The 72,089-nt window shown below is 47.0% G+C and overlaps 1 protein-coding gene and 1 pseudogene across 1 annotated transcript in view; both read right to left on the bottom strand.

Moving 5' to 3' along the window:
- Positions 1–30,833: 30,833 nt before the first annotated feature.
- Positions 30,834–57,492, bottom strand: LOC140221853 (uncharacterized; annotated as a pseudogene).
- Positions 57,493–65,300: 7,808 nt separating this feature from the next.
- LOC140222052 (uncharacterized) overlaps positions 65,301–72,089 on the bottom strand; it is an 8,166-nt gene continuing 1,377 nt past the window's right edge. Inside the window, exons 2-6 of the mRNA XM_072292145.1 lie at positions 71,793–72,089; positions 71,541–71,690; positions 71,324–71,453; positions 69,182–70,920; positions 65,301–69,057 (exon numbers count right to left, since the gene is read on the bottom strand). The exon at positions 71,793–72,089 is cut by the window's right edge and continues 17 nt beyond it. Coding sequence (XP_072148246.1) covers positions 66,520–69,048 — 2,529 coding nt within the window. The 5' untranslated portion in view covers positions 69,049–69,057; positions 69,182–70,920; positions 71,324–71,453; positions 71,541–71,690; positions 71,793–72,089 and the 3' untranslated portion in view covers positions 65,301–66,519. The remainder of the gene's footprint in view (positions 69,058–69,181; positions 70,921–71,323; positions 71,454–71,540; positions 71,691–71,792) is intronic.

The following is a 72,089-nucleotide window of genomic DNA, read 5'->3' as shown; positions in this document are numbered from 1 at the left end:
CCCAGAGCCCGATGTCGCCCGTCTTTTCCGTCACTTCAACCACAGTCGCGCCGCCTGGTCTCCGCTACACGACGATTCCCCCATCGCCAACCCCGACCGCGGCAGCGACAGCTCCTTTCCCCGCCCTATCAGAAGCCGCCCGACAATCTGTTGCTCCGCGCTCGCCCGCGCGCCCGCGGCTGCCTGTCTTCTCACCTGTGCGCCCTCGATTCTAGCGCCGTTAAACCGGTCGCTTCTATCAAATCTTCCGCACGACGACGCCCGCCTCCGCCAAATCTCAACCACCGGTCTACCCGCTCCTACGCCGCCCTGACGGCAGAGCCCAATAACTGCTAGCGTCACCCTCGGAGTTCTGCACCACCGCCCTCTTCGCTCAATCGCCGCCCCGGCAGAGCACTCCATTGCTTCTCCCCGGCCTTCGCGCCGCTCCCCTTCTCTCTCTCCCGCGCCGCTTCCTTTCTCCGTTCCAGCAGCTATAAAAAGAATGCACCAGCCGCCGGAGTTCCCTCCACCATTGTTGCTTTCAGCCATTCACTCACTCCCTGCTCAAGCTCCTAGCGCCACACACCAAGTTCCTGAGGAACTCTGCTCTCAGATTCTCCCTCAGTTTTCTCTAAGTCACCCAGCCGCTTGCTCCTCCATGCTGCATAACATCTCTCTTGTGATCTGCAAGAAGCACCGCCGCCGCCGTAGCATTCCCGGTCTTAGCCGTTGTTCAAGCTTTAGTCCCTCCGCCCAAGTCTGCTTCTTCCCGACCCCAAGCTTTCCTTTCAGGAAGAAGGTGAGTTGCCGACCCCAGTCTGCTTCGCCCGACCCCTCCTATCCGTCCGACCCCGGTTCCGTCTCGCCCGACCCTATCTGTTCCGCCGACCCTTATCCGCCTCGCCCGAGGGCTTGGCTGTGATCTTTTTCTTCAACCCGAGGGTGTATGTGTAAAATTTAGGAACCCTTCAGCGCTGCGTCTGAAGATTCCTAGTATATCACATCCTCTAGTTCAAGGATCAGATCATAAGTTCCTTTCCTACCCTTGCCTCTTGATCATCACCAGCTCTCTTGAACCTCCCCACCCTCCTGCTCCTTGTCGCGAGTTTCTGGGCTCAGGCGAGCCAGTGTTGCTGTTGAAATAACCGTCTATGCTAACTTTCGCATTGCATTTGTGTAGAGCTGCACCTCGCCGACGGCTTCTACGAGCTACACCCAGCGCCAGAAGAAGAAGGTGTAGCCGAGCTCCTGCCCGCTGAAGCCGAAGTCGCCCCAGAAGTCGAGCAGTTTCCTTCCTCTTTGCTCGAAGGCAAGCCCCGGTTGCATGAAAACCCTATGTGTTTTACCAGACTTGCGCATGCCTTCTGTAACATGATTGTGCATTTACGTATAGGAGTTGTTTGAAACCCTAGATGCATGACTTAGTTATCCCCATGATCTGAGCACTAGCTGTTGGACCGAGTAGTTGCCTTGCTTAACTAGGAGACGGTAAAAGTCGAGTGATCTCCTGTCACTCGCGAGTTGTAGGAGTTGCATGTCTACTCTTTCTGTTATAACTATAAGGACGATGGACGGGGCAGGGTTTGGTAACTCTTTGGTGGACGGATGGTTGCCCCGTCTGTCTATGAAATCTTGCTAAGGCCCGACAGTGGTGGTGTTCGTGATCAAGTGTTTGAAAGTACTAGCCTCATACTTAGTATGGGATGAGGAAGCCTAGTACCGGATTGAACCTAGACGTGAGTAGTCGCCCCATTGTTCTTGGAACGGAGTTTCCCCTGCTGGTTGTCGCACGTGGTGGCAAGCGTGGTCACCGGACGGCAGAGGCCGGGTCTGTGGAACCTTGCACCAAAGGAAATGGGCCCGACACGGGTTAGGGGATTGATGGGGAAGGCCGACACAGGAAGCAACCTCCGGGTGCGCGGATGTCGTGAGGCTAGGTTCACCATGCATGGTTAAAGAACTCGAATCGATTCGTCTGCCTCTTATAGTTTGAGATTGCTTGATCGCTATGTCACCCTGAGTAAATGAGGAATCTGATGATGACATGTTTGCTGATATATCTACACATCTTGTTTGGCTCTATGATTGCTTAGAATAGGTTGCAAAACCTAGACCGGCTAATAAACTTAGAACCGGAGCTAAAACTGGACAATAGGGTTTTACTTAGTGCTTTTGGCAAACAAACCCCTCAGCCAAAAAGCCCTGCATGTCTAGAAGGAGGAGTAGTTTTACTCCTATCGGTTAAGTCTTGTTGAGCTTAGTAGCTCAGCCTTGTTGTGGCCCCTGTTTTTCAGGTGAAGTTGCTGCTCCCGACCCCTCTCTTGCTGGCGCTTGGCCGCCCCAGCTCCCGCCGGGTTGGACGGTCGAGTGGGATCCTTCCTCGGACGGTGAGGAGAGGAATCAGTGATGTCCCGGTTGGCCTCACCAGGGATGTCCGACCCCGACGATTGCTTCCTCTAGTGGTTTTACCTTTTGTTGTTTTCCTTTGAACCTTGTAAAAACTCTGATGTTGGTTTTTCTGGCCGAACTAAATGGGTAAATCTGCCTAACTCAATGGACTCGTTGTATTCTCTGGAACCCCTCACCTTCGTGTGAGGTTGCTAAACTCGATCCTGTTCAAGTGGTTAATCGGATGAAATCCGACGGCACTTCGTGTTAACTTGGCTTAAGCATGGGTGTCGCATCTTAGGCGGCTTAACCCGGTCTAATCAAGCTAATCCGAAGTGGATCCGCCACACCGGTCTTCATAAAGAAAGAAACGTACGATCTCTTATCTCAAATTATGTCTTCCATACTTGCTATTATGATCTGTTGCAGTCTGATAGCACTGGATAGTATGGTAGAATGTGTGATTCTATTTGCAATGATAGACTTGTCTAGATTTTGCGTAGACATGTCTAGTTTAATCTACTATCTGTTCATCGTATTCATGATTTATTTCTGGATTAAATTAAAACTAAAAAAGCTTATATATCCAACAATCCAAAAACCTTATTATAGGCACTTTAGTTTTATGGCTGGATTTCTTGATGCACTGAGGCAAGCACCGTTTGCTGGCGTGCACTTCAAGAGGTGGCAGGTGAAAGCCACGTTGTGGCTTACTGCCATGAAGGTGTTCAGGGTGCCCAATGGCAAGCCGGAAGGGGTTCTCTCTCCTGAAAAGGTGAAAGAATATTCAGAAGCCAACACAATCTTCTTGGGCGCTGTGATTGGTGCACTTGCAGAACATCTGCAGGATGTGTACCTTCATCACATGGTCGCAAAGGAGTTGTGGGACGATCTGACTGCCAACTACGGTGGCTCAGATACTGGCACTGAACTGTACATCATTGAGCAGTATCATGACTACAAGATGGTTGATGAAAAATCTGTAGTCGCTCAGGCTCATGAATTACAGTGCATGGTGAAGGAACTCGATCTGCTAAAGATTGTCGTGTCCGACAAGTTTGTAGCTGGGGGCATTATTGCCAAGTTACCTCCATCCTGGAGGGATTTCGCCACTTCTCTCAAACACAAGAGGACAGAAATTTCTGTTTCAGACTTGATTGCATCTCTTGATGTTGAGGAGAAAGCTCGGGCTAAAGATGGACGATCTAAAGCTGTTGAGGGTCAGACCAGTGCCAATATGGTGCACCAATCACATCACAATGACAATGGTGGCAAGGGCAAGGGCAAGAACAATAAGCCTAAGCAGTCCACTACCTTCAAGAAGAAGAAGAACAAGAAGAACGAGGGATGCTTCGTGTGCGGTTCTACTGACCATTGGGCAAAGAAGTGCCCAAACCGCAAAGGAAGAAAACCTCCACAGCAGAAGTCTGTGAGCATGGTGACCAACGCTGGAGACGGAAATAGTGGGTATGGTAACTTACCTTCTGTTTTTTCAGTGTTTCAATCTACTAATACTTGGTGGCTTGATACTGGTGCTAATGTTCATGTGTGTGCTGATGCCTCCTTGTTTTCATCTTACCAGGTTGCTCGGGATTCCTCCGTCCTAATGGGGAATGGGTCACATGCTTCTGTTCATGGTGTTGGTACGGTAGATCTGAAGTTTACTTCGGGAAAGATCGTGCAACTGAAGAATGTGCAGCATGTCCCTTCTATTAGGAAGAATCTAGTTAGTGGCTCCCTTTTGTGTAGGGATGGTTTTAAGGTAGTGCTTGAGTCTAATAAAATTGTCGTGTCTAAGAGTGGACAATTTGTTGGTAAAGGCTATGAGTGCGGAGGCTTGTTCCGCTTTTCCCTTTCAGATTATTGCAATAAATCTGTGAACTATATTTGTGATGGTATTAATGAGAGTGATGCTAGTGTTTGGCATTCACGTTTATGCCATCTGAATTTTGGTTCTATGTCTCGACTTTCCAGCCTGTGTTTAATTCCAAATTTTTCCATTGTCAAAGGTTCTAAGTGCCATAGTTGTGTGCAATCTAAGCAACCTCGAAAACCTCACAAGGTGGCAGAGGAGAGACACTTGGCACCACTTGAACTAATTCATTCTGATATATGCGAGATGAATGGTGTGTTGACCAAAGGTGGAAAAAGATATTTCATGACTTTGATAGATGATGCGTCTAGATATTGCTATGTATATTTATTGAAAACGAAAGATGAGGCTCTTAATTACTTTAAAATCTATAAGGCTGAAGTTGAGAATCAACTTGAGAAAAAAATCAAGAGAATTAGGTCTGATCGTGGTGGTGAGTATTTCTCTAATGATTTCCACTTGTTCTGTGAAGAACATGGTATTGTACATGAGAGGACGCCTCCCTATTCGCCCCAATCAAATGGGGTTGCCGAAAGAAAGAATCGCACTTTGACTGACTTGGTGAATGCCATGTTAGACACCAGTGGATTATCTAAGGCATGGTGGGGGAAGGCTGTATTGACTTCATGTCATATCCTGAATAAAGTACCCATGAAGAATAAGGAGAAAACCCCCTGTGAAGAATGGATTGAAAGAAAACCATCACTTTCATACTTACGCACTTGGGGTTGCTTGGCCAAAGTTAGTGTGCCAATCAACAAGAAACGTAAGTTGGGACCTAAAACTGTGGATTGTGTCTTTTTGGGATATGCTTATCATAGCATAGCCTATAGATTTTTAGTGGTTAAATCAAAGGTGCCTGATGTTCATGTTAATACCTTGATGGAGTCTCGTGATGTTACTTTCTTTTAGAATATATTTCCTATGAAACAATTGCATCGTATGTCTAGACTATTTTCTGATATGATTGCTGAGACAACTCCTGAACCTATTGTGCTTCCTGATCATGCTGAACAAACACTTGAACCAGTTCATGAGGAGGTTAACAGTGAAGCTCCTAAGAGGAGCAAGAGACAAAGAACTGCAAAGTCCTTTGGTGATGATTTCACTGCCTATCTCGTAGACGATACTCCTAAGACTATTTCAGAGGCATTTGCATCTCCAGATGCAGATGATTGGAAAGAAGCTATCCATAGTGAGATGGACTCTATTCTTTCTAATGGAACTTGGAAGGTTGTTGATCGACCGTATGGTTGTAAACCTGTGGGTTGCAAGTGGGTATTTAAAAAGAAGCTTAGGTCTGATGGTACTATTGATAAGTACAAGGCTCGACTTGTGGCTAAGGGTTATACCCAGAAAGAAGGCGAAGATTTCTTCGACACTTACTCACCTGTTGCGAGATTGACCAGTATTCGAGTATTACTTTCCCTTGCTGCCTCACATGGTCTTCTCGTCCATCAGATGGATGTTAAGATAGCTTTCCTTAATGGAGAGTTGGATGAGGAAATTTATATGAATCAGCCTGATGGGTTTGTAATAAAGGGTCAAGAGAACAAGGTGTGTAAATTGCTGAAATCTTTGTATGGCCTGAAACAAGCACCTAAGCAGTGGCATGAGAAATTTGATACTACACTCATATCAGCAGGCTTTTCTGTCAATGAGTCTAATAGATGTGTGTACTACCGCCATGGTGGGGGTGAGGGAGTTATATTGTGCTTGTATGTTGATGACATACTGATCTTTGGTACAAATCTTGACGTGATTAAAGAGGTCAAGTCATTTCTGTGCCAAAATTTCGACATGAAAGATCTTGGAGAGGCTGATGTAAGTCTGAATATCAAGTTGATCAAAGGCGAGAATGGGATTACTCTCACGCAATCTCATTATGTGGAAAAGGTCTTGAGCCGGTTTGGCTTCAAGGACAGTAAGCCTTCTCCCACACCTTATGATCCGAGCTTGATACTTCGGAAAAACAGGAGAATTGGTAGAGACCAATTAAGATATTCTCAGATTATTGGATCACTTATGTATTTAGCCAGTGCTACTAGGCCTGACATCTCATATGCTGTTTGCAAACTGAGCCGGTTTACCTCTAATCCGGGAGATGATCATTGGCGTGCGCTTGAGTGAGTCATGCGCTATTTAGTTGGTACTATGGATTACGAAATTCACTACTCTGGGTATCCTGCGATACTGGAAGGCTATAGTGATTCAAATTGGATATCTGATGCTGATGAACTGTATGTCACAAGTGGATACGTCTTCACTCTTGGTGGTGGTGCAGTTTCATGGAGGTCATCCAAACGGTGATAGTCAAAGTGAACAATTCTAAGGACAATATAAAGTTATCAAGACACGTTAAGAGGCGTCTGAAATCTGTCAGGAAAATGAGAAACTCCGGAGTAATATCAGTGGATTACATTTCAACTGATAAGAACTTGGCAGATCAGTTCACTAAGGGGCTGTCACGTAATGTGATAGACAATGCATCAAAGGAGGTGGGTATGAGACCCATACCATGGTGGTAACCCAACCTATGTGATCGGAGATCCCATGAAGTAGGATCTGGGAAGAACGAGCCATGGAATAGCATGAGAGTATCCTACTAATCCACTCGAGAAATGATGCAACACTCTCAAACCACTGCATGGCAGGCTGGCTACTGCCTTAATATATTTTGTTGGCTTTAATTAGCAAAGATGTTGCCCTACAGAACATCTTGGAAAAATATACCTATATGAGCCCGACTGTTGTAAGGTCGCAGTCTGTGAGACTTGGGTGATCTCTATTAAGCTCATGAAGAGACCAGGGGGTACGACCTATATGCCCCATCCGTGGGGTAGGCTACAGGCAGCCAGGTACTAGTCTCGACTTTGAGTGAAACTTGTTCGCACAAAACTTGCAATTCAAGGCTTAGTCCATTGTTCAAGTTGTGGATGAATGTAGCTTGAAGCTCTAGGCGAGAGTTCAACTTAATAGTCCTCACTAAAACACTAGTATATAAACAGCAGTGAGAAACAGGCAAAATCTCTGATGGGCATTTGAGATCTGGTGGGGGATTGTTGAAATAATGGGCCTAGCCCATAAGTAATTTCAGAATTTCAAATAAATCTCAAAGGCCCATTAGCGTAAAGAGGGGGTACACCATCTACTAGTCCCATATTGCTAATAGATGAGGGTGTTGGGGCTTTTCCTCCCTATATATATGGACCATCTCCCTCATGAAAAAGATGCAATATAGACTACTATACGGGAAGGCCCCCAGGTTAGGGTATCCCTAAGGTGGTCTGTGCTAGTTAGGTTTTTGCCTCCTCTCGCTGCTGCGCCGCCACCGTAGTCTACTCCATCCCGATTGTCGGCGTGCACTGGCGATTGGGAGAGCAGGTCTCCGAAACCGTCGTCTTCAGCGATCCTGCACCGGGAGAGGGCGAATAAGGTTTTTGGGAAGCGCTCTGCGCGACTGCTAGATCGCTTCCTCCACTTCGTCAAGTTCTTCGTCGACTCCTTCACCACGGCTTGTCTACCTCTTCGTCGCTCGGGCGTGACTCGTCGTCGCCTGCTGTACCCGGTAGTCGTCCAGGAGCCGGTCTTCATAAAGAAAGAAACGTACGATCTCTTATCTCAAATTATGTCTTCCATACTTGCTATTATGATCTGTTGCAGTCTGATAGCACTGGATAGTATGGTAGAATGTGTGATTCTATTTGCAATGATAGACTTGTCTAGATCTTGCGTGGACATGTCTAGTTTAATCTACTATCTCTTCATCATATTCATGATTTATTTCTGGATTAAATTAAAACTAAAAGTGCTTATATATCCAACATATAGCGCACTACCTCAAAATGTTGGAGGTATGCCCTAGAGGCAATCATAGAGATGATGATATTCCATTTGTATCCATGATTTGTATATTGTGTTCATTGAATATCCATTAAAGGCTACTTGAATTGATTTGCAATTATGTGAATTGTATGTGAAACTCTTTACTTGTATGGTTATTCTAAAGTTGTCCCTAGTCAGAGTTCATGTGAGGACACACATGAATATTAGACTAGCACATGTATTAGTTGATGACTATGTTTCACAAGTCATGGACATGGAGATGTTGAACTAATAATGTGGACACATGTGGAGACATGTGCTAGGACTGACCCAACACGAGAAGTGGTTCTCTCTTTAAACAACATATACGCTTTGTCCTTAGACCTGAGATTGTCGCATGTATTCAAGATGTGGATCGACCTACTTAGGGGCTATCAAACGCTACGCCGTAACAGGGTAGTTATAAAGGTATCTTTCAGGTTTGTCAAGAAGCATGCTTTGAGACATGGTCAATCAAGATGGGATTTGCCCCTCTCTGATTGAGAGTGATATCTCTGGACCCCTCGAGTGATCGGATCCGAAAATGCATGACCATGCTACGTACGGTTAAGAGTTAACCTACAAAGGGATTACGAATCACAGGATTGAGAAAAAGCGGTCGGCTTCAAGCTAGACCAAATATCGTGAGGCAAAGGGAATAACATGTATATTATGTTGTGATGGTTCGTCTGATATGATCTTCGTGTGCGTATAGGAGTTGGCACGTCTTGCTAGAGGCCGCTACCGACTATTGGGCCGAGTTGGAGTACTCGGGCCATGTCTATACGTATCCGAACCCATAGGGTCACACACTTAAGGGGCTGGAAGCCCAATTCGGATGTGATCCGAGTTGGATTAGGTTTAGAGGTACTAATGGGCCTCGGACCCAGAGGCCCGTTAGGAACCTCTATAAATAGAGGGGTGGGGGCGCCCTAGGGTTTACACCTTTTGGCGAAACACATCTGCCGCGCCTCCCACGCCCTTGCCTGTTGCAACTCGCGGATCTAGCAGTCCGGCTTGCGACGCTTCCTCCCTGCACATGTGGATACCTTGGAGGTGTTGCGCCTGTAGCACTTGGACGAGCCGTCGAGGAGCCACGACGAGCCACGATGAGCCGACGACGAGCCGCGGCACGAGGGTGATCTTGCTGCACGTGGACGAGCTGCTGAGGAGCTGCTGGACATTGACGTGATCGACTACGTACGACTATGTTGATCGTCTTCACTGCATCGACGCAAATCTACATCTTCCGCACCAGTAGTGCGTCGAGTGGTAATCCCATGATCCTTATACGGCAGTTCTTCCTGATTTTACGCGGTAGAAATTTTGATTTGCGCTAGTGTAGCCTACCTCGTATCCCTACACAAAAACCAGTAGCACACTTAGAAAAAGAAAAGAAAGGAAAAAAAAACAGAAGCACATTCTGCCTTTATCTCGAGAACCATTGCCACTTTGTCAGACTAAATCACAAGAAACCACGGCTATACAAAACCAGTGAACTCACACTCCTACCTACCGAAGATATTAAACTACCTCTTAGAAAACGAAACAGAAGCACATTCTGCCTTGATCTCGAGGAACCATTGTCAGACCAATAAATTGCAAGAAACCACCGCTAGACACTCACATTTATCACCTAGATGCAAGAAGCGGTTTGGGGAGTTACCAGAAGGCGCTGTAGTTGGAGAAGCCGTAAGCAGAGCCCATGGCTGCCAGGGAGCCGGCAGCGCAGACGAACTACGACACCCGCAGCGCCAAGCCGCCCCGCGTCCCGGGCTCCCCACTATGTCCTTCATCTCTCCCCCAGGCACAGCCAAAAGCTAACGAGAGTTCTTGCACACGACGCCGGAGAGAGAGAGAGGAAAAGAAGTTACGTACGTGGTACGGTGGCTGCAACAACTGGTAGCCCGGAGAACGCGGAGGAGGCTCTCGAGAGTTCTGCAGGAAACGTACTGGGGGAGAAGAAATCCCTCCTCCACGCGTGAACTCGCTTTGCCTGCAGTGGTAGTGTACTGCCTGCTGCGAGACGTTGAAGTGGCTAGCGAGGAACTGGAATGGAGCCTGGGAGAGACCATGTGTGTGTGTGCTACTGTGCTTTCGCTGCGCTTTTGACTCGACGGCCGTCAATAAGTGTTTGCTTTTTGCCTTGTGGAGGTCACCTGCCCGGTGAAAACTCGCCGTGCTGCTTGGTGCTTCTTTACTATCCTTCGGATCTTATTTGGAGGTGCCTTTTCTGCATGGTTTAGGATTAGTGGATGAAAACTATTTGCCCCATGCAACTTTAGAAACTATGAATCAAGGCCACAAGATGCTAATCTAATGGATAGGGTCAGAGGTGGGATTATTTTGCAGTTAAAGCCCCCACCCGCCGGCTAGTTTTCCGAATCCCCCCCGAAGCTAGGCGTCCGTTTCTCCCTACCCTTCTGCCCTTCCATCGCGACTCCCGTGTCCCGCCGTTGCCACGCCCGTGAACCCCTGGCAATTCGCCCGACGCCAGTGTCCCACCGCTGCCTGTGGCGCTCCGCCGCCTGTGGCGCTCTGCCGCCCGTGGCTTGCCGCCTTCCTCCGTCTTCACGTGAGCGAGCGAAGAAAGCGTTGGCTGGACTTGACTGCGGGTTCAGCGTGGCCACCGGTGAACTTGAGCTCCTCGCAAGGGGCCTGCTCCCCAGGGCCGCCTGGGCGAGCTTGAGCTCTGCAGTGGGGTCAGCTTCCCATGGCCGCCGGCGAGGGAGCCTTTCCTAGGGGGCGGCGCACGCTCTCCCGCGACGACGGCCACTGGCGGGGTTGAGCTCCTCGCCACCACTACGCGAGCTCCCCAGGGCGCCGCGCTCGGTGCCCATGGCTGGCGGGGCGAGCTCCCCACACCCGGGGCTGGCGAGGTCCGGGCGCGGCGTGCTCCATGGCCCAGGGGGGCGAGGTCCTGGGGTGGCGCCTCCATGGCCGGTGGGGGTGAGGTCTAGACGCGGTGCCCTCCATGGTTGGTGAGCCAAGCTCCACGGCCAGGGAGGGTACGACCAGGGAGGGTGAGGTCCAGGCGCAACGCCCTCCATGGCTGGAAGGGTGAGGTCCAGGGGTGGCACCCTCCATGGCCGGCGAGGTCCAGGGGTGGTGCCCTCCATCGTGTGAAGATGGAGCAGTCATGGCTCTCCTTGACGTTGCACTTCTTCCCATCGCCGTTGGGCCACGGGCGGCGGTAGGCCACGGGCAGCGGTGGGACACTAGCACCGAACGAATCGCTAGGGGCGCACGGGCGTGGTGGCGGTAGGACACGGGAGTCACGATCAAAGGGTAGGGAGAGACGGACACCTCAAGGGATTTGAAAAAGTGGCTAGCGGTGGGGGGCTTAACTGCAAAATAATCCCACCTCTAACCCTATCTATGGATTAGCATCTTGTAGCCTTGATTTATAGTTTTCAAGGTTGCATGAGGTAGATGGTTTCCACCAGATACGTTCTCTTAGAATTAACTGGTACCAGCAAAAACTTCTACTTACTGATCAGTTATAGGCACTAGGCAACATCAGCTTCTTCTTTGTTAATGGCAGTTTCAAATGTAGGAGTACAGAACCTGGATTCCCTTGTTTTTGTAGTGCTGTAGAAGTTTTAATCAAAAGAACAAAAAGCATAGGATATTCCTCTCCAAAAGTAAATTTCCCATATGCAGGGAATAAAGAATTAGAGATTCATCATCTGGTCGTCTGCAGCAGTCTGTACCAAATCAACAACATATGTTTTGTTATAAAACCAACCAGCGCATTAGCTACCAATAGTTAATCAAGTTGAGATTACAAACAATCAATAGACAAACTCCTACATTTCACTTTCTTATTGCTTTCTTTGTTTTCCAATTTGACATAGGGCTTCCTCGGGCTTGAAATATGGAAATACGAGTTGATTGTAAGTACTTTATTTAATTGCAACAATTAGGATTCAAACTCAAGATCTAATCTGGTATTTATTAAATTTCATGTACCGACTATCTGTTCAACCTAAAAGCCTAAGCTGGAAGGGAAAGATGTGTAATTCACTTGTAGTTCAACAACAAGTAGTATGGTCCTCAACATCCATCAACTCAACCACATTAATAGATTTGGAGTCCTTGAACTCCAAAAGAGAGGAGCGGCCTCAGCCCTCAGTCACAGATCTACGGCCAAAACACCCACTAATAGAAGTAATAATTGACTGCTAGAACTATTTGTCGTAGGCTCCAAGAGAGCTAATAGGGTCCAAAACACAATCCAATTGAGGTTAAGGTTACCAGCTCATTTGTTTAGCAGAAGGAATTGGCTGATCAGTTTATGTAATTCAGGCTTCTATGCCTCTATGTTGTTCTGTTGACATGGCTTTGTAGGTTACGACAATTTTCATAGACACACACGTACGGATCACTGAAGGCTTCATAAAATCTGCACCACGCCATTTGCATAAAACCCACCATGATCAGCTCACAATCTGTTGAGTCTAAACTAGCCAACCTAACTCACCCAACAACTTTTCTTCCCCTGTCTATATATGCATACGTCTGCCTTCGGGTGTGAGTGGGACAATAGCTGGTTCTTCTCTCTTCTAGTGCTAGGTCCATTCATTTTCCTCCTAGAGAGACCCATCACGTACCTTTGCCACCTCACTGCACCACTGTAAATGATAGAGTCGGAGTGCCCGATCTTTCGGTGAGTGGAGATAAATTCGACTTGGTGGAAGTAGACCCTCACGATCCGACTACGACGAGCGAACCCGAAGCGCCAATGCAATCGCTGAACCAACTCCCGATGGTTACCAACCTCGCCGGTGCGAGATCAGCCTGATCACGAAGATCAATTCCTGCCCGCAATCGAAGAACGAACAAGAAAAAGAGGCGAGCAATCTAAATATCACTCGAAGGTGGAGTTCTGAATCACACAAGGACAGCGCGTATTTGCGCGTGTTCAAGAGTAGCTAAAGCTAGATGTAAAACAAAACTCAAGTCGTAAACAAAAAGGACTCGGACTAAATAAAGGGGGCGCAGCCCCTGGAGTCCGAAGGGGTCACGCGCGCCCAACCCTAGGCGCCCCACCTGGGCTGCCCTGTTGGGCCATCTTCTTATTCCGATGGGCCTTCGTTCCTTATCACCATGATGAAGTTTAATTCTCTCGCACGGGCCCGAGTGATTGGCCCAACTGGATGATCAACTCTAAGCGCCTGAGGTGGAGGAGCAACTGGAGGCGCCTGAGGTGCTGCTGGTGTAGATGTACTCGTGGTGTCCTCATCATCCTCCCCTTCTTGAACTGAAGTCGTCCTCGACGGCAACTCCTCATCTTCGCCCACATACGGTTTCAAATCTGCAACATTAAAACTCGTAGAAACACCAAACTCCGCAGGCAGGTCAAGGATATAAGCATTATCATTAATCTTGGTTAGCACTTTAAAAGGACCAGCAGCACGTGGCATCAATTTAGAACGACGTAAGGTAGGAAAACGATCCTTTCTCAAATGCAACCAAACCAGATCACCCGGTGCAAAAGTAACATGTTTTCTCCCTTTACTACCCGCAACCTGATATTTAGCATTAGCAGCAGCAATGTTTTGTTGAGTTTGCTCATGCAAGCTAATCATTTGATCAACATGTGCTGCAGCATCTATGTGTGGGGCGTCCTCGGCATCAAGTGCAAACAAATCAATAGGCGCCCGAGGAATATAACCATAAACAACTTGAAAAGGACACATCTTTGTAGAAGAATGCGTTGCATGATTATAAGCAAACTCAACATGAGGCAAGCAATCCTCCCAACGTTTCAAGTGTTTATCTAAAACAACCCTAAGCATAGTGGACAAGGTTCGATTAACCACCTCAGTTTGTCCATCAGTCTGAGGGTGACAAGTGGTGCTAAACAGCAATTTAGTTCCCATTTTATTCCACAGTGATCTCCAAAAATGACTGAGAAACTTAGCATCACGATCAGAGACTATTGTATTTGGAATACCATGCAAACGAATAATCTCGCGAAAGAACAATTCAGCAACATTGCTAGCATCATCAGTCTTATGACAAGGTATAAAATGAGCCATTTTGGAGAAACGATCAACAACCACAAAAATACTGTCCCTCCCCTTCTTAGTTCTAGGCAATCCCAAAACAAAGTCCATAGAAATATCAAGCCAAGGGGAAGTAGGAACAGGCAAAGGCATGTACAAACCATGGTTGTTCAATCGTGACTTAGCTTTCTGGCAAGTAGTGCAGCGTGCAACAAGGCGCTCAACATCAGCGCGCATCCGGGGCCAAAAGAAGTGGGCAGCCAGCACTTCATGCGTCTTGTAGACACCAAAGTGCCCCATGAGACCGCCTCCATGCGCTTCCTGTAACAACAAACGACGAACCGAGCTAGCTGGAACACACAGCTTGTTAGCGCGAAACAGGAACCCATCCTGTATGTGAAATTTGCCCCATGGTTTGCCATGAATACAGTGGGCGAAAGCATCTTTAAAATCAGCATCATCCACATATTGATCCTTCACAGTTTGCAAGCCAAAGATTTTAAAATCTAACTGTGACAGCATGGTATAGCGACGAGACAAAGCATCAGCAATGATATTTTCCTTCCTGCTCTTGTGTTTAATAATGTAAGGGAAAGACTCAATGAATTCTACCCATTTAGCATGACGACGGTTCAGGTTTGTTTGGGTACGAATATGTTTTAAAGCCTCATGATCAGAATGAATTATAAACTCGCGATGCCAAAGGTAGTGCTGCCAAGTATGCAAAGTGCGCACTAAAGCATAAAGCTCCTTATCATAAGTAGAATAATTCAAGCTAGCACCACTTAATTTCTCGCTAAAGTAAGCAACAGGTTTTCCTTCTTGTAACAAAACAGCACCTAGCCCAATACCGCTAGCATCGCATTCAAGCTCAAACACTTTAGTAAAATCAGGCAACTGCAAGAGAGGAGCATTGGTTAACTTATCTTTCAAGGTGCTGAACGCAACCTCTTGCGAATCACTCCAAGCAAAGGGAACATCCTTCTTTGTAAGCTCATGTAGAGGCGCTGCAATGGAGCTAAAGTCACGAACAAACCGGCGGTAGAAACCTGCAAGGCCAAGAAAGCTTCGAATTTGTGTGACCGTCGTCGGTGTAGGCCACTCCCGAATGGCATCAATCTTGCTGCTATCCACCTCAATGCCCTGTGGAGTAACAACATAGCCAAGAAACGAGACACGTTGTGTGCAAAACATGCATTTTTCAAGGTTAGCAAATAAATGGGCCGCACGCAACGCATCAAAAACAGCATGCAAATGTTCTAAATGCTCTTCCATAGACTTGCTGTAAATGAGGATATCATCAAAATAGACAACTACAAACAATCCTATGAAGGGCCTCAGAACTTCATTCATCAAACGCATAAATGTGCTGGGAGCATTTGTCAAACCAAACGGCATAACCAACCATTCATATAACCCAAATTTCGTTTTAAAAGCCATTTTCCATTCATCACCTAATTTCATGCGAATCTGATGGTAGCCACTACGCAAATCAATCTTAGTGAAAATAATGGCACCACTAAGCTCATCTAGCATATCATCAAGGCGTGGTATAGGGTATCTGTAGCGAATGGTAATGTTATTAATAGCACGACAGTCTACACACATACGCCAGGAGCCATCTTTCTTTGGAACAAGTAATACGGGAACGGAGCAAGGGCTAAGAGACTCACGAATATAACCCTTGTCAAGCAACGCCTGTACCTGGCGCTGGATTTCCTTCGTCTCATCCGGATTTGTACGGTACGGTGCGCGGTTCGGAAGCTGTGCGCCGGGAATGAGGTCGATCTGGTGCTCAATGCCACGAAGTGGTGGGAGTCCCGGTGGCAAATCTTTTGGAAAGACATCAGCGTACTCCTGCAAAATGTTAGCAACCGCAGGGGAAATATCCAAAGATGGTGCATCATCAAGTGAAACAAGCACACTAGAGCATATAAGGGCATAGCATGGCAAAGGAGCATCGCGTAACTCATCAAAATCAGCACGTGTGGCAAGCAAAACAGGAGCATTCAACTTGATTTCAGAATTAACAGATGGTGATGCGTCAAGTTGTTTAGCAGTTTTAGCAGCTCTAGCAAGATCATCTTTAAGAATTTGTTCAGGTGTCATTGGATGTATAATTATTTTCTGACCCTTAAACATGAAAGAATAGTGATTGGAACGACCATGATGCAAGCTATCAGTATCATATTGCCAAGGGCGCCCAAGTAACAGAGAGCATGCTTCCATGGGAATAACATCACAATCGACAAAATCAGAATAAGCACCCATGGAGAAAGGAACACGGACTGATCGAGTAATTCTAATTTTCCCACCATCATTAAGCCATTGAATGTGATATGGATGTGGATGCTTACGAGTGGGTAAAGACAACTTTTCAACCAGCGTGGTACTCGCCAAATTGTTGCAGCTGCCGCTGTCGATGATGATGCGAATCGACCGCTCCTGCACAACGCCCTTGGTATGGAAAAGAGTGTGTCGCTGATTCTTCTCGGACGGGGTGACCTGTGTACTAAGAACACGCTGCACAACAAGACTTTCATACCTATCGGCGTCGCCCGGGTTGACATGTACCTCCATAGCTGCATGGTCAGTGGCAAGCATCGCATGTCGAGTATCTTCAGAGTCACTAGCGGAAGAGTACTCACCATCATCACGAAGAAGCAAAGTGCGCTTGTTCGGACAGTCCCGAATCACGTGGCCAAATCCTTTGCAACGATGACACTGAATATCCCGTGTACGGCCTGTGGGAGGGGCGGCGCCTGTGGAAGGGGCAGCGCTTGCAGGTTTGGCCGGTCGCTCGCGCGGTGTAGTGGTGGGCGTGGGTGGCGCAGGGAGAGCGGGTGCGGAGTTGGATGTCGAGCTTCTTCCTGCAAAAGAGTTAGAATACGTCTTCGAGCGGCGTCCCTGCACTTCACGTTCAGCTTTGCAAGCATATTCAAATAATGTTGTCATATCTGTGTAGTCCTTATAATCAAGTATATCCTGAATTTCGCGGTTCAAACCACCACGAAAACGTGCCATAGCAGCGTCGTTTTCCTCCAATAACCCACAACGAATCATGCCTATTTGTAATTCCTGGAAATATTCCTCAACAGATTTGGAACCTTGCTGAAAACGTTGCATTTTATTAAGCAAATCGCGAGCATAATAAGAAGGCACAAATCTGTGGCGCATAGCAGTTTTTAATTGCTCCCAAGTGGTTGGAATGGTATTGGGATGTTTGTGTTTATATTCACGCCACCAAATTAAAGCAAAATCAGTAAATTCACTAATAGTAGCTTTAACTTGAGAATTAGCAAGAATATCATGGCATGAAAATTTCTGTTCAACTTCTAATTCCCAATCAAGATATGCAGCACGATCATATTTGCCATTAAAAGGTGGAATTTTAAATTTAATCTTGGAAAAGGAATCATTACCACCGAGACGGCGTGGCACGCGGCGGGCACGGCCTCGGCGGTCGCCATCGTCCTGGTCCGAGTCACCACCATAACCCTGCTGCAACTCTGCGACTGTTGTGTGCAATGCATCGAGTCTTGCCACAACTGAGTCGAGTGTGGCCTTAGCGGCCGTCTGTGCAAGGTCGAGCTGATCACACCGCTCGGTCGTCGAGGAGATCGTCGAGTCCAGCCGTTCATGAATCGTCTGAATGTCGGTGACAAGCCCTTCAACTTGCGCCCGTATGCCCTGCAGCTGGTTAGCCCCCGCGTCGACATCATCTGCCATGGTTAGCGCAAATACAAGAACAAAAGCGACGACAAAACAGGGGTGTAACGGCTCACAAGGCGCTCACACTAGTGCTGTTATCAAATTCTTATCCGTTCTTACCACGCACACAGGGGCGAACTGCAACCAACCGGTGGAACTTGTGAAAGATTGGAGGAGCGATTGCCTGGAGAAACAAAAGCTGCTCGTCGTAGAACTATGTGGATTTTTGGGAAGGCTGCACTCAAATGAAGGATTAGCACAATCAAACAATAATGCAAAGTTGAATTATAGTGCCAAACACGTAACAAGAGTTGCTGGTAACAAGGGAAATCGAAAGAACAGAGGCAAAGGTGGAGAGGGCGCACCTCTTTTGTTTTTTTTTCTGTTTTTTTTTTCACAGAGGGTGCCCCAAAACTGATAATATGAACACAGAGGATCACAAACAGCAAATTATGGCACACACTTTTTCCGAAAGTACACCTCTCTCTCTCTCTAGAGTAAACCGGATCACCTTCCTTCTCCCTATTTTTTTTTTCTTCTTTCCTGTTTTTTTTCTTTTTTTTTGCACTTTCCTTTTTTTTTGATTGCTTTTTACCCCTCTTTTTTTCATAGGGAAGGGGCGATTGGAGGGGTGGGATGGCGCGGCGCGGTTGTCGCGAGGGGGGGCGGTGGGCGCGGCGTGGTAGGGTTGGCGAGCAGCGGAACGGCGGCGGCGGCGAAAACTAGGGTTAGAGGGAAAACGAGAAACAAGAGATTAAACACAAGTAACCAGCAACAATTGAACGAGTAGGCACACAAATTCAACAAAGACACTTATTGAAAGAATGTGCGAGGCTAAACGGTTGCTGGGACAAGGATCTAACCTGAAAAATTTGTTTTGGTTTTTGTGGACTGTAGGAAGGGAAAAACACTCGGTAAAACTCACCGATCAACCTGGAGAGCTGATACCACTTGATAGAGTCGGAGTGCCCGATCTTTCGGTGAGTGGAGATAAATTCGACTTGGTGGAAGTAGACCCTCACGATCCGACTACGACGAGCGAACCCGAAGCACCAATGCAATCGCTGAACCAACTCCCGATGGTTACCAACCTCGCCGGTGCGAGATCAGCCTGATCACGAAGATCAATTCCTGCCCGCAATCGAAGAACGAACAAGAAAAAGAGGCGAGCAATCTAAATATCACTCGAAGGTGGAGTTCTGAATCACACAAGGACAGCGCGTATTTGCGCGTGTTCAAGAGTAGCTAAAGCTAGATGTAAAACAAAACTCAAGTCGTAAACAAAAAGGACTCGGACTAAATAAAGGGGGCGCAGCCCCTGGAGTCCGAAGGGGTCACGCGCGCCCAACCCTAGGCGCCCCACCTGGGCTGCCCTGTTGGGCCATCTTCTTATTCCGATGGGCCTTCGTTCCTTAACACCATGATGAAGTTTAATTCTCTCGCACGGGCCCGGGTGATTGGCCCAACTGGATGATCAACTCTAAGCGCCTGAGGTGGAGGAGCAACTGGAGGCGCTTGAGGTGCTGCTGGTGTAGATGTACTCGTGGTGTCCTCATCAGTAAATAGGGGACTTTTCTACATCCACCCATGACTCTGTTCATACTTGTGCTTTATTTAGTGGCAAGTTTCTCTTCGCTTTCAGAAAATTTGAATATGCTACCAGGCATTTATATTAGACATAGTTTATAATGGGACGAACCTAATGTTAGGATTGATCTCCACTGGATTTGGTCCAACAGCTATTATGACGAGACATGCTCTATATACTAATCTGTGATGAAATGGGTGCCAAGCTAAGTTTAAGGTCAAGTATGAATATGAAGTGAGATTAAGGGGGAGAATGTTAGGATTGATCTCCACTGGATTTGGTCCAATGGCCAAATCCGACCGTGATTCTCAATTAGGGCCATGATCGGGGGTGTCCCAACCATATATGGTTGGTGGGCCCCAGTCACGCAGCACCATATACATGGACGTGGGGGCCGGGGCACGCGAACCAATGTTTGCCGTGCCACAATCCACCGACACAATCCTAACCAATCTAACGGTGCTGTCAGCAACGGGAAGACCCGCCACCAACATCGTCGTTGCCCTCTGCTCTGTGCTACACCCCTCTCCTACCCCGACAACGCCATGGCATCCTTGACAACCACTCCATTGAAGACAGATGGTCGGTATCTCTCCCTCTCCCTCTCTAGGTAGTTTCGGTTTAGATGAGAGTCATGTTGTTTTATCTAAGTTAGAGATGTATCACCGGTAGATGAACACCTAGATGCTCCTGTGTTTCTATCAATGGCATCAGTTGCCATACTAGGTTGTAATCTAGATGGGGAAGTTTAATTTTCTTGCACGAGTTAGAGATCCGAAGCATGTAGAAGGAGAGGAATCAAATCCTAGATCTAAGACAGAAAAGCAAGGAGGGTTTTTTCTCCTCATCGGATCTAATCCAGGAAGAAACACAAACCCTAACCTTAACCGGGTGAAGAAAAGATGGAAGAGAGAACACTAACCTTGGCAAGGTGAAGGTACTTACCTGTGCCGCCGGATCCGCCAGCGTGTGAGAAGCAGGACGGGCCGCCGCTCGTCGAGCACGTGCACGACCCTAGGGCACCGGCGCTAGGCCGCTCGACGATGGCGTGCTCACCCGCGGGGGAGCGCGCGCGCCGGCGAGGGGGCCAGCAATGGCGCCACTCTCCTCTGCATTGCCGGGAGGGAAACATGCCGGTGAGGGAGCGGGGCGAGCACCGGTGCGCCGTGCGGCAAGACGCGCTGCTCGTTTGGCTCTCGCATGTTGCGGCACAAATGAAGTTAGGGTTGCGGGCGCAATTGGCTGTTCACCAGTTTTTGATCGAGCGAAGATCACGCTCAGTCGTCCGATGCAACGGATGGACAAGATCGTTCGGGCCAGATACAGCCCAGGCAGGACGAGGAAGCAGGCCGCTGAGGTGACCCGGGCCCAAGTTGCAGCCTGCCAAGCCGTAGACGAGTAAACGAGCCGAGCGAGCGAGCCGAGTTAGCAAGTGGGCCAGGTTGGGCCGCCACGTTAGCTGGGCTGCGAAGCCGCGGTTAGGCCAAAGAAATAAGTGAAAAGTGAGCTGGTTTCAGTTTTTCTTTTTCTAGAGATTTTCATAATTTTTGGGAATTGATTAGTGGCTCAAATAAAAGTATTTTAATGAGTTTTTCCTATGGGTAAAATCCACAAATAAAGTTTATGCTTCCGCTGTATTAAGTTTGAATGAAGATGTATTTTTGGCTTTATTTTTCCAATTATATGCATTAAGTTGAAGTTTTAAGTCTATTTCTCTAATTAAATTGGAACCAACGGGAAAATTTAATTAGAAAATAAGTATTTTTTTCCTGAGTATGATAATGTTATCTACTAACCAACGTTGTTGATAAAATTGTTGTATTGTAAGTTTAGATTTATCATTATTAATTCTATTTCTGCCCAACGGTGATTTAGAATTGATTTTGAGAAGTTTTATGTTTTAATTTGACCACGTTGAATTAACTCAATTTTTTCTAGATATTTGTTTTCAGGCAATTCTATGAGCTTTATCTCATCCATCGAGCCCCTCACAGGAGGGAACTACGGCTCTGTAACGGCCTCGGACAAAAATCCTTCGCGTCAATCTTAATCCGAGCCCTTGATCACCTGTCTTAGTTTTTCCAAGCCTAAGTGCTCAACCTCCAGTCCGGTCTCGACCCCTGAGACCCGACCCCTCTCCGCTGGCCTCCAGTTCCGACCCCGCCGACCCCAACTCACCCGCCGGATCCTTCTAAGTCTTCCCCCAACACCTCCCTTCAATCTGACTGGTGGGCCCACGAGATCTTTTCCCCCAAATCTTCCGCGACAGGCGCACTCGAGTTGCATGCTCACTTCAGAGTTTCCCCGCCGCGTGGCTCAACTCCTTCGACGCCCGCCGCTCCACCTCGTCTTCGGCCCATGACCGGATGGATTCTCGCGCCCTTTTCCCCAATCGCAGCGGAAGCCCCTCTGCAACCTTTTCTGCAGCACCTCGCCGCCCACGCCCATCATCACATCGCCAGATCCCGGCCGCAGAGCCCGATGCTGCCCGTCTTTTCCGTCACCTCGCCACAGTCGCGCCGCCCGGTCTTTGCTACACGACGATTCCTCCTCCGCCAACCTAGACCGCGGCAGCGACAGTTCCTTTTCCCGCCCTGTCAGAAGCCGCCCCGAAAATCTGTTGCTCCGCGCTCGCCCGCGCGCCCGCAGCCGCCTGTCTTCTCACCTGTGCACCCTCGTTCCTAGCGCCGTTTTCCCGATCACTTCCATCAGATCCACCGCACGACGACGCCCGCCTCCGCCTAATCTCAACCACCAGCAAACCCGCGCCTGCGCCGCCCTGACGCCAGTGCCCAATGACTGCCGGCGTCATCCCCGAAGTCCTGCTCCACCGCCCTCATCACTCAATCGCCGCCCGGGCAGAGCACTCCATTGCTTCTTCCTCGGCCTTCGCGCCGCTCCCCTTCTCACTCCCGCGCCGCTATAAAAGGGAATGCGCAAGCCCCGCTGGAGTTTCCCTTGCCCTAGCTGCCATCTCTCTTGCTCCCTGTTCAAGCTCACAGCGCCACCACACTAAGTCCTTGAGGAACTCTCCTCTCCATTCCACACCGCTTTCCCCCAATCCACCCAGCCGCTTGCTCCTCCGTGCTGCATAAGAGCTTACTTGTGATCCACAAGAAGCACTGCTACCGCCGGAGCACCGCCGGACATCTCCGCTGCAAGTCTTAGCGTTCCAGTTCCTTCGCCTGAACCTGCTCTTTCCCGACCCCAAGCTTTCCTTGTAAGACGAAGGTAAGCTGCTGACCCTTGTCCGCCTCGTCCGACCCTTCTATTCGTCCGACCCCTTTTCCGTCTCGCCCGACCCTGTCTGTTCTGCTGACCCTTGTCCGCTTCGCCCGACCCCTCTTATCCGCCCGACCCCGGTTCCTTCTCGCCCGACCCTTTCTGTTCTGCCGACCCTTGTCCGCTTCGCCCGACCCCTCTTATCCGCCCGACCCCGGTTCCGTCTCGCCCGACCCTATCTGTTCCGCCGACCCTTCTCCGCCTCGCCCGAGGGCTCGGCTGTATCTTTTTCTTTGAACCGAGGGTGTATGTGTAAAACTTGGGGACCTTTCAGCGTTGAGTCTGAGGACCCCTAGCACACCAAATCCTCTAGATTAAGGGTCAGATCATAAGTTCCTTTCCTCCGACCCTTACCTCTTGATCTCCACCAACTCCATTGAACCTCATCACCCTCCTGTAACTTGTCGCAAGTTTCTGGGCTCATACTTGCAAGTGTTGCTGTTGAAATAACCGTCTATGCTAACCAATGCATTGCATTCGTGTAGAGCTGCGTCTCGCCGACGGCTACTACGAGCTGCACCCGGCGCCAGAAGACGACGGTGTAGCTGAGCTCCTGCCCCCAGAAGCCGAAGCTGCCCCAGAAGTCGAGCAGTTCCCTTCCTCCTTGCTCGAAGGCAAGCCCCGGATGCATGAATCCCCTATGTTTTGCCAACTTGCGCATGCCTTCTTTAAACATGCTTGTGCATTTACGTATAGGAGTTGTTTGGAACAATAGATGCATGACTTAGTTTTTCCCATGATCTGAACACTAGCTGTTGGATCGAGTAGATGCTTTGCTTAAATAGGAAACGGTAAAAGCCGAGTGATTTCCTGTCACACGCGAGTTGTAGGAGTTGGTTGTTCCTCTTCTGTTACAACTATAAGTACGATGGATGGGGCAGGGTTTGAGGTAACTCTTTGGTGGACGGATGATCGCCCCGTCTGTCTATGAAACTTGCTAAGGCCCGACAGTGGTGGTGTTCGTGATCAAGTGTTTGAAGGTACTAATCTCATACCTAGTATGGGATGGGGAAGCCTAGTACCTGATTGAACTAGGGTGTGGCTTATACCCCTGCTGTCCCTGGAACGAGGTTCCCATGGTGCATCATGTGGGTGCAAGTGCGGTCACAGTACGGTAGAGGCCGGGACTGTGGAGCATTGCATACCAAGGGAAGTTTGGACCTGACACGCGCCTGGGAATTGACGGGGACGGCCGACACAGGAAGCGGCCCTTGTGGTGCACGGATGTCGTGAGATTAGGTTCGCCATGCATGGTTAAGAAACTCGAATCGATTCGTCTGCCTCTCGCAGTTTGAGACTGCTTGATCGCTATGCTACCCTGAGTAAATAAGGAATCTGATGATGACATGGTTTTGTTGATGATACATATATACCTTTGGTTGGTTCTATGATTGCTTAGAATAGGTTGCAAACTTAGACCGGATAATGAACTTAGAACCGGAGCTAAAACTTGAAAGTAGGGTTACATCTAGCGCTTTTGGCAAACAAACCCCTCAGCCAAAAAGCCTTGCATGTCTAGAAGAGGTAGTTTAGCGCGCTCCCTGTCGGTTAAGTCTTGTTGAGCTTAGTAGCTCAGCCTTGTTGTGGCTTTTCTTTTTCTGGTGATGTTGCTGCCTCTAAGCCTCCTCCTGCTGGCCCTTGGCCGCCCCAACTCCCTCCGGGTTGGACGGTCAAGTGGGATCCCTCCTTGGATGGCGAGGAGAGGGATCACTAACGTCCTGGCTGGCCTCACCAGGGATGTCCGACCCGGACGAAGTAGCTTCCGCTTGCTGTTTTACCTTCTGTTATTTTTCTTTTGAACCTTGTAAAACTCTGATGTTGGTTTTATGGCCGAACTAAATGGTTAAGTTGTTTAACTCAGTGGACTTGTTGCATTCTCTGGAACCACTCACCTTCGTGTGAGTTTGCTAACTCGGTCCTGTTCAAGTGGTTAAATCGGATGAAATCCGACGGCACTTCATGTTAACTTGGCTAAGGCATGGGTGTCGCATGTTAGGCGACTTAACCATGTTTAATCAAGCTAATCCAAAGTGGATCCGCCACAGGCTCGTGGCAAGAGAAGGTCAAGATAGCACTTGCGCTGTCCGACATTGATCTGGCACTCACTGCTCCCTGTCCCATAGAACCAAAGGATCCTGTGAGGGCCGAAAATGAAAGTGAAGATGACTTCAACAAAAGGGTGCGCGATCATGCAAAAATAAGAATGCAGTACGATCTCGATCGTGCGAAGTGGGACTCGTCGAACAGGAAGTGCTTGATGGTGATCAAAAGCTCCATCACAAAAGCAATAAGGGGAGCAATCCCAGCATGTAACACCGCCAGTGAGTACCTTACAAAGGTGGAGAGTCAGTTTACTGGATTTTCAGAAGCATATGCAAGCACCCTGATAAGGAAGCTTGTCACTATGAAGTACACTGGCGGTAGTGTAAGGGAACACATATTGCGAATGAGCAATATGTCTTCCAAGCTAAAGTCTATGGAGATGGAGCTTCCAGAAGCATTCATAGTTCATATGATCTTTACCTCACTGCCAAAAGAATTTGAAGCCTTTGCTGAAAAGTTGGGTATTGAAAAGATGATTGCCATGTGCGTCCAAGAAGAAGAGAGGCTTAAGGGCTCATCTGGTGATATTATAAATTACCTGAGCCAAAACAAGAAGAGAAATTTTCAAAACAATAAGCCACAAGGGAAACCTTAGTGGCATGTGTCTTCTTCTAAGGCACATGGAAAGGCTCCAATGAATTATCACCATCAAAGACCAGATCATGAAGTGGTGGTGGACAAAGACACTTGCAAGTGGTGCAAGAAGAAGGGACACTACCAAAAGGATTGTCCAGAGTTCCTGAAGCACCTGATGAAAAAAGGTGAGGATATTATTACATTTGTAGATGAATCCTTGTATTTAAGTTATGAAAAATCTACTTGGTGGATTGACTCAGGTGCAACTGTTCATGTTGCAAATTCATTACTGGGATTCCATAGGAGGAGGATCCTGCAAAGAGGAGAAAGAAGCATTAAAGTTGCAAATGGCGTCCAAGCTGAAGTCGAAGCCGTTGGAGAACTCCCATTAGAATTAGCAAATGGCTTTATACTTCACTTGAGAGATGTTCCTTTTGTATCCTCTTTGCGTAGAAACTTAATAAGTGTGTCACGCTTAGATGATGATGGTTTTGCTTGTCATTTTGGTAATGGACAATGTGAAATCAAGTTTAATAATAAAATTGTTGGTCTATCCTTCAGACAAGACGAGCTTTATTTATTATCTCTTTGTGAGAATGTGAATGAAATAAGCGCGGAGAATGAGAATGCCTCCTCGTTTATAAATGTAAAGAATAAGCGGAAAAGAATTGATGATGTATCATCAAAATTATGGCACTGTCGTTTAGGCCATATTTCGAGGAGGAGAATAGAATGATTAGTTAAGGAATTAATTCTTCCGCTCTTAGAATTTTCCGATTTAGAGCAATGCAGCGATTGCATTAAGGGAAAATTCATTAAGAAAATTAAGAAAGACGCCAAGAGAAGCACATGAGTTTTAGAAATAATTCACACAGATATCTGTGGTTCGTTACCTATGACATCTGTGGATGGTTATGATTCTTTCATAACATTCACAAATGATTACTCATGTTATGGTTATATTTATCCAATCAAAGAGCGCTCAGAAGTGTTGGATAAATTCAAGATATTTAAGGCTGAAGTAGAAAATCAGCATAACTTAAAGATTAAAATAGTCAGATCCGACCGTGGGGGGAGTACTACGGTCGGCATACCCCATATGGCCAAGTTCCTGGACCTTTTGCAAGGTTTCTGTAGGAAAATGGCATAGTTGCCTAGTATTCTACACCGGGCGAGCCTCAGCAGAATAGAGTAGCTGAAAGACGTAACCCTACCTTAATGGATATGGTGAGAAGCATGATAAGTTACTCCACTTTACCGGTTAGTTTGTGGATGGAGGCATTAAAAACCGCCATACACATCCTCAATCAGGTCCCTAGTAAGTCGGTGTCTAAAATACCATATGGGTTATGGACTGGACGAGAACCCTCACTCAATTATTTGCGTGTGTGGGGTTGTCCAGCTGAGGCTAAAGTCTTTAACCCAAACATTGGAAAATTAGATCCTAAGACAGTCAGCTGCCATTTCATTTACTACTCTGAGAAGTCAAAAGGTTATCGTTTCTACTGTCCTGACAGATATATTAAGTTTGTAGAAACGAGACACACTATGTTTCTGGTGGATAAGATGATTAGGGAGAGTACGGTACCCCGAGAAATCAACCTTGAGGAGAAACGGGTGTATGTACCCACTCCGATGGTTCAGGAACCTTTTTTCTTGACACTGGTTGCTGTTGCACCAACAGTGCAAGACACTGTCTTAATAGCACTTACTGTTAGTTCTCCTGTGGTACCTGCTACTGCTGCACCGATAGTACAGGATACTGTAGTGACAACACCTATTGTTAGTTCTCATACGGCAATGACGCATGAACATGAGGAACGTGTCCTTCAGGATCCTATAGAACCTGTTGCCGCACATGAGGAAGAGCTACAACAGCCCCCCATGGAAGATGTGCCAGTTGTTGAGGGCCCTAGAAGGTCTCAAGGAGCTAGAAAACCAGCTATTCCTGATGACTATGAAGTCTATGTTAGTGAAAAAGTTCAAATGGAAGGAGATCCCACCTCATTTGAAGAAGCTATGAGAAGTGCTCACTCATCGAAGTGGCTTGAAGCCATGGAAGATGAAATGAGATCCATGAGTAGCAACAAAGTCTGGGATCTAGAAGAAATTCCTAAAGGAGCCAAGACAATAGGCTGCAAATGGGTCTACAAAACAAAAAGTGACTCCAAAGGGATTGTCGAAAGATATAAAGCACGACTTGTTGCGAAAGGCTTCACACAAAGAGAAGGAATAGACTATAATGAGACATTCTTCTAGTCTCATGTAAGGATTCTTTTAGAATCATAATGGCTCTAGTGGTACACTATGATTTAGAGTTACATTAGATGGATGTAAAGACGACTTTTCTCAATGGAGACCTAGAAGAAAATGTTTACATGGCACAACCCAAAGGTTTTGTCGTGGAAGGAAAAGAACATATAGGATGCCATCTGAAGAAATCCATTTATGGATTAAAACAAGCCTCCAAGCAGTGGTACTTGAAGTTTCATGAGACAATAAGAAAATTTGGGTTTAGTGAGAATCAGGAGGACAATTTGCGTACATGCAAAGTTTAAGAATGGGAAATTCATTTTCCTTATCCTGTATGTAGATGACATCCTACTTGCTAGTAGTGATGTTAGTCTACTATTGGAGACGAAGAAATACTTGTCCTCAAACTTTGACATGAAAGATCTTGGTGAACATTTTAGGAATCGAAATTCACTGAGATAGAAGAAAGGGGGTGTTAGGATTATCGCAAAAGGCATACTTAGAGAAGATTCTGAAAAAATATAGTATGCATGCAAGTAGACCTATGCCTGCTCCATAGTCAAGGGTGACAGATTTGGGAATTTTCAGAGTCCTAGGAACCAGTATGAGATTGATCAAATGAAAGCGGTTCCATATGCTTCAGCTGTCGAAAGCTTGATGTATGCTCAAGTGTGTACGCGTCCTGACTTAGCTTTTGTTACCGGGGTACTTGCCAGATACCTAGACAATCCAGGAATAGATCACTGAAAAATGGTAAAGAAGGCACTGCATTATACATAAGGCACGAAAGGCCTCATGTTAACGTATAGAAGAATTGATTCTCTTGAAATAGAAGGGTATTCAGATGCTGATTTTGTGGGAGATGTAGGTGATAGAAAATCCATGTCCGGTTATGTATTCACTCTCGCAGGTGGAGCTATATCGTGGAAAATCTCCAAGCAAACTGTCACGGCATCCTCCACGATGTTTGCCGAGTTTGTAGCATGCTATGAGGCCACGAGGCAGGCGAACTGGTTAAAGAAGTTTGTACCCGGATTAAGAGTGGTAGATAGCATTCGAAGACTACTAAAGATGTACTGTGACAATGAGCCAACAGTATTCTACGCTCACAACAATAAGTCAAGTGGTGCTGCCAAACACATTGACATTAAGTTTTATGTTGTGAAAGACAAAATCCAGGATCTACCATAAGTTTAGAGCATATAAGAACAACAGAAATACTCACGGATCCGCTCACAAAAAACTTACCGCCAAATGTGTTCAGAGAACACTTAGCTGGCATGGGTTTACGGGAAAGCCTATGATACCTAGATACTAAGGACCTAGAAGAAGAATCTGTTTCAAAACAGAAAAGTGTGTTGTAGCTATTAAATCTGATAGTACGTAACTAGCTATTATGACGAGACATGCTCTATATACTGATCTGTGATGAAATGGGTGTCAAGCTAAGTTTAAGGTCAAGTCAGACTCCTCATCCTGCTATGGGCACTGCACCCGAAGTTCCTTCTACACCTGTAGACAAAACAACTGCCAAAGAGGGAACAACCGCTGCTGGAATAATGGTGTTGTCTCAACGTGCTACACATACTTCTTCGGGTCATAGCCAAAGCTCTAATCGGAGACTGAAAGTGATGATTCGAGCAACGCCCTTTTCGTTAGTGCTGAGCCTCCCAGTATGGCTGCAACTCGGCTGGACTTGGCCAAAGGCACTCGACTCTTTGGGGGTAATAAACGCATATTGCTCAAGTTTTCTAGTGGCAGCCGAGAGCGCAACCTTTTGCAAAAGGCTCAAGACAGCTTCAGTTTTCTGATCATGGAAGAAGACCTTGGTGAGGATAGTGCTGAAGACATCTTAACTCATGCTCAAGTCTTGTCAATGGAGGCATTTGTAGCATGCCGCGTTGCTCAACGACGTGTTCGCGAAGACCTGTGTAAACACAATCTGTTGCAAAAATCCTCTGAGAATGCCTTGGCTAAAGAGATTGAAGTGATAAAAAAACTTCAAATTGAAAATGAGAATTTGTCTGCCACTCTAGCCACAGAAAAGTCTAAGTCAACTTCACTTTCTGCCAAGAAGGGTTCCCTAACCAAGAGGAAAGAAGAGCTTGAAGCCGAAGTTGCGCGACTTCACGCTCTTGCCCAGATCGCAGAAACTGAGAAGTCACGGGCTAATGGACTCAACCTTTCTCTTGATGCGAAGTACAAAGAAGTTGAAGAATTATTTGGTATGCAGGCGCAATTTGAAAAACTGAAGAAGGATCATCAAGAGTATACTAACGCTATTGCTGACTGTTTCCAATACATTCACACTGAATTGAAGAAGTTGCTCACTGACTTCGGCTCACCGCCTCCTCCACTTGACTTTAAGGATTGCATTATTGGTGACATTTTAAAGTGGGTTGTTGATGCCATCAAATCCCTTGGAATTAATGGGCGAGATTTTGGAGAGTTGGGCGCTACTGTTTTTGTGTGAACCCTTGCTAATGCTATTTGTTCGCTCATGACTACTCCCTCAGACGGCGGCAACTTGGTTATCATGAAGTCCGATTTGCGCCATCTTCACGATCGTGAATATACTTGGCCTACCGATGTTTCTGCTGACAAGATTCCTCCCTTCCCTAAGAACATCGCAAAGAATTTCATGAGGGGCTTCTTTCAACAAGCTGGTTATGCTCTAACAGTTGAAGAAGAGCATCGCCTCTTCCACCAGGTTTTCTTTTCTTTTGGCCTTTGCCTTTTGTTTATGACTCGTTGTTGCTCTTTACCTAACTATACATTGTTTATTTTTGTGTAGCAACGAAGTCAAAGCGCTGGAGCTGGTCCATCCGTTATGAAGTCTACAGACCCTGTGACTACCACTTCGCAAGAAGCCCCTGGCACCACCTCTGCTGCTGCTCCTACGGAAACTTCTGCTGATCTAGGCCATAGAGGAGAGGTGTGAGGGATATTATTTGAGCTCTTGGCTTGTAAGCTTTATGGCTGTATTTCATTTCTTTTATACTAAAACAGTCGTGGTTCCAGGGCAGGTGCCGGAGTTGGTCCCTGCGTAGGTTACCGAAGGTGTGTTGTTTGTGACTATGAATCGTGATGACTGCTTCATGTCTGGTTCATTATGGCATAAATTCCACACTAAGTTTCCCACTGCTTATTTTGATGAATTTTGGTCTTCCGAAAATATGATGAATGAAATGCATCCGCAAAGTCATTTTTCCAAGAATTCACTCGCAATCAACATGAGCATGACTATATTCTTCACCACCGATATGTTGAAAGAGAACTTCGCCATCTTGATGGCATTAGTCTCAAGCTTCCCTTCATTGGATGATTCAATCTGCTCAATCCAAAACCCAAACCTATTGACTTCGTTGTTCTTCGCGAAGCGCCTCCCCCCGATTCTCTATTTGACTTCTCAACAGAAGATTTCTAAGTCATGCTATACCTTGGTGAGAATACACGAAGTGGCTCGTCATCCTGACTTTGATTTTTGTGTGCAACTTCACATTTCACGAGTTGACTCTTTGTTTCCCTTCATGTTTCATGAGGGGCCATCACATTTCCACGACAAACTTTTTACTTTGTTGTTTCTAGCAAAATTAGCGTCACCTTTATGTGCACTTAAGTGAATTTCTTGGACTTCGAGGTTATCTACCTCGCTGTTCACTGATTCACTTACTATGAGTCTTTGACTCTGGTTTGCCAAAAGTGAGTCATCTTTGAATTGTAGAGGTTTGTCACTTTGGTATTTTGTGTTGTATTTTTGCTCTTTTGTTTTTTTTCTAGGAAGCCCTTGTTTATATTCACAAGGAGATATTACACAAGTTCGCCTTGTTAAAAACCTCACATCTTCGCTGAGACATTGCATCCCAATGAAGACTCTCCCCGTGAGGAAAAGAGTACGGCTTCGCTTAACATTTTTGATACATAGATTGGGAATTTAAATTACAAAAGCTTAAAATAAAAAAGAAACTAGAAAACAATACTAAATTTATTCTTCTTCGACTCCTTCATACCCAATACTTCTGCAGCATGATATGAACCCACTAGGGTTGATTCCCAATCTTTCGATGAGAGGTGTGGGATAACTCGATTGGTCGATGGAGACGACATTCACGGCCCGACTACAGCCTTCCAAGCTGCGCCTCAGCAACCGATACACCACCTCCAATGGCTGCCGCAATCTTGTGGAGCGCGTCACCCGGCCACTAGGGCACTCGTCCTGCAAGCAATCGAAGAACTAGCAAGAACAAGTATAACAAGTGCTGAATTTACTAGATGAAGATGAAGGTTTCCAAATCAATCTCAATAAGGTGGGGTTCCGAAGACAGGAAGATGGGCGGCTGATCCAGCACGCGCGCTTACAAGCAAGTAGCGAGAGCTAAACTTGATCTAAACAAAACCCAATCTATTTGTGGCGGCTCTAATCCTTATTAATGCCTAGGAGGACAACCAGGAGGGGGTGTTGGGGTCGTGCTCCAACCCTAGGACATATCCCTAATGGACCCAACTTGATACAAGGCCCATTGGGCCAAAATAAGGTGACGCAGCACCAGAAAACTTATCGGTAGTAAATTGGTCATTGCGACCGCCTTAGACTAGATATAGACTTGAGTCTAGATCCATATGAAAATAGACTTCATAACAAATTCGTGAAGTACTTGAACGCCCCAATCCGTGTCCGTATGCAACCGTGGTGACCATCACAAGTTGGTATTGTCCTGTAGTCCGAATCCAGCCTGCGCGAGTCCGTTTCCCTTTCGGTCTTCTCCATGGTTCCTAACTAAAACAAGAGTGCATGCATCTCCATGGTCTAAAGAGTGAACTTACTTGATGATTAAGTTGACGAGCACGGGCGTGAGTTATAGGACCAGAAACTGGTACTTGTGTAGGTGTGGATGTATCGTTGGTGTTGATGTCCTCATCATCCTCCCTTTTTTGCATTTGAGTCGTCCTCGACTCAAGCTCTTCTTCTTCTCCCAAATATGGCTTCAAATCCGCAATGTTAAATGTGGGACTAACCCCAAAATTGGCAGGCAGATCGAGCTTATATGCATTATCATTAACTTTCTCCAACACTTTAAAGGGTCCATCAGCTCGAGGCATCAATTTAGACTTTCGCAATTCAGGAAACCTATCCTTTCTCAAGTGCAACCAAACTAAGTCACCAGGTTCAAATATTAGTTCCTTTCTACCTTTATCACCGGCAAACTTATATTTAGCATTCATACGCTCTATGTTTTCTTTAGTTGTTTCATGCAGTTTTAACATCAATTCAGCACGCTTAGTAGCATCAAAATTTAATTTTTCAGAAGATGGCAAAGGCATCAAATCAATAGGAGCACGAGGCAAGAAACCATATACAATCTGAAATGGGCACATCTTTGTAGTAGAATGCAACGAACGATTGTAAGCAAATTCAATATGAGGCAAACAATCTTCCCACATCTTAATGTTCTTCTTTAAAAGAGGCCGTAACATAGTAGACAAAGTTCTATTGACAACTTCAGTTTGACCATCAGTTTGGGGATGACATGTAGTAGAAAATAAAAGCTTAGTTCCTAGTTTTCCCCATAAAGTCTTCCAAAAATGACTACGAAATTTAGCATCACCATAGAAACAATTGTGTTGGGCACACCATGCAAACGAACAATTCCACTAGCATCACATTCAAGCTCAAAAGTCTTATTAAAATCAGGGAGTTGGAGGAGGGGTGCATGTGTCAACTTATCTTTCAGCATGTTGAAGGAGTTTTCTTGTACTTTGCCCCAACTAAAAGGCACTCCCTTCTTCGTAAGCTCATTCAATGGTGCAGCAATGGTGCTGAAGTCCTTCACAAAACGGCGATAGAAACCAGCAAGTCCTAGGAAACTCCGCACTTGTGTGATAGTCTTTGGTACAGGCCATCCCTGTATAGCTTCCACCTTAGCTTGATCAACCTCAATTCCCTGTGGAGTCACAACATAACCAAGAAAAGACACTCGATCGGTGCAAAAGGTGCACTTCTCAAGGTTACCAAATAAATGCGCATCTCGTAAAGCATTAAAAACAACACGTAATGATCAAGGTGGTCATCCATAGATTTGCTATAAATCAATATATCATCAAAATAGGCCACAACCAGTTTTCCAATAAAAGTATGAAGAACCTCGCTCATTAATCTCATGAAAGTACTAGGTGCATTAGTTAACCCAAAAGGCATGACTAACCACTCATATAAACCAAATTTAGTTTTAAAAGCAGTTTTCCATTCATCTCCTAATTTCATACGAATCTGGTGGTACCCACTACGCAAATCAACTTTGGAAAACACAGCAGCACCACTAAGTTCATCAAGCATGTCATCCAATCGTGGAATAGGGTGTCGATATCGAATGGCGATATTATTGATAGCTCTACAGTCAACACACATACGCCATGTTCCATCTTTCTTAGGTACTAAAACAACCAGAACAGCACAAGGACTAAGAGACTCACGCACATAACCTTTGTCGAGTAGTTCGTGCACTTGTCGCTGAATTTCTTTCGTTTCTTCCGGATTTGTCCTGTATGACGCACGGTTTGGCAAAGATACACTAGGAATAAGATCAATTTGGTGCTCAATCCCTCGTATCGGTGGCAGCCCCGCTGGGATCTCACTTGGAAACACATCAGCATACTCCTGCAAAATGTTAGCAACAACAGGAGGCAAAGAATGCTGCATGTCGTGAACCGAAATCAAAGCATCCTTGCATACCAAAGCATAGGCTATAGAAATGGAAGCAACTAATTCATTAATATCAGATTTAGTAGCAAGCAAGCAATGTCCTTTCAATCTTATCTCATCTTTCTTACTACTAACAGATTTGACATTTTTTCGCTCTCGATTTTAGTTTTCTTAGCTTTAGCAACATCATCACACACAATAGCTTCAGGAGACATAGGAAGCAAAACAGTTTTCTTATCATGGTGTATGAGAGAATACTGATTTGATCTACCATGATGCATACAATCTGTATCAAATTGCCATGGTCTACCTAGCAGAATATGACAAGCTTCCATAGGCACAACATCACATTCAACAACGTCATGATATGATCCAATAGCAAAATTAATTCGCACCAGTCTCGTTACCTTAACCTTACCGCTATTGTTGAGCCATCGAATATGATATGGATGTGGGTGCAGTTTGGTTGTAAGTGCAAGCTTCTCCACCATATCGCTACTAGCCAAGTTGTTGCAGCTACCTCCATCAATTATCAAATGGCACGAACGCTCTTTAATGACACACTTTATTTGGAACAGTGTATGCTGCTGATTTTGCTCCGCCTTCTCCATTTGTGCGCTAAGCACACGCTGCACAATGATGCTCTCATAATGATCTGCATCCTCTGCACCAATCTCTTCTTTTGGTTGTTCCTCACTACCTGCATGGTCAGCAGCAAGCAAACCAAGTGTATCTTCATCAAAATCACTAGCAGAGGAATACCCACCATCTTCTTTGACCACCTAAACACGCTTGCTAGGACAGTCACGCTGCACGTGTCCAAAGCCCTTGCATCGATGGCACTGAACATCTCTTGTTCTACCCGTGGATGCAACCGAAGTGGTACTAGTGGCTGGTTTCTGGGCAGTCTTGGCTGCTGAATTTGTGGGAGGAGCACGTTGCTTGTCGCTGGATAGAGATGGTGGTGCCGGCCGACTCGGAGAGTGAGCGGGTGGAGGTGCACGTCCGGTCAAAGAGGTAGTCGTGCGTGGCTGCCATGATGTAGATTTTCCTGCAGAAATATTAGTCTTGGTGCTAGCACATCGCCCCTGCACTTCCCTTTCAGCTTTACAAGTAAGATGAAACAAACAGGTTACGTTACTATAATCTTTATAAGCAAGGATGTCCTGAATTTCACGGTTTAAACCACCCAAAAATCTAGCCATAGCAGGTTCCTCACTGTGATGACCGACCCCAAATCTTTCGAGATAATCTTAATCCGAGTCCCTGATTCCCCTATCTCAGCTCCCCCTGAGCCTAAGTGCTCAACCTCCAGTTCCGGTCTCGACCCCTAAGAACCCGACCCCTCTCTGCCGGTTCCCAGCTCCAACCCCTGAAGACCCCCCAACCCACCCCGCCAGATCCTTCAAAGTCACACCCACAGTGTCTCCTTTCAATCCAGAGCAGAGGATAAACCGAGTCTGATCGGTGGACCCGCAAATCTTTCCCCCGGATCTCCCGAGGCAGACGCACTCGAGCGGCCTGCACTGCTTTAGAGCTCCCTCACCACGTGGCTCAACTCCTCCGACCCCGCTGCTCCGTCCAGTCGCGGGCCGCGACCAGATGGATTCCCGCGCCTTCCTCCCCAATCGCAGCGGAAGCCCCTTTGCAACCTTTCTGCAGCGCCCCGTCTCGCTCGCGCCCTCGCCGACCGCGCCTTAGTGCTCCGTCGCCGCTGTGGCAGAACTTGCCACCTGCTGCATCAGACCACCTCGCGGCTCGCGCCCATCATCACCGCGCCGGACCCCCGGCTGCAAGGCCCGATGCCTTCCAGTTTTTCCGCCGCATCTCCACAGTCGTGCCGCCCCAGATTGTGCTACGCGACGATTCCTCCGTCACCAATCCCGACCCCGGCCGCGACCGCTCCTTTTCTGCCTTGTCAGAGCTGTGCCCGGCAGACCGCCGTTTCGCGCTCGCCCGCGCAGCCACAGCTCGCCTGTCTTTTCACCGGTTGCAACCTCGCTTGTAGCGCCGTTCCCCCTGTCACACCCATCAGATCCGCCGCACGACGACGCCCGCCTCCGCCAAACCGCAACCACCGGCAAAACCGCGCCTGCGCCGCCCTGTCTCCAGTGCCCAATGGCCGAAGGCATCATCTCCGAAGTCCTGTTCCACCGCCCATCGTTGCTCAATCGCTGCCATGGCAGCGCACTCCATTTGTTTCCTTCCCGATCTTCGTGCTGCTCCAGCTCTCTCCCTCTTCCCGCGCAGCTATAAAAGCGAACGCTCGAGTCCTACCGGAGTTCCCTTCGCCATCGCTGCCTTACCGCCTTGTTCCTCTATTTCGTGCTCGAGCGCTGCCACCTAAGTTCCTGAGGAACTCTCCTCTCCGCTCAACACCCGCCTTTCCCAATCCACCCAGCCGCTTGCTCCTCCGCGCTGTGCTAGAGCTTGCTTGTTGTCCACAAGAAGCACCGCCGCCGCCGGAGTACCGCCGGACATCGCCGTTGCCCAAGTCCGCGCCTTCCCGATCCCAAAGCTTCACCTGTAAACTTAAGGTAAGCTGCCGACCCCTTTTCCGTCTTGCCCGACCCTCTCTGTTCATCCGACCCTCTCTGTTCGTCCGACCCTCTCTGTTCGTCCGACCCCCTTTTTCCGTCTTGCCCGACCCTCTCTGTTCATCCGACCCCTTTTCCGTCTCGCCCGACCCTCTCTGTTCGTCCGACCCCGTTTCCATCTCACCCGACCCTCTCTGTTCGTTCGACCCCTTTTCCATCTCGCCCGACCCTCTCTGTTCGTCTGACCCCCTTTTTCCATCTCTCCCGACCCTCTCTGTTCATCTGACCCCTTTTCTATCTCGCCCGACCCTCTCTGTTTGTCCGACCCCTTTTCCGTCTCGCCCGGCCCTCTCTGTTCGTCCGACCCCTTTTTCCATCTTGCCCGACCCTCTCTGTTTGTCCGACCCCTTTTCCGTCTCGCCCGGCCCGCTCTATTTCGCCGACCCTTTTCCGCGTCGCCCGAGGACTCGGCTGTATCTTTTTCCTTGACCCGAGGGTATATGTGTAAAAATCGGGGACTTCTCTGCGTTAAGTCTGAGGACCCCCATCACAGCTATTCCTTTAGTCTAAGGGTCAGATCATAAGTTTCTTCCCATCCGACCCTTTTACCTTGCTCTCCACCAACTCAAGTGAACTTCCCCACTTTTTCCGTAGCTTTGCTACAAGTTTCTGGGCTAAAACTTGCAAGTACTGCTGTTGAAATAACCGTCTAAGTGCTAACTCCTACATTTGCATTCGTGTAGAGTTGAATCTCGCCGACGGCGTCTATGAACTGCACTCGGTGCTAGAAGACGGAGCAGTAGCTGAGCCGCCGACCGTAGGAGCTGTAGCAGAGCCCTCTGAGGACTAGTTTCCCTCCCATCCGCTTGAAGGCAAGCCCCGGAGCATGAGCCCAACTTTCTAAACTTACACATGCCTTCCTTGTTTGTATGTGCATTAAAGTACAGGAGTTGTTTGAAACCACAGATGCATGACTCAGTTCCCTTGATCTGAACACTAGCCCGAGGAGTCCTAGTAGTTGCATTGCTTAATAGGACTCGGTAAAAGTCGAGTGATTTCCTGTCACTCGCGAGTCATAGGAGTTTGTTGTTCTCCTTCTGGTTACAACTATAAGGACGATGGACGGTGCAGGTCCTGGTGAACTCTTTTGGTGGTCGGTGGATTGCCCTGTCTGTCTATATGAAGTTGCTAAGGTCGGAAAGTGTTGGTATTCGTGATGAAGTGTTTGAAAGTACTAATCTCATACCTAGTATGGGATGGGGAAGCCTAGTACATGATTGAACTAGGGCGTGGCTTATACCCCTGCTGTCCCTGGAACAAGGTTCCCATGGTGCATCATGTGGGTGCAAGTGCGGTCACAGTACGGTAGAGACTGGGACTGTGGAGCATTGCACGCCAAGGGAAGTTTGGACCTGACACGTGCCTGGGAATTGATGGAGACGGCCAACACACGAAGCGACCTTTGTGGTGCGCGGATGTCGTGAGATTAGGTTCGCCATGCATGGTTAAGAAACTCGAATCGATTCATCTGCCTCTCACAGTTTGAGACTGCTTGATCGCTATGCTACACTGAGTAAAAGGATGAAACATGTTGATACTATGAACCCGATGCTTGTTCTATACCTTTTTGTTGGAAAACTATGGTTGTTTAGAGTAAGTTGCCAACATAGACTGGTTAATGAACTTAGAACTTGAGCTAAAACTTGAAAGCAAGGACCCACTGTAGTCGCTTTTGGCAAACAAAGCCCCTCAGCCAAAGAGCCTTGCATGTCTAGAAGTGGTGGAGTAGTTTACCACCGGTCGGTTAAGTCTTGTTGAGCTTAGCAGCTCAGCCTTGTTTGTGGCTTTCTTTTCAGGTGAAGTCGCCGCTCCTGAGCTTGTTCCTGTTGGCACTTGGCCACCCCAGCTCCCTCCGGGTTGGACGGTCGAGTGGGATCCCTCCTCGGACGGTGAGGAAGGGGATCACTGATGTCCTGATCGGCCTCATCGAGGACGTCCGACCCCTACGAGTAGCTTCCGCTGTTTTACCTTTCCGCTGCTTTTGAACTTTGTAAAACTCTAATTTTCATTTTGACGTTGAACTAAATGGTCAAATTTGTTTAATTCAGTGGACCTGTTGTATTCTCTGAAACCGCTCACCTTCGTGTGAGTTTGCTAACTCGGTCCTATTAAGTGGTCAAATCAGATGAAATCCGACGGCGCTTCGTGTTAACTTGACTAAGGCATGAGTGTCGCGTGTTAGGCGACTTAACCGTGCTTTAATCCAGCTAATCCGAGGTGGATCCGCCACAGCTGGTATCAGAGCTGGTTTAGCAAGATAGAGAACACAATAGGCCCTAAACACTTCTTTTAAATAAAAGTTGCAAAGAAAATTGTTGAAAATCTCGTACGGTCGTTAAGGATGACTTTAGCACGAGAGGCCCTAGGGGATTTTGGGGTTATTTTCAGGTGACTACTACTTATTGGTTATCTTGCTAACCTCCAGCACTTCGCCACGTGTATCATACGTGTGCCGAGTTCCGCATCACGAGTATGCGAGGGTTGATAGGGAGTTTTATTCAAAGGACCCTATCATCGCGGTTGTTTCGCTCACGTCTATTATACGTGCGCAGGTTCCGTGTGTTGATTCATACGAAGGGTGGTATGGTTCGATTCCAACGAGCCTATCATCACGGTTGTTCGCCCACGTCTATTATACGTGCACTGATTCCGCATCACGAGTATGCGAAGGGTTATACGGTTCCATTCAAAGGGGACCTATTTCCACGGTTGTGGTGCTGTCTATGCAGCCTTGAACGCATGGGTGCCGTTCCTATAGTGAACGGTAATGCTTGGGGACACTTTCGTGGGTGCTGGCACGAAAGGTTCATGTGGTTGTGTTTTCTGCAGGTACTCTAACCGCGCTCGCTTAGGAAACACTACTAGAACCCGACTAGCTATTATAGGGAGAGACGTATTGGTTGCTTCGCCACCGGCACTGACTGCGTAAGACCAAGTTTTGGCAGTTGTTTTGGTTGAGAGGACGAAGTAGGCCGTGCATGCGACATAAGCTAAAATCTAAGAAACCCTCCCTAAAGCAACCTTGCCTTGGAAAAGCTCTTCTTCGGTTTTAAGGATTTCTAGCTTCCTTCCAGCTTGTGCTCGGTCAACTCCGAGTACCTTTTTGTCCGACCCTTTCTTCTTAGAGTTTCTATCTCATGATGTTTTGGTTCTTGGTTCCAGATGGCCGCCCCCGGACATGTGTTGTACGGCACCGATGGCTTCTCCCACTCGACGTGCTTACACTTTGAAGGTTTTCCTGCTATTCCGTGGGACACCTTAAGGTGGTTCGGGTATCAATCCCCACCTTTGTACGTGGGACGGATGTACCTGGAGCACGGAGTACAGAGGTGCAACGTGCAGGCAGTGGTACCTCCACCCCCTGTGCGGCCTGAGTGGCCCCAGCTCGGAGTCTCGACTTACAGACACACTCTAGAAGATACGTGGGAATCAGCTGCTTTGCAGATCCTGACCCAGTTCTGTCAACTGCATCCGCTTGAGGTCACCTTGGACCCAATCGGTTTGTTTCCTGCCAGGGACCAGATGGACCCGGCTTGGCTTGATCGCATCAACAACATTGAGGTGTTGGCCACATCCCACTCGCTGGTCACCATCTCCACCACCACCAGATATATGTCGGCCTTATATTGGCTGATCGAGCTTCAAGGCCGAGCCATGGCTGTCTTGGCTCGGATAGCCATAGACACCCAGGGGCACTTCAACGCCGCCAAGAGAGACTTGGTGGGACAAACATATCAACTCATCCAGCGAGGCATACAGATCCACGACATGCAAGACCGATTCTCCGAACTGGAGGGAGAAGTGACAGATCTGGTGGATGGCATGATCGAGCTGTCCGAAGAAAAGATGGAGGTCGAGATGGAGCTAGCAGTTGCTAATGCTCATCTGGACGAGCACCACGCCGAGCTCGACGCCATGCATGCCCTTCAGATGCAATTGGACGAGCAAGAAGACCCTGAGGAGGTCATGGGAGCGTCCAGCATGGATATTGAGGATGGCGACGCCCCTTCTCCAACTCACAGTGTTCCCTCGTAGGTCGGGAGCTGTAGGAATCTCATCTTTTGTTGTACTCCTCGGCAACCTAAGTTTTGGATAGTGATGTAATAGGTTAGCCTTGAGTTGAGTATTCCTCCTGTGTTTTAAGACCAGCAATGTAATGACCTCAGTGAAGTCAGAGCTTAGCTTGACCTTTGACTCTTTTGCGACACGCTTGGGATGCCAGGTTGTGTGAGTTTGTGCTGTGACCCCCCCACCCATTTTTTGGGGATCTGTCCAGAGTTTGGCCGACCCCGGGTCATGAGGTCGGACGCGCCCAACCCCTTCTTGTGCTGTTTCGTTTAGCCGACCCCTCGAGGCAGTTCTCCGCCCCGCCCGACCCCTTCCTGTGCTATTTCGCTTAGCCCGACCCCTTGGCCTAAGGTCAGACATAGTGGAACTCCTGGGATATGGTTATGGTTCGCCCGAAGTTGTGTGCAGAACTAAGATAGTTGCTAACTAAGATGGCAAGAGGAAGTGTGTATATCCTTAATAAGAGTTGTGGTTGTGTCATCTTATCGGCAAAGAGTCGCATTTGCGGATTTAACATATGCGTTCCCACATAATTGGAATACTTCTGAGGTTATGGAATTAATGGGATGTTGACTCTTGCAGATGGCGCATTGCACCAGATCTGGCTCTGTGCCCAGCAACAGCGAGCAGAGGCAGGATCTTCCCCCGCCCCCGCCCCCATCTCCGCTGGAGGCAATTTTAGCGGCTCAAACCGAGCTGTTGAGGCATATCGTACAGGGGCAGCAACAGCAGCCCCATGGAGGGAGGACCCATCAACAACCCCAAGTTGCTCGTTATGAGGACTTCCTGAGCACGCAGCCTCCTTTGTTCAAGAAGACACAAGACCCGCTCGACGCCGACGCCTGGGTTCGTATGATCGAATCCAAGTTCGAGCTCCTCACCGCCCCGTGCCCCGACCATAACAAAGCCCGGTTTGCGGCTCAACAGCTGCGTGGTTCCGCCCGGCTTTGGTGGGATCACTACCATGCTATGTTGTCGGCCGACCATGTTGTCAGCTGGAACGAGTTCAAGACCGCGTTCAGAGGGCATCACATTCCATAAGGTCTCCTAGAGCGTAAGCTCAACAAGTTCCTGGCCCTTACCCAGGGAAATCGAGATGTCTTGCACTAGGCGCAGGCTTTCAATGATCTGTGCTGGTACGCTGGGTACCATGTGGACACAGATGAGAAGAAGCAGGACAGGTTCCGCAGAGGGCTAAGCTTGGAGCTCAGAGAAAGGTTAAACCTGATAAGGGTGGATACGTACAACGAGTTGGTCAACTTGGCCATCTCGCAAGAGGACTGCATGAAGGCTCTGGCAGCCGAGAGGAAGAGGAAGGCTCCACTGCCAACGCCCAGCCCACCTGCACAGCGATTCAAAATGGTTCCACCCCAGGCGCCCAGCCGACCCCAGCAGTCGGGAAGATGGGTTGCCCGACCCCCACCAGCAGCAGCACTTCGTTATCCGGGATTTCAACCTCAGGCTCCGCGGCCGACCCTACCGCCGCCACCGCGCCCCGCAAATGGTAACCGCTGCTTCACCTGCGGCAATATGGGACATTTCGCCAAGGACTGCCCCAGAAATCAGAATCAGCGCCCAGGGCAGAGCAATGCGATTCTCAACAAAGGGAAGAGGCCCAAGATGCAAGTTCGCCAAGGTCGGCTGAACTTCACCAACGCAGCAGAGCTTCCTGAAGGTGCGCCGATAATGATGGGTCCCTTTCTGATTCACAGTTTTTCAGCTTTGGTTTTGTTTGACTCAGGAGCCTCACGTAGTTTTATCGGAAGAAAGACCCGTGACAAGTGTGAGTTACAGGAATGCCAAACAAGTGGGTCTTTTAGGATATCCACCCCGGGTGGAATAATCACGTATGATAGGATGAGTGTCAATGTGCCTATCCAGCTAGGCCAAAACCTTTTTAAGGAGAATGTTGTTATCCTTGATCTAGTGGGGATTGATGTCATTCTAGGGACGGATTGGATGACCAGACACCAGGTTGTGCTAGATGTTCCAGTCCGAGCTATCCATGTCAACTCACCCCACCAAGGCCCCTCTGTTATCCAATTGCCTCACCAAGAAGATGTGAATTCTTGTGCGTATCCCGCAATTGAGACCCAACCGAAGGACATCCCTGTAGTCTGTGAGTACCCCGACGTGTTTCCCGATGACTTGCTGGGTATGCCGCCCGATAGAGATGTGGAGTTTTCCATAGAATTGATCCCTGGCACCGCCCCTATCTCTAAAAGACCTTACCGAATGCCGCCCGCTGAGCTGACCGAGTTAAAAACCCAGTTGGAGGATCTGTTGGAAAAAGGCTTTATCCGACCCAGCACTTCACGTTGGGGTTGCCCAGCCCTGTTTGTGAAGAAGAAGGATGAGAGTCTACGCATGTGTGTGGACTACCGACCCCTCAATGCGGTGACTGTCAAGAACAAGTATCCTCTTCCCCGCATTGATGATCTATTTGATCAGTTATCTGGAGCAAGAGTATTCTCCAAGATCGATCTTCGTTCCGGTTATCACCAAATCAAGATCCGACCCTATGACATTCCCAAGACTCCCTTCTCCACCAGATATGGACTCTACGAGTACCTGGCTATGTCTTTTGGACTCACCAATGCACCCGCCTATTTCATGTATCTCATGAATTCGATTTTCATGCCCGAGTTGGACAAGTTTGTAGTGGTGTTCATTGATGATATCCTAGTGTACTCGAAGAACGAAGAAGAACATGCCGATCATCTTCATGTGGTTCTTCAACGGTTGAGAGATCATCAGCTTTATGCCAAGTTCTCCAAGTGTGAATTTTGGTTAGATAGTGTCAAGTTCTTGGGACACACTATCTCTCAAGATGGCATAGCAGTTGACCCCAGCAAGGTATAGGAAGTCATGGACTGGAAGCCTCCCACTTCAGTTCATCAGATCTGAAGTTTTCTTGGATTGGCAGGCTACTATCGACGCTTCATACCAGATTTCTCCAAGATAGCTAAGCCGATGACTGAGCTGCTGAAGAAAGAGGTCAAATTTGTGTGGAATGACAAGTATGAAGAAGCCTTCAAGACCCTGAAGCACTTGCTGACCTCAGCCCCAGTTTTGGCTCAACCCGACCCTTCTAGGCCGTTTGACATGTACTGTGACGCCTTTGGCACTGGACTTGGGTGTGTTCTTATGCAAGACCACCGAGTCATTGCCTATGCCTCACGAGCGTTACGACCTCACGAGCTGAACTACCCGACCCATGATCTTGAGTTGGCAGCAGTGATTCATGCCTTAAAGATATAGAGGCACTATCTAATGGGAACCCACTGCAACATCTACACTAATCACAAGAGCCTCAAGTATATCTTCACTCAAGATGACCTCAACATGCGCCAAAGGAGATGGTTGGAGTTCATAAAGGATTATGACTTGGAAGTACACTATCACCCCGACAAGGCCAACGTAGTGGCAGATGCTCTTAGCCGCAAGACCCTTTGCAATTGCCTGTCGGCAACCAACTTCGCCGAGACTCTGTGTCATGAGATGGGAAAACTTAAGTTGGAAATTGTTTCCCATGGAACCCTCGGTCACATCTCCCTTGAGTCTGCTTTGGAGGACCGAATTGGGTCAGCACAATTAGAGGATAAGGAAGTAAGGCGAATCAAAAGGAAGATTTCATGGAAGGATGAAGGGTGTAAGCAATTCTGACAGGATGAGAATGGGAGAGTGTACTATGAGAACCGACTTCTTGTACCATCCAACCCCAATCTGAGAAAGCAACTCCTAGATGAAGCTCATCTTTCCAAGTTCTCAATCCATCCTGGTAGCAATAAGATGTGATGAGGACACCACGAGTACATCTACACCAGCAGCACCTCAGGCGCCTCCACTTGCTCCTCCACCTCAGGCGCCTACAGTTGATCATCCAGTTGGGCCAATCACTCGGGCCCGTGCGAGAGAATTAAACTTCATCATGGTGTTAAGGAACGAAGGCCCATCGGAATAAGAAGATGGCCCAACAGGGCAGCCCAGGTGGGGCGCCTAGGGTTGGGCGCGCGTGACCCCTTCGGACTCCAGGGGCTGCGCCCCCTTTATTTAGTCCGAGTCCTTTTTGTTTACGACTCGAGTTTTGTTTTACATCTAGCTTTAGCTACTCTTGAACACGCGCAAATACGCGCTGTCCTTGTTGATTCAGAACTCCACCTTCGAGTGATATTTAGATTGCTCGCCTCTTTTTCTTGTTCGTTCTTCGATTGCGGACAGGAATCGATCTTCGTGATCAGGCTGATCTCGCACCGGCGAGGTTGGTAACCATCGGGAGTTGGTTCAGCGATTGCATTGGCGCTTCGGGTTCGCTCGTCGTAGTCGGATCGTGAGGGTCTACTTCCACCAAGTTGAATTTATCTCCACTCACCGAAAGATCGGGCACTCCGACTCTATCAAGTGGTATCAGCTTTCCAGGTTGATCGGTGAGTTTTACCGAGTGTTTTTCCCTTCCTACAGTCCACAAAAACCAAAAGAAATTTTTTCAGGTTAGATCCTTGTCCCAGCAACCGTTTAGCCTCGCACATTCTTTCAATAAGTGTCTTTGTTGAATTTGTGTGCCTACTCGTTCAATTGTTGCTGGTTTTTCCTCTAACCCTAGTTTTCGCCGCCGCCACCGTTCCGCTGCTCGCCAACCCTACCACGCCACGCCCACCGCCCCCCTTCGCGACAACCGCGCCGCGCCATCCCACCCCTCCGATCGCCCCCTCCCCTATCCAAAAAAAAAGAAAGATAGAAAGCAATCAGAAAAAAAAAGGAGAGTGCAAAAAAAAAAGAGGAAAGAAGCAAAAAAAAAGAAAAAAAAGAGTCCAACAGGGAGAAGGAAGGTGATCCGGTTTTGTTTCGGTGGAAACTCCTTGCGCGCGCCGTGAACCCCCCTAGGTCACGACCCTCCGGGGCAACTCCGTAACCCCCCCCCCACGCATACCCCGCCCTTCCCCACGCATCCCGTGCCAACTTTTCATATCCATATCCCTCTTTCTTGGTACATCTTTTTTTTACTGGAATACCCCTGTACTTTCGGAAAAAGTGTGTGCCGCAATTTGATATTTGAGATCCTCTGTGTTCATATTATCAGTTTTGGGGCACCCTCTGAAAAAAAAAACAGAAATAAAAAAAAAAGAGGTGCGCCCTCTCCACCTTTGCCTCTGTTCTTTCGATTTCCCTTGTTCCAGCAACTCTTGTTACGTGTTTGGCACTATAATTCAACTTTGCATTATTGTTTGATTGTGCTAATCCTTCATTTGAGTGCAGCCTTCCCAAAAATCCACATAGTTCTACGACGAGCAGCTTTTGTTTCTCCAGGCAATCGCTCCTCCAATCTTTCACAGGTTCCACCAGTTGGTTGCAGTTCGCCCCTGTGTGCGTGGTAAGAACGGATAAGAATTTGATAACAGCACTAGTGTGAGCGCCTTGTGAGCCGTTACACCCCTGTTTTGTTGTCGCCTTTGTTCTTGTATTTGCGCTAACCATGGCAGATGATGTCGAAGCGGGGGCTAACCAGTTGCAGGGCATACGGGCGCAAGTTGAAGGGCTTGTCACCGACATTCAGACGATTCATGAACGGCTGGACTCGATGATCTCCTCGACGACCGAGCGGTGTGATCAGCTCGACCTTGCACAGACGGCCGCTAAGGCCACACTCGACTCAGTTGTGGCAAGACTCGATGCACTGCACACCACAGTCTTAGAGTTACAGCAGGGTTATGGTGGTGACTCGGACCAGGACGATGGCGACCGCCGAGGCCGTGCCCGCCGCGTGCCACGCCGTCCCGGTGGTAATGATTCCTTTTCCAAGATTAAATTTAAGATTCCACCTTTTAATGGCAAATATGATCCTGCTGCATACCTTGATTGGGAATTAGAAGTTGAACAGAAATTTTCATGCCATGATATTCTTGCTAATTCTCAAGTTAAAGCTGCTATTAGTGAATTTACTGATTTTGCTTTAATTTGGTGGCGTGAATATAAACACAAACATCCCAATACCATTCCAACCACTTGGGAGCAATTAAAAACTGCTATGCGCCACAGATTTGTGCCTTCTTATTATGCCCGCGATTTGCTTAATAAAATGCAACGTTTTCAGCAAGGTTCCAAATCTGTTGAGGAATATTTCCAGGAATTACAAATAGGCATGATTCGTTGTGGGTTATTGGAGGAAAATGATGCTGCTATGGCACGTTTTCGTGGTGGTTTGAACCGCGAAATTCAGGATATACTTGATTATAAGGACTACACAGATATGACTACATTATTTGAATATGCTTGCAAAGCTGAACGTGAAGTGCAGGGACGCCGCTCGAAGACATATTCTAACTCTTTTGCAGGAAGAAGCTCGACATCCAACTCCACACCCGCTCTCCCTGCGCCACCCACGCCCACCCCTACACCGCGTGAGCGAACGGCCAAACCTGCAAGCGTTGCCCCTTCCACAGGCGCTGCCCCTCCCACAGGCCGTACACGGGATATTCAGTGTCATCGTTGCAAAGGTTTTGGCCACGTGATTCGGGACTGTCCGAACAAGCGCACTTTGCTTCTTCGTGACGATGGTGAGTACTCTTCCGCTAGTGATTCTGAAGATACTCGACATGCGATGCTTGCCACTGACCATGCAGCTATGGAGGTACATGTCAACCCGGGCGACGCCGATAGGTATGAAAGTCTTGTTGTGCAGCGTGTTCTTAGTACACAGGTCACCCCGTCCGAGAAGAATCAGCGACACACTCTTTTCCATACCAAGGGCGTTGTGCAGGAGCGGTCGATTCGCATCATCATCGACAGCGGCAACTGCAACAATTTGGCGAGTACCACACTGGTTGAAAAGTTGTCTTTACCCACTCGTAAGCATCCACATCCATATCACATTCAATGGCTTAATGATGGTGGGAAAATTAGAATTACTCGATCAGTCCGTGTTCCTTTCTCCATGGGTGCTAATTCTGATTTTGTCGATTGTGATGTTATTCCCATGGAAGCATGCTCTCTGTTACTTGGGCGACCTTGGCAATATGATACTGATAGCGTGCATCATGGTCGTTCAAATCACTATTCTTTCATGTTTAAGGGTCAGAAAATAATTATACATCCAATGACACCTGAACAAATTCTTAAAGATGATCTTGCTAGAGCTGCTAAAACTGCTAAACAATTTGAACCATCGACATCTATTAATTCTGAAATCAAGTTGAATGCTCCTGTTTTGCTTGCCACACGTGCTGATTTTGATGAGTTACGCGATGCTCCTTTGCCATGCTATGCCCTTATATGCTCTAGTGTGCTCGTTTCACTTGATGATGCACAATCTTTGGATATTCCCCCTGCGGTTGCTAACATTTTGCAGGAGTACGCTGATGTCTTTCCAAAAGATTTGCCACCAGGACTCCCACCACTTCGTGGCATTGAGCACCAGATCGACCTCATTCCCGGCGCACAGCTTCCGAACCGCGCACCGTACCGTACAAATCCGGATGAGACGAAGGAAATCCAGCGCCAGGTACAGGCGTTGCTTGACAAGGGTTATATTCGTGAGTCTCTTAGCCCTTGCTCCGTTCCCGTGTTACTTGTTCCAAAGAAAGATGGCTCATGGCGTATGTGTGTAGACTGTCGTGCTATTAATAACATTACCATTCGCTACCGATACCCTATACCACGCCTTGATGATATGCTCGATGAGCTTAGTGGTGCCATTATTTTCACTAAGATTGATTTGCGTAGTGGCTACCATCAGATTCGCATGAAATTAGGTGATGAATGGAAAACGGCTTTTAAAACGAAATTTGGGTTATATGAATGGTTGGTTATGCCGTTTGGTTTGACAAATGCTCCCAGCACATTTATGCGTTTGATGAATGAAGTTCTGAGGCCCTTCATAGGATTGTTTGTAGTTGTCTATTTTGATGATATCCTCATTTACAGCAAGTCTATGGAAGAGCATTTAGAACATTTGCGTGCTGTTTTTGATGCGTTGCGTACGGCCCATTTATTTGCTAACCTCGAAAAATGCATGTTTTGCACACAACGTGTCTCGTTTCTTGGCTATGTTGTTACTCCACAGGGCATTGAGGTGGATAGCAGCAAGATTGATGCCATTCGGGAGTGGCCTACACCGACGACGGTCACACAAATTCGAAGCTTTCTTGGCCTTGCAGGTTTCTACCGCCGGTTTGTTCGTGATTTTAGCTCCATTGCAGCGCCTCTACATGAGCTTACAAAGAAGGATGTTCCCTTTGCTTGGAGTGATTCGCAAGAGGTTGCGTTCAGCACCTTGAAAGATAAGTTAACCAATGCTCCTCTCTTGCAGTTGCCTGATTTTACTAAAGTGTTTGAGCTTGAATGCGATGCTAGCGGTATTGGGCTAGGTGCTGTTTTGTTACAAGAAGGAAAACCGGTTGCTTACTTTAGCGAGAAATTAAGTGGTGCTAGCTTGAATTATTCTACTTATGATAAGGAGCTTTATGCTTTAGTGCGCACTTTGCATACTTGGCAGCACTACCTTTGGCATCGCGAGTTTATAATTCATTCTGATCATGAGGCTTTAAAACATATTCGTACCCAAACAAACCTGAACCGTCGTCATGCTAAATGGGTAGAATTCATTGAGTCTTTCCCTTACATTATTAAACACAAGAGCGGGAAGGAAAATGTCATTGCTGATGCTTTGTCTCGTCGCTATACCATGCTGTCACAGTTAGATTTTAAAATCTTTGGCTTGCAAACTATGAATGATCAATATGTGGACGATACTGATTTTAAAGATGCTTTTGCCCATTGTATTCATGGCAAACCATGGGGCAAATTTCACATACAGGACGGGTTCCTGTTTCGCGCTAACAAGTTGTGTGTTCCAGCTAGCTCGGTTCGTCGTTTGTTGTTACAGGAAGCGCATGGAGGCGGTCTCATGGGGCACTTTGGCGTCTACAAGACGCATGAAGTGCTGGCTGCCCACTTCTTTTGGCCCCGGATGCGTGCTGATGTTGAGCGTCTTGTTGCACGCTGCACTACTTGCCAGAAAGCTAAGTCACGATTGAACAACCATGGTTTGTATATGCCTTTGCCTGTTCCTACTTCTCCTTGGCTTGATATTTCTATGGACTTTGTTTTGGGATTGCCTAGAACTAAGAAGGGGAGGGACAGTATTTTTGTGGTTGTTGATCGTTTCTCCAAAATGGCTCATTTTATACCTTGTCATAAGACTGATGATGCTAGCAATGTTGCTGAATTGTTCTTTCGCGAGATTATTCGTTTGCATGGTATTCCAAATACAATAGTCTCTGATCGTGATGCTAAGTTTCTCAGTCATTTTTGGAGATCACTGTGGAATAAAATGGGAACTAAATTGTTGTTTAGCACCACTTGTCACCCTCAAACTGATGGACAAACTGAGGTGGTCAATCGAACCTTGTCCACTATGCTTAGGGCTGTTTTAGATACACATTTGAAACGTTGGGAAGATTGCTTGCCTCATGTTGAGTTTGCTTATAATCATGCAACGCATTCTTCTACAAAGATGTGTCCTTTTCAAGTTGTTTATGGTTATATTCCTCGGGCGCCTATTGATTTATTTGCACTTGATGCCGAGGACGCCCCACACATAGATGCCGCTGCACATGTTGATCAAATGATTAGCTTGCATGAGCAAACTCAACAAAACATTGCTGCTGCTAATGCTAAATATCAGGTTGCGGGTAGTAAAGGGAGAAAACATGTTACTTTTGCACCGGGTGATCTAGTTTGGTTGCATTTGAGAAAGGATCGTTTTCCTACTTTACGTCGTTCTAAATTGATGCCACGTGCTGCTGGTCCTTTTAAAGTGCTAACCAAGATTAATGATAATGCTTATATCCTTGACCTGCCTGCGGAGTTTGGTGTTTCCACGAGTTTTAATGTTGCAGATTTGAAACCGTATGTGGGCGAAGATGAGGAGTTACCGTCGAGGACGACTTCAGTTCAAGAAGGGGAGGATGATGAGGACACCACGAGTACATCTACACCAGCAGCACCTCAGGCGCCTCCACTTGCTCCTCCACCTCAGGCGCCTACAGTTGATCATCCAGTTGGGCCAATCACTCGGGCCCGTGCGAGAGAATTAAACTTCATCATGGTGTTAAGGAACGAAGGCCCATCGGAATAAGAAGATGGCCCAACAGGGCAGCCCAGGTGGGGCGCCTAGGGTTGGGCGCGCGTGACCCCTTCGGACTCCAGGGGCTGCGCCCCCTTTATTTAGTCCGAGTCCTTTTTGTTTACGACTCGAGTTTTGTTTTACATCTAGCTTTAGCTACTCTTGAACACGCGCAAATACGCGCTGTCCTTGTTGATTCAGAACTCCACCTTCGAGTGATATTTAGATTGCTCGCCTCTTTTTCTTGTTCGTTCTTCGATTGCGGACAGGAATCGATCTTCGTGATCAGGCTGATCTCGCACCGGCGAGGTTGGTAACCATCGGGAGTTGGTTCAGCGATTGCATTGGCGCTTCGGGTTCGCTCGTCGTAGTCGGATCGTGAGGGTCTACTTCCACCAAGTCGAATTTATCTCCACTCACCGAAAGATCGGGCACTCCGACTCTATCAAGATGTATCATGATCTCCGTCAAATCTTCTGGTGGAGTGGAATGAAGCCAGAGATTGCACGGTATGTTTCAGAATGTGACACCTGTCAACGTGTCAAAGCCAGCCATTTAAAGGTAGCAGGTACCCTGCAGCCCCTACCTATTCCCTCCTGGAAATGGGAAGACATCAGCATGGATTTCATTGTTGGACTGCCCCTTACATCGCAGCGACATGATTCCATTTGGGTAACTGTGGATCGTCTTACCAAGACTGCCCACTTCTAACCTGTCCACACCACCTATACGGCCAAGAAGTATGCGGAGTTGTACCTTGACCGCATTGTTTCCCTGCACGGTGTGCCTAGGACGATCATCTCTGATCGAGGAGTTCAGTTTGTAGCACGTTTTTGGGAACAGCTACAAGCATCACTTGGCACCAAGCTCATTCATAGCTCGACCTATCATCCCCAAACCGATGGTCAGACCAAAAGGGTAAATCAAATCCTCGAAGACATGTTGCGAGCTTGTGTCATCCACTATGACAAGAATTGGGATAAGTGCTTACCATTGGCAGAGTTCTCCTATAATAATAGCTACCAGACTAGCTTGAAGATGGCCCCATTTAAAGCCCTATATGGTTGGAAATGTCGGACGCCGCTGAATTGGTCACAAATTGGCGAAAGATAGACCTATGGCCCTAACTTAGTAGTAGAAGCAGAAGAACAAGTGAAGATAATTCAAGCAAATCTCAAGGCCGCCCAATCTCGACAGAAGAGTTACTCCGACCGGAGAAGAAGACCCCTGCAGTTTGATATTGGTGATCATGTGTATCTTCGAGTCTCCCCGACCAAAGGAGTGCAACGGTTTGGAGTAAAAGGAAAACTGGCTCCCCGTTACATTGGCCCTTATGAGATTGTGGAAATTTGTGGACCCGTTGCTTACCGGATCCAACTTCCTGAACAGCTTTCGGCCATACATGATGTTTTCCATGTCTCCCAGCTGAAGAAATGTGTCCAAGTCCCAACTGAGATCTTGGGAAAGGATCAAATTCAAATCGAGCCCGACCTGACTACGCTGAGTACCCGGCCAAAGTCCTTGACTGCAAGGAGAGGCATACCTGACGACAAGTGGTAAAAATGTACAAGATACTATGGAACAACCACACAGAAGAAGAAACAACCTGGGAAACAGAAGAGTATCTGAACAAGCATTTCCAAGGTTTTCTTTCCAGCCAAGGAGGTAAGGACTGCACACTCCCACTGGTTACTCTTGCACCCGAATCTCGGGACGAGATTCTTTTTAAGGGGGGTAGGCTGTGACGACCGACCCCAAATCTTTCGAGATAATCTTAATCCGAGTCCCTGATTCCCCTATCTCAGATCCCCCTGAGCCTAAGTGCTCAACCTCCAGTTCCGATCACGACCCATGAGAACCCGACCCCTCTCCGCCGGTTCCTAGCTCCGACCCCTGAAGACCCCCCAACCCACCTCGCCGGATCCTTCAAAGTCGCACCCACAGTGTCTCCTTTCAATCCGGAGTAGAGAATAAACCGAGTCTGACCGGTAGACCCGCAAATCTTTCCCCCAGATCTCCCGAGGCGGACGCACTCGAGCGGCCTACACCGCTTCAGAGCTCCCCCGCCGCGTGGCTCAACTCCTCCGACCCCCGCCACTCCGCCCAGTCGCCGGCCGCGACCAGATGGATTCCTGCGCCTTCCTCCCCAATCGCAACGAAAGCCCCTCTGCAACCTTTCTGCAGCGCCCCATCTCGCTCGCGCCCTCGCCGGCCGTGCCTTGGTGCTCCGTTGCTGCTGTGGCAGAACTTGCCGCCTGCTGCATCAGACCACCTCGCGGCTCGCGCCCATCATCACCGCGCCGGACCCCCGACTGCAAGGCCCGATGCCTTCCAGTTTTTCCGCCGCCTCTCCACAGTCGCGCTGCCCCGGACTGTGCTACGCGACGATTCCTCCATCGCCAATCCCGACCCCGGCCGCGACCGCTCCTTTTCTGCCTTGTCAGAGCTGTGCCCGGCAGACCGCCGTTTCACGCTCGCCCGCGCAACCACAGCCCGCCTGTCTTTTCACCGGTTGCAACTTCGCTTGTAGCGTCGTTCCCCCTGTCACACCCATCAGATCCGCCGCACGACGACGCTCGCCTCCGCCAAACCACAACCACCGGCAAAACCACGCCTGCGCTACCCTGTCTCCAGTGCCCAATGGCCGAAGGCATCATCTCCGAAGTCCTGTTCCACCGCCCATCGTTGCTCAATCGCCGCCATGGCAGCGCACTCCATTCGTTTCCTTCTCGGTCTTCGTGCTGCTCCAGCTCTCTCTCTCTTCCCGCGCAGCTATAAAAGCGAATGCCCGAGTCCTACCGGAGTTCCCTTCGCCATCGCTGCCTTACCACCTTGTTCCTCTGTTTTGTGCTCGAGCGCTGCCACCTAAGTTCCTGAGGAACTCTCCTCTCCGCTCAACACCCGCCTTTCCCAATCTACCCAGCCACTTGCTCCTCCGCGCTGTGCTAGAGCTTGCTTGTATGTGCATTAAAGTACAGGAGTTGTTTGAAACCACAGATGCATGACTAAGTTCCCTTGATCTGAACACTAGCCCGAGGAGTCCGAGTAGTTGCATTGCTTAATAGAACTCGGTAAAAGTCGAGTGATTTCCTGTCACTCACGAGTCATTGGAGTTTGTTGTTCTCCTTCTGGTTACAACTATAAGGACGATGGACGGGGCAGGGCCTGGTGAACTCTTTTGGTGGTCGGTGGATTGCCCTGTCTGTCTATATGAAGTTGCTAAGGTTGGAAAGTGTTGGTATTCGTGATCAAGTGTTTGAAAGTACTAATCTCATACCTAGTATGGGATGGGGAAGCCTAGTACCTGATTGAACTAGGGCGTGGCTTATACCCCTGCTGTCCCTGGAATGAGGTTCCCATGGTGCATCATGTGTGTGCAAGTGCGGTCACAGTACGGTAGAGACCGCGACTGTGGAGCATTACATGCCAAGGGAAGTTTGGACCTGACACGTGCTTGGGAATTGATGGGGACGGCTGACACAGGAAGCGACCTTTGTGGTGCGTGGATGTCATGAGATTAGATTCGCCATGCATGGTTAAGAAACTCGAATCGATTCGTATCCCTCTCACAGTTTGAGACTGCTTGATCACTATGCTACACTGAGTAAAAGGATGGAACATGATGATACTATGAACCCGATGCTTGTTCTATACTTTGTTGTTGGAAAACTATAGTTGTTTAGAGTAAGTTGCCAACATAGACTGGTTAATGAACTTAGAACTTGAGCTAAAACTTGAAAGCAAGGACCCACTGTAGTCGCTTTTGGCAAACAAAGCCCTTAGCCAAACAGCCTTGCATGTCTAGAAGTGGTGGAGTAGTTTACCACTGGTCGGTTAAGTCTTGTTGAGCTTAGCAGCTCAGCCTTGTTTGTGGCTTTCTTTTCAGGTGAAGTCGCCGCTCCTGAGCTTGTTCCTGTTGGCACTTGGCCGCCCCAGCTTCCTCCGGGTTGGACGGTCGAGTGGGATCCCTCCTCGAACGGCGAGGAAGGGGATCACTGATGTCCTGATCGGCCTCATCGAGGACGTCCGACCCCTACGAGTAGCTTCCGCTATTTTACATTTCCGCTGCTTCTGAACTTTGTAAAACTCTGATTTTCGTTTTGACGTTGAACTAAATGGTCAAATTTGTTTAATTCAACATGGACCTGTTGTATTCTCTAAAACCACTCACCTTCGTGTGAGTTTGCTAACTCGGTCCTGTTAAGTGGTCAAATCGGATGAAATCCAACGGCGCTTCGTGTTAACTTGACTAAGGCATGAGTGTCGTGTGTTAGGCGACTTAACCGTGCTTTAATCCAGCTAATCCGACGTGGATCCACCACACTCACCCTCCTCTAAGTTACAACGCAGCATACACATTTGTAACTCCTGATAATATTCTTCTACACTTTTAGCACCCTGTCTCAATTGTTGCAACCTATTTAAAAGATCACGTGCATAGTAAGAAGGAACAAATCTAGCTCGCATGACCCGTTTCAAAGCATCCCATGTTTGTGGCATGTTATTAGGATTTTTCTTGCCATGTTCTATCCACCAAATAGAAGCAAAATCAATGAACTCACTAGTAGCAGCCCTAACACGTGTATTTTCAGGAAACTCATGACATGCAAACTTTTGATCAACAAGAATTTCCCAAGTAATATACGCATCAGGATCATATTTACCATCAAAAGGAGGTATCTTAAATTTTATCTTACTGAAAGCATCATCATTATTATGTACCTCGCGTCGTTGGTAACCACCCATACCTTTGCGATTATTGCGTAGTCGTCGGCGATCATGAGCATCTGGGTCATCTTGTTCAGTATCAGCATCCCAATTGTCCTCGACACGCTCATCCTTGTTGTTATCTCCATCATGTCCATTAGTGGTTTTGGCGTGCATCTCATCAAAGCGCCTCAAAATAGCAGCAAGGCTTTTGTCAATATGAGCGATTGACGTCTCCAGCCCTGTAAGCTTGGTGTTGGTGGCAAGCTGCGTGGTCTCCAACTACCCAATCTTCTTATTCGTCACCTGCAAATCATCATCGAGCCCCTCAACGTGCCCCGTCACTAGCTTTTCAAAATGTTGTATGATGCCCTTGGTGCGGGGAGAATGTGGCATATTCTGACTATCCTTTGATCCTATCATGGTTAGACAAACAAAGGCAACAAGAAAACAGGTGAAGAAATAAAAATCCTACAGCTATTAGGATGTAACTACTGCAATGCGCTCACTCTCAACCCGTTACACAAGCTCTTACCAATTCTTACCTTACTCAACAGGGGGGACGGCTACCAACAAATCTGCAACCGTGGAATGAAGTGTATCGGTGCCGCAACAACAGGATCTATCAAGCTGTAGTCGAAATATATGGAGCTATAGGTGGGCTGAAGCAAGGAAGTACTAGAACCACGTTAGTTGCAAGCAAATTGAACAAACGCTCAACAACGTTATTGTGCTGGTCCTAGGCTAGTACGTGCTAGAGACGCGAGCCTGGACACAAACGAAGTCACTAAGCTGCAGCAAGGAAGGATCACAAGGAGAGGAGAAACAACAAAAGAAAAACCCTTCTCTTCTTCTTTATCGTTCTTTTCTTTCTTCCTTTCTTTCTGTCTTTCTTTTCTTTTTCTTTTCTTTTTTTTCAAGTAGCACAAAACTAAAATTTTGCAACAAGAAATCACAAGCTACTTACAGCAATTAAATGCTTCCTTGGGAAGGGTGATTCAGTAGCAAAGTCAAACAAGTGGTTGTTTTGCAAAACCAGCAGATGCGCAAATCTCAAGGGTGATTGCGAAGCGCTCAGACTGAATTTGGGACAAAGGACAGATCCGTTTGAAAGAGGATAAGTTCAGATTTCCAGATTGTATTCAAACTCCCTATTCGAACTCCTAATAATGGAAATATGGTGCTTTTCTTTTCAGGATAAAACAGGACTCCGAATCGAATTCTGTTTTGAACTTGTGGGATTTCCTTTTTGGAGATGGAAGTATGGACGTGGATGAAACCTCCAAGGATGTGGTTTGGTTAATAGTGGTAAACAAAACAAAGGAATTTGGAAATCCAATCTGATTTGTGGAGAGAAACAAATAAACTCAAATCTGCGATAGTGACACAAACGTGACAAGAACTCGAAACTCTAAACGACTAGACGCTAAGACCAGGAATTTGACACGACGATGCAACCGTTAATTCAATAAGCACTAACTAAGCAGTAATAGTAAAAGGCTCAAAGGGTTTTTTGGCATTATGGAGAACTAAGCTACTAATTTTTTTGGCCTTTTCTGGACTATAGGAAATTAAAAACAGCAAAGAACTAGAAGTCTCTCACCGATAAACCTTGTTCTGATTACCAACTGATATGAACCCGCTAGGTTTGATTCCCGACCTTTTGATGAGAGGCATGGGATAACTCGATTGGTCGATGGAGATGACGTTCACGGCCCGACTATAGCCTTCCAAGCTGCGCCTTAGCAACCGATACACCACCTCCAATGGCTGCCGCAATCTTGTGGAGCGCGTCACCCGGCCACTAGGGCACTCGTCCTGCAAGCAATCGAAGAACTAGCAAGAACAAGTATAACAAGTACTGAATTTACTAGATGAAGATGAATGTTTCCAACTCAATCTCAATAAGGTGGGGTTCCGAAGACAGGAAGACGGGCGGCTAATCCAGCACGCGCGCTTACAAGCAAGTAGCGAGAGCTAAACTTGATCTAAACAAAACCCAATCTCTTTGTGGTGGCTCTAATCCTTATTAATGTCTAGGAGGATGACCAGGAGGGTGTTGGGGTCGTGCTCCAACCCTAGGACATGTCCCTAATGGACCCAACTTGATACACGGCCCATTGGGCCAAAATAAGGTGACACAATACTAGAAAACCTATCGGTAGTAAATTGGTCATTGCGACCGCCTTAGACCAGATATAGACTTGAGTCTTGATCCATATGAAAATAGACTTCATAAGAAATCCATGAAGTACTTGAATGCCCCAATTCGTGTCCGTATGCAACCGTGCTGACCATCACAAGTTGGTACTGTCCTGGAGTCCGAATCCAGCCTGCGCAAGTCTGTTTCCCTTTCGATCTTCTCCATGGTTCCTAACTAAAACAAGACTGCACGCATCTCCATGGTCTAAATAGGATGGACAAGAACTCAAGAGTGAACTTACTTGATGATTAAGTTGACGAGCACGGGCGCGAGTTATAGGACTAGAAATTGGTACTTGTGTAGGTGTGGATGTATCGTTGGTGTTAATGTCCTCATCACAGCATGTCTTTGTTCCAGGAGTATGGCACTTCTTTGCCTTCTAGAGTTTGAAGCTTGTAGGCTCCCAGTCTTGTTTTTGCCACCAGGAACGGTCCATCCCACTTTGACTGTAATTTTCCCACAGCTTTAGCTTTCCTTCGCAGCACCATGTCTCCCGTTGTGATTTCTCTTGGATGCACTTTCTTATTCTTCCATCTCCTTGTTTCATCTTGATAAATTGATTGATTATGGAGTGCTTACACCCTCGCTTCTTCTCTTGTGTCTAGTGCCACTGTCGTTGTCAAGATTAGCAGATCAAGACTTAGACTACTAAATTTCTTTTATGCGCGTAAGGCTTCGGATGGTGGCGTGGGAGACACGGGGTTAGAATGGTTCGGGCAAAGGAACGCCCTACGTCCAGTATTGGGAGCTGCTCGTGTTGCCCACGCGGGGTTCTGTAGTAGGGGTTACAGGAGTGCGAGAGAGGGAGCTGATCCCAGGTCTCTTGAGAGTGCACTAATGCTCTAAGTGGGTGTGAGTGTGTTCTATTTGCTTGAGAGAGTCCCCTGTCTCAGGACCCCCGGTCCTCCTTTTGTAGCGCAAGGGGGAGCTCGGGGTTACAGATGAGCCAGGCATGAGGAGAAGTAAAAGAGATAAGCTAAGTAAAATATAACATAAGAAGAGGGACCCAGGGCCGCCACCCCTCGCTCCGACCTCCGGCTCCTGTCAGCGCATCCGTTGAGGGAGGGCGGTTTCCTCCAGATCCTGTCGATGATCTCCCCGGTCGCCGTTGCTGCCGAGCATGATGATGATGTTCAGCCTTGGCATCTGTGCCCGCCGGGGAGGATGGCCGATTCTGTTATCCTGCTGATCACACGTCGCATCCCTGTCATCGGGAGCGCGGGGCACGAGAACGAGCGGAACGCCCTCCTGTGCCGGTCGGCGCGGGCCATGAGTACCCTATGGCGAATCAGAGGGAGCCGCGGCCACTGCAGCTCGCGCCGCATGGTCGTGCATGGGTATTCGTGACAGCTTGCGTTGGGGGCGCCACCCCCTTTCTACATGCCAGGGCTGCGGCGCATTTATGGTAAGGTCGATAGGGGGACCCACGAGATCAGCACCCTGATCCTCCAATCTGCGCCCGAGGCGGATATTTGTCTTGCGGACCCGAACGAGTCCGACCCCCGCGCCCAGGGTCGGGCGAGGCGGAGTTTTGCGGCGGGGGTCGGGCGCTCCCGACCCCGGTCCCCTGGGTCGGGCGAGACGGAGTTTAGTCTTCAAGGGGTCGGGAACGTCCGACCCCGGGACTCTGGGTCGGGCGAGGCGGAACGTGGCCTCTCCCTCCCATGTTGGGCCGACGGCAATCTTGCCACCTTAGGTGGGCCTGGGCCTTTACGTTTTGTTGTTTCCATGGGCTTGGGGAGATCATTAATATTTCCCCCCAATAGCCACATTCATGTCTCCTGCTCTGTACGTAATGAACCTAGCTTTATTTCCTCTGGGACCATTCCGTCTTCTCCGTACAACAGCCTAAAAGGAGAGAACTTTGTTGCTCTTGACTCTGTCGTGTTATGGGACCATATCACTCTTGGTAGCTCTTCAGCCCACTTGTCCCTTGGAATATCAGTTATGTTTTTCTTAATCCCAGTGAAGATTATTCCATTTGTTCTTTCTACTGTGCCATTCGATTGCGGGTGATAGATAGAGGCGAAGCATAACTTCGTTCCCACCTGAAAACATAATTGCCTGAACTTTGAGATGTCAAATTGTTTTCCATTGTCAACTGTGACTTCATGTGGCACACAAAATTTGCATATTTTGTTTTGCTAGAAAATTTTTTGAATGATGCGCAAAGTTATCGTTTGTACTGGTTTGGCTTCGATCCACTTGGAGAAGGATTCTACTGCCACAATTGCGTACTTGTAATTTCCCGGTGCCACTGGTAATTGGCCCACAATGTTAATGCCCCATCATGCAAATGGCCAAACAGGTGGGAGCAGTTGTATTTCATATGGCGAAGTCTTGCTGTAATTGGCGTGTTTCTGGCAATTATCACACTTCCTCACAATCTCTTTGGCATCGAGTATGGCTATTGGCCAATAGAATCCTTGACGGAAAGCTTTGCTCACCAATTTTCTAGTGCCAATGTGTGAAGAACACATTCCAGAGTGTATTTCTTGCAACAAGTTCTTTCCTTCTTGTGTGGATACACACTTTAGCAACGGTGTGCATAATCCTCTTTTATAGAAGCTTTCCCCTTTCAACAAATAACTTCTTACCCTCAAGGCCATTCTTTTGTTGTCCGCTTTGCTCTCTGGCTCATAATAACCTCTCAAAAATGTGATTATGGGTGCTCACCAGTCTTCGCTCTTGATACCATTCACAAACTTTACTAGGGCTTCATTGCAATCTATCGATTTGTACTTCACCACTTCGTAGGACACATCTGGTGGCAATGGTTCTTTTGTTGCTGCTTTCTTCGCCAGCTCATCTGCTTCACCGTTCATTTCTCTCGGTATTCTTTTGACTATGAAACCGAAGAAGTATTTTTCCATTGATCTCACTATTTTCAGTACTTTGCCATCTCTGGGTTTTTGCTTTGTATGATTTGCCAATTTGATTTGCTATAAGCTCAGAGTCTGTTCTGATTATCAGTCTCCTAGCCCCTAATGCTCTTGCCTTGCGAAGTCCCAACAATAATCCCTCATACTCCACAACATTATTTGTGTGACCTGCGAAACTCAATCACACTGCATACCTCAACTTGATTCCTGAAGGCGATAACAATACAGCTACCGCTGCTGCTCTGTCACCACAATATGCCCCATCACAACACATTTCCCAAGGTTTTTCTTGTGGCTCCTCGTTGTTTTCGTACTCATCGGACGGAGTTCAATCTGCCATGAAGTCAGCTAGGACTTGTGATTTGATTGTGGACCGCGAAGTGAAGTTTACTGCATACTGTGACAATTCCGTTGCCCACTTGCCGATTCTACTCGAAGATTCTTTGTTGTCAAAAATGTCTCTCAAAGGGAAAAAGCTTGGCACAGTTATTGTATAGCTCTGAAAGTAATGTTTTAGCTTCCTGAAAGCCATTACAATTGCATAAGCCATTTTTTCCATCTCGAAATAAAACCTCTTCGCACCTACCAAGACCTTAGATACAATGTACACTGGTAACTACTTCATGTGGCCGTTAACTTCCCTTTCTTCTACTAACACCGCACTCAACGCCAGATTGGATGTTGCGATGTACAATAACAATTTTGCCTTTTCTCCTGGGCTTGTCAAAACTGTCATGTTTTCTAGGTGCGCTTTCAACTCATCAAATGCTTTATGCTCTTGAGCCCCCCAAATAAATTTGTTCTTCACTGCCAGTAGCTTGAAGAAAGGCAAACTTCTTTCTGCTAACTTTGAAATGAAATGCCCCAGAGCTACAACTCTTCCTGTTAATTTCTGGATATCTCTTTTTGTTCTTGGCTGCTTCATCTTTCTGATCGCCTCAATTTTTGTGGGATTTGCTTGTATGCCCGACTTTGATACCATGCAGCCCAAAAACTTTCCCTTCTTTACCCTGAAGACACATTTCTGCGGATTAAGCTTGAGACCGTACTTTCTCAAATTTGCAAAAGTTTCACACAAATTTGCGATGTGGTCTTCTTTCTTTTTACTTTGCACAATGACATCATCAACATACGCGGAGACATTTCTTCTCAACTGAGGGCCCAGCACTATTTGAATCATTCTATTGAATGTTGGTCCGGCATTGCAAAATCCTTCTGGCATTCTCACAAAATAGAATACTCTGAATGGTGCGATGAAGCTCATTTTTTCTTCGTCAATTTTTCTCATCCAAATCTGATGATACCTAGAGAAACAATCAAGTAAAGACATCATTTCGCAGCCTGCTACGGAGTCTACCAATATATGTATTCTTGGCAGGGGGTAGTCATCTTTAGGACATGCCTTGTTCAACAATGTGAAATCTATGCACATCCTCCAACCTCCATTCTTCTTCGATACCATGACAATGTTCAAAAGCCAAGTAGTATAATGCACTTCGTGTATCACTCCAGCATCTAACAGCTTTTGGACTTCACTTTGCGCTGCTAAAGTTTTCTCCGGGGATAACACCCTCAACTTCTATCTTCGCGGTGGCATTTTTGGATTCGTTTCTAGCTTGTGTTCAATGACACTTCGCAGGATACCTTGCAAATCTTTTTTGCTCCACGCAAACACATCTTGGTTATTTCTGAGACAAGTTATTAAGCGTTGCTCTTCCTCTTCGGACAAGTCTCTTGCTATAATGATTGTCTTGTCCAAAACATCTTTGCACAATTGTACTCTTGTCTTTTGACTTCTCATCTTGCTCTTTGAACGTGACTTCCTCTTCTATCATGTGTACTGGTTTCTGATCTGTCCCAGTGCTGTGCTCTCTTTCCCTGGCATCCTCCTGATCTCCATACACAATGAGCACTCCGTTGTGTGTTGGAATTTTCATGCACAAGAATGGCATATGGATTACTGCAGCAAACTTGTTGATAACTCCTCTACCAAAAATTGCCAAATAAGAGTATGGGATGTCAGTCACATCGAAAATGACCATCTCCGTTCGCATCAATGTGCCCTCTCCTAAGCACACATTCATCTCAATTGTACCACGGGCCTCCACTCTTTTGTTTCCGAAATCATATAACGGCTTCGTTGTTGTTTTCATTTGGCTGTCTTTGTAGCCCATCCTTCTGAATAAGTCATAGGTTATGAGATTTCCTGAACTCCCATTATCTACCAATATTCCACCGACATCGTTGCCCAACAAATGTTTTGTATTCTTGCCCATGATGGCCCTAATCACTAGCGGATCTTTGTGTGGGCACTTTTCTAACCTCATGTCTACCTCTGTAAAAATTATTGGAATGTGAGACCACTTCGATCTGAATGCTCAACCCAAAGAGACGTGATTAACTTCGTGGATGTGATCTTTCTTTTGTCTCTTGCTTTCAAATACTGGAAAGTTACATCCCCCTCTGATTGCATTTATCACATTCAATCTATGGCCTGAATGATCTTGTTCCTTGATAGGGTGTTGCTGCCGAAGGCATCTGCTGGGGTGGATCTATCTTAGGTGGTTGCGGTATATTGTAACTTTGATGCTCAACTGGGATAGGCGGTCTCATTTGACTATATTATGGAGGTGGATAAAAACCTTGTGCGAAGTAATTTGGTTGTTGATATGAGTGCCAATTTGGCGTAGAGCTGTAAGCAGCTGACTGAAAGGTGGACGAAGTGTGGTTCACTATCTTTGCTTGCTCTTTTGCCTCTCTTTGTTTTGCGGCTTCTTTTTCTCTCACCTCTATTGCTTCTCTACACTCATTTGTCCAATGACCTTTGTTTTTCCCGTGCAACCAACAATATGGTATTTTGTTTACTTTCAAACCTCTTCCTGAGTGACCTCCTCTTGAGTTCATACGACCCCTCTGACCCCCTCTCATTCCAGAGAAGTGATACAAAGAATTCGGGAAGTTGGGCTGCGTAGAAACATTGTTGATAGTATTTTCTCGCTGCTGAAAATTTGGCTTCGCTAGGTACGCTTGGAAAATTTGACTGTTTGACTGCTACGCCTGCCAATTTTGCTTGGGTTTGTCTCTCCTCTTTCGTGCATTGTATTCATCTATTCTCCTCTACCTTCCTCTACCAGACTTGCAGTACTCTTGTATTATGTCAAAGAGTTGCTTTTTGAACTTTGGCCTTCGTCTGTCCAAGTACTCTCCAAAGGGTCCCAACCTCAGCCCTCCTATAACAGCATCAATCACTGTGTTTTCTAGCACCTGTGGTACTTTCGCTCTCGCCTTCACAAATCTTCTCATGTACTCTTGCAAAGATTCCTTGTCCCCTTGCTTGATCTTATGGAGATCTCCCGAAGTGTACTCTTGAGGCTGAAATCCTTAAAAAAATTATCAAACAGCTTGTCCAAGTTGATCCCACGAAGAAATACTCCCTTTTGGCAACAATGCGTACCATTGCTGGGCTGAGCCTTTCAGCACCATTACTAGTGCTTTGGCTTTTGCGCAGTCATTTCCACCTCCCGAAGAAATTGCAGCATTGTTTCTCAAGATAAAGTGCCTTGGGTCTGACTCCCTATCGTACTCTGGCATCGACGCGGGCATCCTAAATCTTAGAGGCTAGTCTGCTAACTCTAGATCAATGGCTAAAGGTGAAACTGGCTTCAGCTTGTAAGGATATGCATTTCTCTTCTACTGCCACTGCAGTGTACATTCCGCCAACACCTCAAGACTTCAATCATCTTCCCAATACTCTTCACTATCACTTTGACCCTCTTCGACTTGAATTGGGTTGTTATCATTATGCGCCTACAAAGGGTTGATCTGTGCCAGCAATATCTTCGTATGTTCTTGCAACTGTGCGGTTCTTTGTCATACAATATCTTGCATTTTCTCTTTGTAACTATTCTAGCACTTTTCTCTTTTTCACTACTTCTTTCAACATAGCTTGGTATTTGTGTTTTTCTCCCTCTGGGTCATCTTGTTGTGGCGCCTTTGCCTTCGCTATGGCTTGTGCTCTTGTTTGGATGTTGGATGTGGACTGTGCATCTCTGAACCTCTTCAACAATCTTGCTTCGATTTGCTTGAAAGCCGCCACGTCTTCGTCTTCCACTCCAGCATCGGTCAGGTCAGCGATGTCTTCGGCTTCAACTTTGTCTTCACTTTGTCTTCGCACCCGCCTAGAACTTGGTACGATGTCCAGGGGATTCGTTGCTGCTGCTGACGGGTCATCAGCAACATTTTGTGTATTGGTGTTTTTTGCTTTCTTGTTCAGCGTCATTGAGGTTAAAGGAACGAAGCACGGTGGGTGCAAAAACTGTTGGGGTAAAAACCGTTCCCCAACTGGGGCCAACTAGTTTCCAAACTAAGGTCACAAGAAAGACAAAGAACTGAGAAAATGACTTCGGGAGAGGTTAGAAAATCTCCCCCTTTATCGTAACGTATCAGTTTGCATTCCTCTCGGTCCCATTTTATATGACCGTAATATTTACACTTTACAGCACAACTCACCCCTTTTAGCTTTGTGCGAAGCATATTCGAGGGTATTACAGTAACATTACACCACTTTAGTCACACCCTTTTACAACTCATCACTTTATATCTAAGCTCGAGTGGGCCATCTATCCGAAGATGCGTTCATCACTTCGCTCCCCATCGGAATCGCGAGTGGTCTCCCGAGCCACCACCACCAGCCATTGACTTCGCTTGTCACAAGCTGCCCTCGTTCATGCGTCCTTATCCACCACGAAGCCGCTGTGGCGCCTCATCCGCGACGTTGTCCGAGCGCGTGCAGTTTCACTTCGCGACAACCATCGTTCGGTACGCGAAGTCACCTCTTCGCGCCAACTCTCCATTCCTGCAAATATGAGATCACCACACTTCACCACATTATGTCATCTGCTCATAAAGTCCTGGAATGAGGAGGCTCCGAAGTCCTTTTCCCTAACAGTCCCAATTATTATTGGGAAAAAGGAAAGTTAAAAGGAAGACTGCTGGAGCACTATTTCCTTATCAACTCTCCCAATGTGGTAGTTGGATTGGGGAAAGGGAAGCTGCTGGAGATGCTCTAAGTGGTAGTATGTAAAAAGACTTATGTATTATCAGTCTGCCTCTTCTACGATTGATATTCCCGTTTTAAGAGTTGTATGTGGTCACTTACGAGCAGGTATATCACAAAAGATGAAGAGGGAACCGCCCAGCTTTAATCGTTGCACAAACTTCAGATGTTCTCTGTATGTTAGTGAAATATTTTAGTCATAAGTTTCTTGCATGGAAGGAATGGATCAATTTTCGAAATGCACAGAATCAGGGAACAAGCTCTCACGGTGGATACCCTCTAGGGTTGCTATCTTGCTATCTCTTTGATCAGGGGCGGGCGCTGGATTTGGACTATGGGTATTCAAAATTGAAGATGGCAAGAAAAAAAATGACAGACTAAATTATAGTTTTATAGCACATAATAATTAAGTGGTAGCAGCATCATTGATTAATAAAATTTATCAGAAATTGAAATTGTCCAGCTACTAATGATCAACATATCAAAGTGGCAACATGTGAAATAAATAGAGGCTAAAACAATAAAATGGTAACAAAGATTACAACTTACAAGCTATAGGACAACTTTCCATTCTGCAATGCTTTGAAAATGAGCGATGATGTCTTTATCCTTAGCTTGCATGAAGAATTCCCTTTCAATCAATGTGACCAAGCAACCATTCAAATATTTCTGCCCCATCTTACTTCTTCTCTTGTTCTTTATCAAATTCATTATAGAAAAGACCCTCTCAACACCAGCAGTTGCAACAGGGAGAACAAGCACCAATTTGAGAAGTTTATAAACAATGTCATACCGAGAAACCTTTCCTTCTTTAACTAGCATCATAGACAACTCTGCTAGACTTCTCAAATTTTTGAAGTTTTCATCATTTCTGACATCATTGATATAGTGGTGCAACTGAAAATGAAGCTGGTTTATTTCTTGAAATTCAAAGTCATGTGGATAGAACCCAGCAAGCTTAACCAAGTTCTCAACATTAAAAGCAGAAAAGGAATTAGCTGGACTGAATGATGCCATGCATCTAAGTAGCTCTGTATTTACCTCATCAAACCTATTATTGAGCTCTTGAACTTGTCTATCAATGACACCCAAAAACATATCAGCATGAAACCGGTGATAATTAATGGCACCTCTGTAGAACTGCCTTGATCTTTGCATAGGAATATACTTCCCATTCATGTCAACAACTTTAACATTGTGCTTCTCACAAAAAGAAGTGACCTTGGTAAGAAATTCTTGCCATCCAGAATCTTGTCTCAAAACATCCAGTTCTACCTTTGTGAACTCCAGAAGATCCATTGCATTTACAATATCTTGCTCCCTCTTTTGCAAAGCATTGCACAAGTCATTAGTGTATCCAAATATTTCATTCATCAAGTGTAGCAGGAAAACAAACTCAAAGGACTTAAATACTGTGAGCATAGTTTGAGCCCCATTAGCCTCAGCCCCTTTACTTTCATTCCCAATCCTAAAGAGAACTTTCTTGATTGAAGGATACAAGAACATAACATGCATTACTGTTCTGTAGTGAGATCCCCATCGTGTATCACCTGGCCTTGCTAAGCCTATCTCTTGATTCAATCCTTGCCCGGTTTCAATTTCACCCAATTTCAATGCTTCAATCATGTATTCAGCTTGAGCAATGCGAAGCATACGGATCTTTTTACAAGACATCCCTAGAACATTCAACAAATAAGCAAGTTGCCCAAAGAACCAATCACAATCAGTATTCTCCTTAGCAACCGCTACAAGTGTTAGTTGAAGTTGATGGGCGAAGCAATGAACATAATAAGCAGAAGGGGACTCATCCATAATTAGTTTCTTCAAACCATTAACATGACCCTTCATATTACTAGCTGCATCATACCCTTGACCACGTACCTTGGATAGGGGCAATTGATATTTCATAAGCAAGGACTGAATTGCTTCTTTAAGAGTCAATGATGTAGTATCTTCAACTTGGACAAGACCTAGAAACCGCTCAACTGGTTCTCCTTTTTTATTGACAAAACGTAAACAAAGAGCCAATTGTTCCAGTAGGTATGCATCACTTGACTCATCAGCAAGAATTGCAAAACACTCATCACCAAGTTCGTCTATGATAAATTTGGTTGTTTCATGAGCACAAGCATCAATGAGTTGTTTCTGGATCTTGTGATCTATCATCTGACAGTTTTGTGATGCATTCTCTAGTACCACCAGATTAACCTCTTCAAAGTTTCCTGCTAGCCATGCTAAAAGTTCCCGAAAATTCCCCTTGTTGAGTGAATCCTTTGTTTCATCATGACCCCTAAAAGCCAACCCTTGACGCAACAGAAATCTTATGCACTTAAGTGACCATGTCAAGCGAGCCAGATACTTAGCCTTGAATTGTGAAGTGTTTGATGCAACAGATTCACGGATTGATGCCTTAGGTCTCGTGAACAATCTATATTTCTCTTCAGCTTCACTATGAGCACTATCGATAGCACCAACATGCCTATGAATTCTCCTTTTCATATTCCAATTTCTAAACCCTTCAACAACAAAAGCATCTCCACCAGGAAATTTGCAGCTATCTTTGAACAAATAGCAAACAAAGCAAAATGCAGCATCTTTATCCACACTGTACTCAATCCACTTAAATTCAGCAAACCACTTATGTTGGAAGCGGCGCATACCTCCACAATCATGTTGCGGAAAAGCATCCCTCTTCATCTTTGGTTGACATGGCCCCAATGCAATGTATGCCCTTCTAACTGAATCTTGGTCATTGACATCATAGCTTGAGATCGGAGCCCTCAATCCAGGATCATGCTCAATGCCATAATCATTCTTGTCTTCATCACTAGAATCATCTTCTTCCACGGGTATGGATTCACCAATTCCTGTTGTACCGTCATTTGGTGGCTGATTAGATCTCACAGGTTCAGGTGGTACCGTGCTTGTTTCACTACCACTTTGTCCTTGGAATAACACTACTTGCATTTGACTTTCATTGCAAGATTGATTAACATTCTCCGGTTCAGGTTGTCTCTTCTCTGCAGCAGCCCTTGCCATGAAAATCCTCAAATCAGTAGCGGCACTACCCTTCCTCTTCATGGTTCAAACCTAAAAGTTACACAATTTCAAGTTATCAGATATTTACAATTTCACATTGAACTAAATTTGTGAGCATCTACATTTTGCAAGTTGATGTGCTATTCCAATCTGACAAACAATTGAAAATGATTACCTCAATTTCACCAACAATTGGGGGCAGAAAATTTCACCAGTAGGTCACCGCGTGGTCGCCGGGTCGGACGGCGGCCTACGCCACCGCCTGCTCACCGGCCGCCGGCCCGCCGAGGAGCCACCGGCCCGGCCGCCGCTCCTGGCTCCCTGCGTGGCTGGCTGCGTGCGCCGTGCAGGCGTGAGGCGCGCGCCAGGCGCCGAGCAGGCTGCCGCCGCGCCGCCGAGGCGCACCGCGCCTCCGCCCCGGCGCCTCCCCAGCCGCCTCCGGCTCGCTGCTCCGGCTCCGTGCGCCTGTGCGCCGCGCACACGGCGCACCGCGCCGGCCGCCGCCCCTCCAGCCGCCACGCCGCCGCTTGGCCGCCACCACCGGAGTGCCGCCGTCGTGAACGCCTGAACGGTGAACCCTAGCCGGCGGCTGGTGACTGGTGCGTGCGACTGTGCGTGAGGCGTGGGGGGGAGGGGCCGGGATGGGGCACTCGAGTGGGCGGATGGGCCGGATGGCCGGGATGGGCCAGTTGGCCAGTTGGGCCAGAGAGCGAAGTTGGCCTCCGGTGGGCCTTTTTGAGTGAAATATGTGTGCTACTTCTATATTTTTGTTTTTTCCATACATATACCTAAAATACACTATATATATGAATTTTTTTTACAAAAATAATGGGTATTCAATTGAATACCATTGAATCTAAGTGGGCCCGCCCCTGTCTTTGATAAAGCCGGAAGTTATCATTAGCATCATTATAGCAATCTAACTTCAATCTGATTTATGGTGGAGGATACTAGAGTATTGCAAAGAAATTGAGGCATATGCTTTCGTGTTCAATCATGTCATAAAAAACATATGTAGGAATAATTCATGTTTTTATATGCTGGATCGTGAGACATTAACAATAATAGATGAATTCAATCAATATACTGTTACTGCCGGACTATTGAAACATGGACATCAATAACGAACTGTAACCATAATATACACTTTTTTTTTACTTTTCAGAACTACTCCCTCCGTCCAAAAAACAAGTTATTTTACAATTCAAAACTTATCTAAAAAAAATAAGTCATTATACTCAATTTGGTAGGTGTGCATGCAGACATGCAACAGTCAATTATGGCTTGTTTTTTTGGGATGGAGTGAGTATTTAGTATTAACAATTAGTGGTAGTAGACAGTTTCAAATCATCTAAAAAATGTTTTTTCACTTGAGTCGGTATTGAAGCATTTAAAAGTATCTTAATATTTTTTATATTTCTTAACTAGAATTCACGAGCATGCTTGCATCATTAGTAACTCCATTCAAGAGCTAAAATTGTATGCATATACACACCACCTACTGACACAGATATCCATGCATCTCCAGATATCGATCCGGCGACCTCCCATCCTAGATCACCCTACCTTTTATTTCAAGAGCGTCCTCTGTTCACTTCCATCACAAGCCTAATATACACAAATAATGAGGAAGAGTAGTAACCAGCAAAACTCAGCTCAAAAGTTGCTGATGAACTTGCTGATTTCTCTGTACGTTAGCGAAATCTTAGCCATGATGAAAAGAAGTCAGCAGCCAAAATGATGAAGCCGAAGATGCAGCTACAAATGACCAAGAAATGAATGCCAGATAACCGAAATCTTGTATCGGCTGCATGGGAGTTGTGGGTACGTCGTGCACAAGGTGAAGTCTCTCTACAAATAAATGGTCACAGCAGCGGATGCAGAAGCAGTCGCCATTGATAGGATGGCTGTCAGCTGCAACAAACACACCCACACATCTCAATAATGTTCCATGGTTTATTTCGTTTGCTAGTTCTTATGGCACGGTTGCAGAAGGAAAGGTGTAAAGCAATATGATATTTCGTTATTGGGAATAATCTTGTTCCAAATTAAAGGATATTTGAAGAATTCTAGCTGACAACACGAACTCCATTTTGAGTACCATGCTCTTGGAAAACTTTGAATGTAGGAGCCTAAACAATCCAACAGGACATTGAGTACAGTTTTTCAAGAACTCTATAGAAAAGGATATGAACTTCTGCTTAGAGGCCTATATGCTTTTGGAAAATTTTGACTTAGGTGCCTACCATCATTTTAATCCATTTTCTCTGAACTCATTGTGGAATACATACATGCACAAAAGAAATAATTTTCTTACCCAGTCAAAAGTAACAACCATGAGTACACCAGGTTCGTTGAGATGACGCTTTGTCCTCAAACAGTGTATACCAACGCAAAGCAGCACGAAACTCCAAAGAAATTGCATTTCCATGGAAATTTGCAAGGCCCTGAAAGAAAGAAAACGAGACCCAAATTAAAGAATCATGTCTTTACCTCCTAAAATCAAAGAAGCTAGCAATTTTTTTTGGCATCACCGGAAGGCGGTGAAGTCATCGTGATCGGGTGCAGAGATCAAGGCAGCGTATGAGGCAGCAGCGAACATGCATCGCGACACCCTCAGCGCCAGGCCACTCCAGGTCCCTGGGCTCCCCACCACATTCTTCATCTTGCTCGCTAGACGCTAGCTGGGGAGGAGTGGAGAATGGAGTGAGATGTGAGGGGAGATGGGGAGAAGCCGGGGAAGACCAATGGGGAAGAGCAACTATGAACGAGCAAGTATTGCTGACCTTTTCGGATCAGTTGCCGATGAACCAGACAATCAGCAGGGTGCAGTGGATCAAGGAGGACGAGCTCGATGGTGATGGTGGAGGAGCACGGAGAGGAGCAGGGGATGAAGAGAAGAGGCTCGCCTGGTGTGAAGTGGAGCAGAGATGGCTTCCTTTGACGGGAACTGCAGCTGGCTGAGACGAGACGTGGTGTAGGCGTGCAGCACCAACCGATATGCCACGGCCCACGGGTATGGAAGGCCGCACACGCCAGCGCATGCATGTGAAACCGTTCTCACGCCAATGTGAGCATAGCAT

This window comes from Setaria viridis, chromosome 2 (genome assembly GCF_005286985.2).
Source record: "Setaria viridis chromosome 2, Setaria_viridis_v4.0, whole genome shotgun sequence".
Lineage (NCBI taxonomy): Eukaryota > Viridiplantae > Streptophyta > Magnoliopsida > Poales > Poaceae > Setaria > Setaria viridis.
The sequence above is the reverse complement of the archived record's forward strand: the minus strand, read 5'-3'. Positions and strand labels throughout refer to the sequence as shown.